We start from the raw sequence: 71190 nt of genomic DNA on the forward strand, positions 1-71190 counted from the left end.
AAACTTCCCATCCGGTTGAGACTCCTACGAACAAAAAATAAATAAATTTAAAAAAATTATATAATAAAATTATCCAAAATATTTAATATCAAGTAATCAACATAAAAATATATGAATAAGCACTGTAATTAAATAATATATAGTTATGAAAACTATATGTAATAATTTAATATATTTTTTAAACTCTTCTATATCACCTTATTTTCTCTCCCTTTTTTTTTTTGTTACTGGGTTGGTTCTGATGATCGATACATGGGAAGCATCCCTCACCCTCGAGCATTGCCTCCTATCTCTAGTCCAATCGGCACTGCCGCCGATTTGGCTCCGACAATGGTAATCCATGCCCGTTCACTATATTCCACCTCACCTCATTTTTTTTTTTTGCTTTGCTACTGCATTGGATGCTCCACCATGGCAATCTCTTCTCTTTACCTCTCTCAGATGATGATGCATTGCTCCATCCATCGGCAGTAACACACCAATGCTCTGATGAGTCTTTGGCTACCTCCGATCCGGCTCTAGTAGTGGCAATGCCAGTTTTTTCTTTCTGCTGCTGGATTGGTGGCATTCCGACAGTACATGGGCTTGTCCTTCGGCTGCTTCCGGTCCGGCTCCACTAGTGCTGCCTCCCGTCCGTCTCCAGCAGTAACAACCCCTTAAACTCCCAATCGGGTGGGAGGTTTGGAGAGACCGAATAAAGAAGCTTAAACACCTAAGAAACCCCTCTCATCTGTCTCTTAAGTGCTCTCCTTTTCCACATATCTCTGAAAAAATAATGAAAAAAAAAGAAAAAGAAGTGAAAAGGAAAAAGAATGATCATCTATGTGAGGAAAGACCTTACCATTAATTTTTTTCCATCTCTCCTTCGTTTTCATTGATTTTTCCTATATTTTCTCTGATTTTCTTCTATTTTTCCATCATGGAGACTCAAGAGTTCCAATCGGGTTGGAGGCTTGAAGCAGCCATCAGGAAGCTTAAGACGATGGGTGGGGTTGTGTTGGGTGTTTCCCTTTTTATTTTATTTATTTATTTATTTATTTTTTATTTTGTATTCTCAGCGTCTCAATTGGGTGGGAGGCTTGGAGCAGACAAAAGGAAAGCTTAGGCGATGGTGTAACACCCGGCCCATTTTGAGCCCTGGACCAGGCCCAAAAGTCCAAAGCCCATAAAAAAAAAAAGAGGAAAGAAATAGAGGAGAAGACTCCCTTCGGGAGTCTTCTTCCTCCGTTCACCGGCTCCCAATCGGAGTCGGAAAAGAGCCCCCTCCAGCTCTATTTAAGGAGGAGATCCCTCCTCTCTCCCTTCCACCAAAGACCCGAGATCCAGTCGGTGGCAATCGCCGGAAAATCATCGTGGAGATCCGACCTGTGCCCGTCCAATTTCTCGCCGGAAAGCCTCACCAGCGTCGAAGGTGAGCCTCCTCCTCCTTCCTCTCTTCTCCCCTTTCCTTCCCGTGTCGGTGTGCACGCTCGCCGGTGACCGGAGTCGCCAGATTTTGTTGCGGAAGAAACCTCTATTTTGTCCGTTTTTCTTCGATTTTCCAACGCCGGTGGTCACCGCCGACCACCGGTTTGGTCCCTCCGAGCTGTGGGATCGTCGGCCCTTGTCGCCGGCCACGCCATGCCGGCTGCGGCCCTTGGTCGGCCGAGCAAAGGAGGAGATTTGAGATCCCCTGTTTCGGCCCAAGAGAGGGCCGTGGGAAGAAGAAGGAAAAGAAAAAAAGAAGAAGGAAAAAAAAGGAAAAGAAAAGAAAAGAAAAGGAAAAAGAAAAAGAGAAAGAGAAAAAAAAGAGAGAATTTTCTCTCTCTCCTCTCTCTCCTTTCTCTCTCTTTCCTCTCTCTACCTTCTCTCTATATTTTTTCTCTCTAGATTCTCTCTCTAGACTTTTTTCTCTCTCTTTATGGATTTTATCTCTCTAGTGTCTTTCTCTCTTTGATTTCATCACGGATCTTAGGATAAACTTGAGATGAAAATAAGATGATCTGAGATTGCTCCGAAATTCATGTAGTAGATTAGATCCCGATCCGATCTTTATTCGAAATTGATAACATCAATCATGGTTAATCCATATTGAGTCATCCTGATATGATCTTTGATGATCTCGATCATGATTGCCTCGTCTGAAGGATACAAAAATTTTTTCTCTCTATTTTCTCTCTCCACTTTCTCTCTCTACTTTCTCTCTCTAGAATTTTCTCACTCTTCATGAATTTTCTCTCTCTAGAAGTCTTATGGATCAGTGGAGGATCCAGATACTTAGATAAATCCTAATTTTGATTAATCCTAAGAGAGATCCTCAATTTGTGTTATTAGGATCGATTATCGGTAATTTTTCTATATGTGATTTTTATATTGATCAGGATCATGAAGAGATGATTGTCTGCATATGATATCGAGTGGAATATTTTGTTAAAGAAATTCATAAATCAAAGAAGAACATTGATTTCTGTGCTTGAATCAGTCACCGGTAAAGATAAGAATCCCTGTACATGATCACTATTATATATATGCTATTTTACTGTTGGTCTTGCATCATTGGTTTTGCATCGTCGGATTTGAGATCAATGAATTTATTATACCTGAGATACTGTTATTTGATTTTGAGCATGAGTATGTTATGTCAATATATATGTATCAGAGATTGATTGCATGATTATATGGATATGACATATCTGAATTGATCATAATGCAAGACAGAATTGATTTGATGAAATCAACACATAATGATTAAATGAAAAGAAAAAGATATATGGTATGGACTAGCCCTGTCATGTAGAACAACCGGTCAGGAGATTATGCCTGGGCAGCCCGCCAGGAGCTTATGCCTGGGACAGCCCCCACTGGCTTACAGGTGGATCAGCCAGCCAGAAGCTCATGCCTGGGACAGTCCGCCAGGAGCTTATGCCTGGGACAGCCTCTCACGGACTTTCGTACGTGGGACAGCCGGCCAGAAGCTCATCCTGAGACAGCCTTGAAAGGCTTTTTAAGTGGATTCGATCTGGATGATGACGAAGTATAGACTTGGATAGTCTAGAGCCGAAAGAAAAGGTTAAAAATCAGATGATTGTGAAAAGAGAAATGAAAGATAAGACATGAAATAATTGTTGAATAAAAGTGTTTCACCTGTTAACATATAATGATGCATCTATTTTAACAAGACAGAAAATTTATGGATATTTACATTATTTTGGACATTGAACATCGAATTTTATATTTTATTATTTATCTTTATTTTTAGATTATATTATTATATCAGTGTGATATAAAAATTCTTACTGGACTGTAAAGCTCACACCTCTTCATCTTTCTTTTTTTTCTCAGAGTTACAGGACGTTCATGATTAGCTATGGCTTAGATTTATGGGTGAGCAGATGGATGGATAGAGTGTCATAGTACCTGATCAGAGGATTGAAAAAATTTAATTTGTAATTATGCAAGATTTTATGAATTATTATTGAAATTAATTGTTATGGATGTTAAGATTGTAATGATTTATTTTGGCCTTGCATATTCTTTAGGGCTTACTCTAAGGAGTGTGCGGCCATCACGTATCCGACCCGGATGTTGGGTTCGAGATATGACAGAATGGTATCAGAGCTTAGGTTATGATCATTAGGGATTATGATATACGTGATAGGATATGACAGAATGGTATCAGAGCTTAGGTTATGATCATTGGGGATTATGATATACGTGATAGGATATGACAGAATGGTATCAGAGCTTAGGTTTAAGATCACCAAAGATTATGAAGAGATATTAAAAATTTTATGTAAGATCAATAGGATGTGATAAAGTAGTATCAGAGCTCAGGTTATGATCATTAAGGATTATAATATAAGTGATTTAAATATTACAGAGTAATAACAGAGTTTAGGTTATGATCATTGGGGATTATGATATAAGTGATTAGGATTTGATAAAATGATATTAGAGCTTAGGTTTAAGTCACTAGGGATTATGAAGTGATATCAAAACTTTATACATGATCAATAGGATGTGACAGAGTGATATCAAAGAATATGATAGAACAGTATTAGAGCTCAGGTTTAAGGTCACTAGGGATTGTCATATAAGTGATATCAAAACTTTGAGATTATAATCAATAGAGTATGATAGATAATATCAGAGTTTAAGGTTATAATCATTAAGGATGTAATAGAATGATATTATAGTTTAGGTTATAATCATTAGAGAATATGATTTAAGTGGTATTTGAGCTTAAGATTATAATTATTTGAAATTATGACTTTAGTGATATTTAAACTTAGGTTATGATCATAAGGAACATGATAGACATAAAATAAATGATTCAGTAATTAGATTTCGAATCAATAGATATTAAGATGAAATTTATGCATAAGTGGTATGTGATATCTATAATAAAATTGACGAGTTATTCTTAGATTTCAATTAGTAAGGTTGACCTAAGTATGAAAAGAGTTGACCTTGGAATGAAGTGGGAGGTATTGATAAGTTATGTTGAGTATACTAGATGATTTTGGAATGTAAAACTTATATGATTGAAGATCATGATATTTTTTTTTAATTTCGATGATAATTGTCTGAGCATTATGAATTTTGGACTTATCAAAGAAAGTTAATTAGGGTATGGTCTAAGAAGAAATTATATCATATGAGAGAGAAATATTTTTGAACACTGAATCTATAAGAGGTCATATATGAAACTCAATCTTAGATGAAAAATATACTTGAATTTTATTATGAAAATATGAGATACACATCTTGGTGAAATCTTTGATTACTCAAAATATCATATTCTGAATATAATTCCTTGATCTTTCAAGTTGCATTGAATTTCAAGTCAAAAGTTTATTTTTCTAAGTGGATCAAAAGTATTTTGATATTGTTGTTAAATTAAAGAAGAAAATTTATTTTATCAGTGTATGATATACAGGTTATGATGAAATCTTTAATAATTCGTATTACTATCTTTGGATTAGATTTTTTTAAAATTTTTTTCTTGTGATTGTTGAAGATGGTGAAGTATATTAATTATTCAAGTCAAAGTTTAGATTTTTTTTAAATTGAACTAAGACATCTTGTTAGTGTTAAATTTCTATGACTTATACAAGGGATAAGATTTTTGTATGGATTTATTGATTAATATTAAGGGTTGTGATGAAGGGAGCTCTATAAGAAATAATCAAATTGATTCTACTTAAGGATGTTGGCTTGAGTTCTTCTAGTTTGTCAAGTTAGAATTAATTCTTTTAAAAAGAAAGATTGATTTAGAAATCATCTAAATGATTGTAAGGTAAATCTAAGGTTAACTCCAATTAATTCTAGACATGTTGGATTCTTGAAGAGTGATGAAACTTATGCAATGATTTCAAATATAGGAAGTGGATCAAGATTTAATTTTTATATGCTATACCCAAAGGTAGTAAAGATAAAGAAACTTAAAATTTTGCCATAAGTCTTATATGAAATTTGAAGGTTGGATCTATCCTGGATTGATCTAACATATAAGGATATTTTTTTATCTTTGATAGACTTATATAATTTGATAAATTAAGATCAGAGTGCGCAGCAAAAGCGTGGTGGATTAAATTGATTAAAAATTTAATCTTTTAAATTAAAAGATATTATGATGGAATACATTAGTTGCAAATAAGGAAGGATTTTATTGATAATGAAAGGATGCTATAAATTTTGATCTAATCTGATCATAGCCGGATAAATTTTGTCAGTAGGTTGCTTCATTGTAGATAATGCCAAGAAATTCTAGATATCTTAAGTTTATTAACAGCTTGATAGTTCTGATATTAGTTCAAACTTAAAATGTCCTGACATAGATCTCATATTTTTTTAAAATTTAATATTGTTACTTGAACTGATATAGAAGATTGAGGTTTTCTTAAGATGAGAATCTACATATAAAATTTGTTGGAAGGTCAAGAGAAGAAAAAAATCGATGATTGTGAAGAGTGCTCGATGTTTGACCTTTATTTATTTTTCTATCATAGGCAGTCTGAGATAATTATGAATTTCGAATGGAATATATTTGATAAATAATAGTGGTATATTAATACAAGTCCAAAATGTTACAGTTCTTCAAAAAGTTGAGAAATCAATAAGAAGGGGTGAGTTTGAGATTTCAAATAATTTTTGTTATAACAAGATCATGAGAAATAAAAGATATGATGCATGTATATATATATTTTTAGAATATATCTCGAACGACATAACTTAATTTCGAAGATGAAATTATTTGAAGGGGAGGAGAATGTAACACCCGACCCATTTTGAGCCCTGGACCAGGCCCAAAAGCCCAAAGCCCATAAAAAAAAAAAGAGGAAAGAAACAGAGGAGAAGACTCCCGGAGGGAGTCTTCTTCCTCCGTTCACCGGCTCCCAATCAGAGTCGGAAAAGAGCCCCCTCCAGCTCTATTTAAGGAGGAGATCCCTCCTCTCTCCCTTCTACCAAAGATCCGAGATCCAGTCGGTGGCAATCGTCAGAAAACCACCGTGGAGACCCGACCTGTGCCCGTCCAATTTCTCGCCGGAAAGCCTCACCGATGTCGAAGGTGAGCCTCCTCCTCCTTCCTCTCTTCTCCCCTTTCCTTTCCGTGCCGGTGTGCACGCTCGTCGATGACAGGAGTCGCCAGATTTTGTTGCGGAAGAAACCTCTATTTTGCCCATTTTTCTTCGATTTTTCGACGCCGGTGGTCACCACCGACTATCGGTTTGGTCCCTCCGAGCTGTGGGATCGTCGGCCCTTGTCGCCGGCCACCGCCATGCCGGCTGCGGCCCTTGGTCGGCCGAGCAAAGGAGGAGATTTGAGATCCCCTGTTTCGACCCAAGAGAGGGCCGTGGGAAGAAGAAGGAAAAGAAAAAAAAGAAAAAGAAGGAAAAAAAATGAAAAGAAAAGAAAAAAAAAAAGAAAAAGAAAAAGAGAAAGAGAAAAAGAAAAAAAAAGAAAGAGAGAATTTTCTCTCTCTCCTTTCTCTCTCTTTCCTCTCTCCTCTCTCTACCTTCTCTCTATATTTTTTCTCTCTAGATTCTCTCTCTAGACCTTTTTCTCTCTCTTTATGGATTTTATCTCTCTAGTGTCTTTCTCTCTTTGATTTCATCACGGATCTTAGGATAAACTTGAGATGAAAATAAGATGATCTGAGATTGCTTTGAAATTCATGCAGTAAATTAGATCCCGATCCGATCTTTATTCAAAATTGATAACATCAATCATGGTTAATCCATATCGAGTCGTCCTGATATGATCTTTGATGATCTCGATCATGATTGCCTCGTCTCAAGGATGCAAAAATTTTCTCTCTCTATTTTTTCTCTCTACTTTCTCTCTCTAGAATTTTCTCTCTCTTTATGGATTTTCTCTCTCTAGAAGTCTTATGAATCAGTGGAGGATCCAGATACTTAGATAAATCCTAATTTTGATTAATCCTAAGAGAGGTCCTCGATTTGTGTTATTAGGATCGATTATCGATAATTTCTCTATATGTGATTTTTATATTAATCAGGATCATGAAGAGATGATTGTCTGCATATGATATCGAGTAAAATATTTTGTTAAAAAAATTCATAAATCAAAGAAGAATATTGATTTCTGTGCTTGGATCAGTCACCGGTAAAGATAAGAATCACTGTACATGATCACTATTATATATATGCTATTTTACTGTTGGTCTTGCATCATTGATTTTGCATCGTCGAATTTGAGATCGATAAATTTATTATATCTGAGATACTGTTATTTGATTTTGAGCATGAGTATGTTATGTCAATATATATGTATCAGATATTGATGACATGATTATATGAATATGACATATCTGAATTGATCATAATGCAAGACAGAATTGATTTGATGAAATCAATACATAATGATTAAATGAAAAAAAAAAGATATATGGTATGGACTAGCCCTGTCATGTGGAACAGTCGGTCAGGAGCTTAAGCCTGGGACAGCCCGTTAGGAGCTTATGCCTGGGACAGCCCGCTAGGAGCTTATGCCTGGGACAGCCTCCACTGGTTTACAGGTGGATCAGCCGGCCAGAAGCTCATGTCTGGGACAGCCCACCAAGAGCTTATGCCTGGGACAGCCTCTCACGGGCTTTCGTACGTGAGACAGCCGACCAGGAGCTCATCCTGGGACAGTCTTGAAAGGCTTTTTAAGTGGATTCGATCTGGATGATGACTGAGGTATAGACTTGGATAGTCCAGAGCCAGAAAGAAAAGGTTAAAAATCATATGATTGTGAAAAGAGAAATGAAAGATAAGACATGAAATAATTGTTGAATAAAAGTGTTTCACCTGTTAACATATGATGATGCATCTATTTTAACAAGACAGAAAATTTATGGATATTTGCATTATTCTGGACATTGAACATCGGATTTTATATTTTATTGTTTATCTTTATTTTTAGATTATATTATTATATCAGTGTGATATGGGAATTCTTACTAGGCTGTAAAGCTCACACCTCTTCATCTTTCTTTTTCTTCTCAGAGTTACAGGACGTTCATGATTGGCTATGGCTTAGATTTATGGATGAGCAGATGGGTGGATAGAGTGTCATAGTACCTGATCAGAGGATTGAAGAAATTTAATTTGTAATTATGCAAGATTTTACGAATTTTTGTTGAAATTAATTGTTATGGATGTTAAGATTGTAATGATTTATTTTGATCTTGCATATTCTTTAGGACTTGCTCTAAGAAGTGTGCGGCCATTACGTATCCGACCTGGATGTTGGATTCGGGACGTGACAGATGGTGGGATTTTGTGTTGGATATATTTTTTTTTTTTTTTTTGTTCTCAGAGTTTCAATCTAGTGGGAGGATCCTTATTTTCATAGCGATTCTATGTTGATTGCTATGATCATATTTGCTGCTAGTTTCACTCTCTCCGTAAGATATATAGCTAATAATCATTCAATCTGTGGTACAGCAGTTCTATCAAAAGAATATGCTTTCAAGGTGTTCCTAGTCTCAAGTGCCCTCACATTCTCCTCCATCTTAACCACATTCTGGTTACGTTCATGGATGCAGGGCAACCGCATACCACCAGAGGAACAAAAAAAAAAAACCCTCCCTCCCCTGTTTGATGGATCAGAAATCTCTTCCCGCTCTCTCTCTCTGTCTGCCCTGCTCTATCCTCTTCCTCTCTGTCTCCCTCTCACACGCGCACCCTTCTCCCTCCCCCATTTTTGTTGGAACCGAACCCCTCTTTTGCGCTCACACTCTCTCTTCCTTTGTCTTCTTCTCCGCGTTCCCTCTCTACTGTGCTCCCTTCCCCGCCCTCTCTCTCTCTCTCTCTTCTATGTGTGTTGTGTGTTAGATTGGTGGAAAAATAGAAAAGAAAATGAAAGGAAAAAAAAAAGATTTGGTGGTCAAAAAAGTTCGGTGGGGGGGGGGCGGTGGGGGAGGGGAGAAAGTCTAGTGGGCTCCATATGGTGCACAGAAAAACCATCAGAGTTGCGCTTTAATGTATAGGATAGATGTGTAGGTGCATGCAAACCGAGCCCAAAGGCTCTGCTCTGCTGGGCCGAACACTTTAACGCACCCCTCGGCAACTCGGCTCTTTCGTGTAGCCCGGCCAGCAAAATGTGGCCCTAAGCAGCGCTTGTTAACTTGTCTTCGTGTAGGCCGGCCAGCAAAAATGTGGCCCTAAGCAGCGCTTGTTAACTTGTCTTGCACTGCGGACAGACCGCAAGACTGACTAGTTCTGACGTGCGTCTGCTAACGCATGCCCAGTTGCCAACCTAGCATCCATGATTGGTGTGGCCCACGGACCGTCGGCTGGTGTATCTGAGGAGCAGTTCCTGGTTACCGGTTCGGCGACTTCGTGGTGGTCGCGGCACGCCGACATTATTCCCTGTCCCACTTCCAAATGCACCGAGATTTGGCGGCACCCACTCTTCCACCCTGATGCCGAGACGCGTGAACTCCCCCAAGTCCGATTGTTGCTTTATGTTCTGCTGGAGTCTGGAGGACTGCTGGTCGTTATCTAACTCTCGCCGCTCCTGGGCCTGGCACGCTGGAAGCTAACAATTTTCCGCAAGGAAATTTCCACGGCTTCTTCAGGAGTTTTGGTCTCCAAGCACCTGTGGCCATGAGCCAAGAAAAGCCCCCGGAATATAGCGTCTGTGGGGAGGTAACCGGTGCTCTGTTCTTAATTTGGATAGTCTCCCAGACAATTGAAATCCCTCCATGGCCGCAGAGGTTAGTAGTTTTTAGTTTAGTATGGTCTTTTTGTTTCCTTCTCTTTTGTTTATATGGACCACCGTAATTGCCCAGATATTCTCTAGTAATCGCTAAAGCTTGCAGTGGGACCTTTTTTTTTCCCCTCCAAATTAAAAGGTTTGGATGCAACATTTTCCCTTGTTTTCACTTTTGAAGGAAATACTCTCGCAATTTGAGCATGAAAGACTGGTGGTTGCGCCCTTCACTTTCAATTTAATACGGCAGTTGAGTGTGTTAAAAGGGGATGATATCAAACTGGAGCTTTCGGTAGCTTTGTTGAAAAATGGTAGGAAGACTAACTGATGCACCGCTGTAATCCGTCATTGACACCCTTTACAACTAAAAGAGACTGAAATTTTACGTAAAAATCCACCATATTCGATCACTTTTGTATTCATGGGTGTCTCAAAAATGAAGCTTACCCTCTCATTTATTTGCCTTGCTCCGGACCATGCTTTGATGTGTATAGCTTTGGCTACCCTTTTTGTTCTCCAGATCGAAGGCACAATTCATTGGTTCAAGATGATAGATATCTCGGAAAGACTTTCAGACGCTTGACACCTGAATGCTAAAACTGCACTACTTATTGTTCTTCTCTCCTTTTATAGCTGCATCATGAACTGTGTGACTTCATATTTGAGCCCATACAATTAAATATTCAGGTCAATCATCTTTTTGTTAATGTTCTAAATTTGCATATCCACCAGGTTGTAGTGAGTGTATGTTGGTAACTCTTCTTACAATATGTTGGCTCATCACTCTATTGAACAGAATACCTTTTGCCCTATTGTAGTGTCAGTCATTTTGCGTGTGTGTGTGTATGTTGATGTTCTGAGATTCTGAGACGTGAGATTAGACTTCAATTATATAGTGTCAAGTTGGAATGAAAAATAATATGCTTCTGAAACCATTGGATCTACCAACAATTCAAACAAAATTGTATGAAAACTAGTATTTGCTCACTCAAATCGAATATCTGATGACTACTGGTTTCTCATATATGCTCTAGCAAAACAATAGACAGCCTCAATAGTGCATTATCCAGTCTCCTTTCTTCTAATACTCAATGACCCTTTTGAGCAGCTTGAGCTTGGCCATTCCTTAATCCCCTTCGTGCATTAATTTCTATCAACTCTCCAACCTGTACATTCCCACTCTGTAACATTTCTTTCTTCTTCATTCAATAAAATAGGGGGAAAGTGTCTCATTTCCTCCATTTTCCCTCAAAAAAAAAAAAAAAAAAAAAGCTATTTTTCACAAATTAAAAAAACACTGGATTCTAATCCACCTCTCTATTGGTGCCTCATATCTTCCTCTATTCTTCTTCTATTCTTTGTGATTCATAGACTGATCCACATTATAATCTCCATGATTCATCGATCTCATATGTGCTTTACATATTCGTAACTAACTTGAATACATTGAAAGGGAATTTTAACATTTTGTGCTGCAAGTGATATCATTATAGTTTATTATCATAGTTGATTTGATTCTGTCAATGGTGGTTGAAGCTTCATGTGGTTAGCAGAAATAGCAGCATGCAGATTGCTCACTAATTAATGATCAAAATTTACTTTTGTAACCTACTCCCCTTCCACATAAAAGCAACTAATCAAATGGGCAAAATTGCATGATATATAAATGGCTCGGACAGAGAAATTGAATAGAGGATAAGGGGATGACAAAATTTATATGCAAGGAAAACAAATTTTATGTACTAGAAGTGTGCCAGACAGTAGTTTTTGATACTAAAGGTATACGAAGACTTGGACAGGACTTGTGGGACACTTAAGCTATGACTGATTGCTACAGAAATCTGGGGAAGGAAATGAAAATGAAGGTCAATGTATCAATCTAAGACAAGTGTACTTCCATTTTTCTCCCTTATATCATTTTTCCCCTTCATTTTCCACTGGGTGATGAGAACCTTACAGTCCAAAGAAGAAAGAGGTTGCATTTACATAAATTTGGAGAGGACAATAGTAGGTTCTGATATGTTGATTCTGCTGAACACCATATACAAAAACTTTATTCTTAGCTGTCTCTAGTTACCCTACTCTCAACAGGGATTTTGCATCAAAGTATCAAGCCATTCAACATTCACATAAAGAGCTACCTGCTCCAAGATCTGTCATTATGGCATCTATACATCCTACCCCCACATCTGTTCCTATCTGCATTCTTCTTAGATAAAAAGATCTCCTTTCTTCATTTCAAACAAACATACAAACCTGAATATGGGTCTGTTCATATATGTTTTGACTGCATACCACTAAGGTTTGCCATTCTATATCGAACTAGACAGTTCGGGCATATCGTACTATACTGGTGTACCAACGCTCGGTGTACCAAACCGGCCCCATCCCAAAATAGTAATAAGTTGGTACCAGTATAGGACCGGGTATTGAGATGGCGAACCTTGCAAATCACAAATGCTCCTAATCATCATTTCTTGCTTCGTAAGGAGAGTTTTGTTGCTTCAAGGGATAGTGTTTCTTTAACTCTTGAATCAGGAGAGGTGCTTACTGTCTTACTAACATTATAGGCACATCAAATGCTCTCAATCACAAAATACCATGGTATTTTTCAAAAAAGATGAATACCTTAATACATGATTTACCATAAAATCCCTCATCCGCATTTCCAAAATGTCACCCTTATAGCCACACGGGAACACCAATTGAACTTCATGCTCAGAACAAGGATCTTGCGATCCACCTTTTCAGAAATAAAGATGCTTCCTTTGTGCTTCTTGTGGAGATGGTCATTCATCACAAGTAGTTGGAACATAATTTGGAAACCTATAATGGCACATGTCCATATTAGACGTTTAGGACAAGTTTTCATGAGGAATTTCATGTGTTTTGAAAGGCAGTTATTTTCAATCCTGTTGAATTGTTAGATATTGTTGATTGACTTTCTAGGTTTCCTTTTCCAATACCAAATTGACTTCAATTATTAAAAAAAGGAAATACGAATATGGCTTCCAGCAAGATTTAGCTTATGAAACTTCTGTTCTGGATTCCTTAGTGAAACTTATAAAGACTCAGTTGTTCATATTAACTTAAAATTTTCTGCGTCAGTTTGATATGTTTATCTGGATGGTGACACACTTAAGGAATGCAATGACAAAATTTGATTGCTGAAAGCAATATAGTAGTCTAGCAATGGTGGTGGAGTTTATAAATTTATGTCATACTTGCACGTGAATAAGTGCAACGATTTGTTTCTGATGAACAAATAAAAGTGTATAATAATAAGATAGAGAATATACAGCAAATGCTCGGTACACTTCTAATACAAAAAAAGAAAAAAAGATTGCAGGTTTGCATTAGACTTCCATGTCGTTTTCAAGATGATATAGAATAGAAAATTATTTGCATAGCATCCTATGTTTGACAGCATAAGTGCATAATCTTTAGGTGTGATACTTGGTGATAATGTATTTATAATAAGATTTTGCTTGATAGTTATCAGTATTCTTTTTTGGGTGGTCATGGCTTTTGGTTTTGATTTGGTGATCCTTCATGTTATAACTGTGTAAAGGTAGCATAAAATATAGCTTGCGCTACATCATTTTGCTTCATGTCATCCTTGAGCGTCAATTTGTCATCGAGAAAATAATGCATAGAGCAGCTCAGTGGTTGGATGAGTAAGCTATCCAAATTGTCATGCAGAAGTTATTTAGTCAGTCACAATTAACAAAATCACCAATTATGCTTTCACCGGTAGTACACATCTAAAAGAAATGAGTACTTCTTCACTAAGGGCATAACTGGCACTTTTTCCCAAGGTTGCATTACAATATGGTACCATGCTTACCATGAAGGGACAAGAAATCTTGTAATTCCATTTTTCTGTTATCAAGAAGACATATCAGACTTATATGAAATTCTTCAGAAAAACGACTTTTTAAATTTAGGTCTAAGAACTATGTCATATGCTATCAAATCAATACAGGTGGATTACTTCACAGCATACAATAGCTTCATGTAGTTTAGATGGCAAATCTGGGTCGCATACTATTTTCTCGAAGTTGCAACTTACCAACATTTACTAAGCAATGGATCTTGAACCCTTACTAGATACCTTGTAAGCATTAATTTTGGAGGTATTCACATTCACTGCAGTTCAGTAAATTCTACATTTGCTCTCATTCTGCAGAAGTATGGGTCATTCCTGGACTATAGATCTACCATCATCTATATATGAAATTACTACATATTATTAGTGCAAATTGCCATGTCATCTTCAAGTATGCACAGATCACTATAACCTAATACTCAATAAAATGCCTGCTCTATAAAAGTTGCAGGCTTATACTGATCCCCTTCTCAAATTCAGATGTTTATAGCACGCACACAACAGAAGTTGTCAATAGCTAAAATTTAGTGTTTTCAGGTGAATAATACACCAGGTGGTTGGCCACTGGGACTGGAGAGGTTGACCATAAGACTCAGGGCCATGGAGACCTCCTCACAAGCTGTTGTCACAACACCAGACTCACTTCACATGCGATCAGAGAGCTTTTCCTCGTACTTATCCTCTGAACTTGACACTGAGGTGAGTCATTCTGGCAGCTATATTTTTTATTGTAAAAAATGGCATTATGGAATAAATGTATTTGCATGGTTTCTGGAGATGGCAGTCCACGATATCTTTCTTTCAAGACCGTAGCATTACTTTGGGCAGTTTAATTGGGATAAGGCCTGGAGATGGAAATCTTCGCTTTGCCAGATCAATTCTTCCTGAAGAGATGGGGAGTGATCCAACTAGAGATTTGACACCAGATTCCATGGAGCAGCATGAAACAATGATTTCATGTTGTGTTTGTGTTCCATTAGTCTCAACTATTCTTATAGGGAGGACCACTTCAAGATGCTAAAGTTAAGTGGAAGTAAGGTATACAAATTCTACCAAAGAGACCCATTCTGTTCCTTAGTTTGTAAAGAGAGTATATTTGGATATCCAATATATGCTACTTCCTGGCAGTGGGTCAAAGGAACTTGCAGTTATAAGATTTGATTGTACCTTGCAATTATTGTATGTGTATGTAAGATGCTCAAAAAATATCATGAAATAAAAATTAAATTTATATTCAACGTAGTATGTTCTATAGATTCATTTGGTGTTTACAAGATACTTTTCTAACAGTGAATTCAACAGCAATTTTTCATAAATTTCTATTTTTCACTCAACGATGAAACTTCGCTTACAATGCATAATTATATTTTTCTCAACAATGAATTTATAAATCATTATAAAGATTTTTTTTTTTATTTTTTAGTCATAAAGATCCAAGCCTGTTGCACCTCATAGTCCTCACAGTGCAAGCACAGGATGACCATAATGAACCCACGCTCTACTTGTAAACATTTCTATAAAATAAACTATCAATCAACAATCAAAATTGGTGGCTGGTCACTCTATCTATCTTCCATGAGGGGAACGAAACTCCAGGGCCTTTGACTCAAAGTAGCTAAGGGAACGAAGGGACTGGGGAGGTGAGGCTATCAATCACAGTCCAAAGTTTTGTGATATGAGAATGACCTTTTCAATTGGTTATGGTTAGGAGTGACAAATGATCTGAATAATTTGAGATCAACTCACAAAAAGCTTAGATAAGGCTCAATTTGAAGCTAAATGAACTGTAAGCTGGAACCAGCAATTTAAGCTCGAAATTAATTTCAAGCCAAGCCAAAAATAGACCCAGCTCGATCAATCTTAGCTCTATTAGGGTCAAAAACATATGTTTATATGCACATGCATATGTACATGTTTAAATATTGTCTATTGGATTACAGATCCAATGATGTATAGCATTATTGTTATTTTAAGCTAGAATTGATGCTTGTGTTGGGCTTGGTTTGAAATTAAGCTCAAATCAAGATTGAAATAGTGATTTAAAAAAAAAAAAAAAAACAAACAAACTTGTTCTCAACTTTCAAGCTCCAAACTAAATTCAAACTAAGCTTGGTCAGATGCAGGTTTGATCAAGGTCAGTTTGATTGCACCACCAGTTACAATACTCCGTACATGAATTGGGCTTAGAGGCTAGATGACAAAATGATCACCACTGAAATATCATTTAGATTTTCAAGTGCATTCCCCTTCCACATGAAGGAGATTCCACCAATATTGTACAAAGCATACTAAGTACCTTGGTCGCTGAAATCTAGAGCTATTGCAAGCAAATCTAGAGCCACTGCAAGCTTGACAATTGGATTCACATGTCTGGGAAGAGAATCCATGAAAGTTCTGAATACGAACATGGTGTGCTTGCATGCAAACAATTTAACAAAAAAAAGTACTAAACTTAGATGTGCTCTGGCTAGTGATTAATGCGCATGTTATCAGTGGCATCCATAAAAATTTAATTTCACCAATCTTGCTACAAAAGAAAAAATGGTAGGAAAATTTGAATTAGAGAAGATGATATAAAACATTCAGTACAACTAAGAGGATGATTCAGTGATTAAGTTCTCAGATGGCCTTGCTTTCAAAATTCATAATTACAGTTCAGTTAGGAATAGGAATGCAATTAGTATCTCAAAATTTGATGATATACAATTTGCAATTTATACAGTAAACAGACAGACATCCAATCTCATAGAATAAGAAGAAATGGGGCAGAAAAGTGCAAAAGCTCGGGATATCATCGTTTAACACGTGGTCAATGGTTTTTTCGACCTAACTGCCATGCAAATTGATCAGTAGCGACCATTGCTCGAGATGCTGAACCAATTGAACCTTCATACCTATCAATTGGATCACCAAAGAAAGGAAGAAATCATTGCTTAAAGTCAGAGGATTAATTTTTCAAATTAGATATACTTATTTGTAGCAAACTGTTTGATTCTCTATCAAATAGTGTCAGAGATATAAAATATATTCTTACTTATTTCTCATCCTTACATTGCAACCAACAGAAAAGCTCCGATCTGCATAACTATAACACCTTCACCACCAGGTATTGAAGCATTCACACTCCGAGCACAGAACCAGTGCTCATGAATCGATGTAACTAAATCTGGAGACAAACAAATTAATATTAAATTACATAATGGATCAAACAATAATATATCTGTAAATCAGCAAGCTATAGTTGACCTCATGATGTTGTTCTCTAATTATTAATTCTTTTATCAATTCACAAATCCAGGTCCAGCAATCTCTAATTTGTTCTTATATTTACCTTTATACTAATTAAGATCCTGAAATTAAGCAGTGATACTACTTAAACATGAGAATCCAGATATACAAGACTCACACTGGCTTGATCCAATAAAGAAGAACTCCTTCTGGAGATTGTTCCGCTTCACAAAGTCGAGGAATGGGTGCAAATCAATGGCCTTCAGGTTGGTCCCCTCTTGTTCTGCTCTGTGAACACCAACAACTAATTGTAAGCAATTTCATAATTCAAAGTGGAGCTCACATTTCATTGGCTAACTACCAGCTATATTCAATCAGACAGTTAAATTGGTGAATTCATAAGTTGATAGGCAAATGATCAAAGAGATAATAATCCATCACTGTAGTTTAAGAGAAGTAAACATGCTAAAAAAGAAAGAGATGAAGAAGAATTTTCTTCAAATATGCATTGACGAATCAAACAGTCACCAGTCTCCCCACCTTTCTCTCTCTGAGTTTTAAATGAATACTGATTTAATACGATTGAGCCCAAATTCTTTTGTAAGCATATGAATCTGAAAATCTAGAAAACCTAAATCTTTTGCATGGGTTCATTATTCGCATAGTCCAAGGTTTCTACATGCCATCATGTATTGAAGTATTTATTTAAGGAACAATAAATACTGGTTTTGCAGAGAATCAGCAGGTGATATAATGCACTTAGACTTCCTTTCCAAGTCTCTTCCACATCCACAAGGTGTTCAAATATCTAACCAAGAGACAAAAAGTTATTATCTTAACAACAAAAAAAGCAAACTATAATGTTGTGGATGAATGAGGGACTATTGGCTGCTGAGTTGCCCTGCTCTAGTGTAGAGTTTAGTCCTTTATTGTTCAGGAAGTCTGGTGGCATGTCCAGCATAAATAGTCATGAGAATAACATTAAACTACAGGTTGCTAAGTTGAATGGAAGACATTTTTGTGGAGTTGGCTTAATTGACCATGATGTCCAAGCATGATATGTTAATGACAAGATTATGAAACTTGAGTTCAGGATGGAGCTGTAAAATTCCTAGGTTCTACAGCCTCTTGTACTTGTTAGTTGTGGTTTTACCTTCATTACGTTAATGAAATGTGTCCCCTCCCTTCTCCTCAAAAAAGGGGATAGCATAGTTACACCATCTAAGAAATCTCAAATTATTCTCAGTTATTCTGTCTTGATCCATTTCACCTCTCTCAGAATAAAACCCAATTGTATATTATCTAAGGAAAGATAGCTTCCATTAGCTGTTTGTTAGAATAAAATAGTATGGAGTGATCGTCAAGATTAAATCTGCAATTTGAGTTAACCTAGAAGTGGGTGCTAATTCATGCCATAACCATGCTTGCTCACAATTAAGGAGAGGGAAATCCATCACAGAATCATCTCAGTTAACTAAGAAATCAGTTCTTTAATCTCCTTTATCTACTAAAAATTCTTCAAGCTGACCTTTAACAACTGGACTTCAAATACCTTCTTATTTAACAAAATAATCAAATCAAGAAACAATCAAGTTGGTTGTCTCTTCTTCAAGTCCGAGATAGTTATTTCCACGTTTTTGTGAATATTGTTGCGTCTATTTTCCCTACACAAAGTTTGTAAACGGGAAAAGATTTGAAGATCAATCTTCCAAGCATCCAAAAAGCAAACTTTTCTTACTCCGCATTGAATTAAAAAAAAAAAAAAGGATGGAAGTTTATAATTTGTCTTACATGACAGACAAGAGGCGTGACGGACCGTTGGGATCGTAGTTGAGCAGCAGGGCCGCCTTTAGGGGTTCACCTGCACACAAGAAGAAGAAGAAAGGAGGAGGAGGAGGAGGAGGAGGGAAAGCGTTACCCACTACTTAATATACATAGACAATCCAAGAAGAAGAGGAAATGGCGAGTGTAGTTTCATCTGATCTCTTTCTGACTCACCAGAAGAGCCGATGTTGTTGGAGGCCCACTTCTCCCACAATCTATGCGTCGACGCCCAATCCGCCATCCTCTTCCTGCTCTTTCTTCCCAGGAGAAGAGAGAAGTAAGCCTCTCTTCAGGAACGCGACGGCTTCCGGGTTCCCGCCGGTGGCCGAGAGAAGACGGAAGGGTTCGAGGGGGCAGAGGTCCGGGACGGAGAATGACGTTTTTTAATCTTTTCTTTTGTTTTTTTTTTAATTTAATTTATTTTGTGCTGAAACCCGCATCCAATCGCGCACACGATCTCAATTACCAAAATGCCCAAGGCGTCGTTAAAAACTCTGCGAGGCTGGCACGTCCGATGCACGTGCAAGGATGTCTCTCATATTTTCTTTTGGTTTTTTTTTTTTTTTAACAAACTGCTTCGCCGGCGTCTGCGAACGCAGAGAAGGTAAAAGACACACTCGGAGGGATCGGGGCTGTCGTGTCGGATTCCTTCCCTTCTCTCTCTCTTCCCCGCTTCAAACCTCTAAATCCCTAACACTAGTAAACCTCTCCCCTCTCGAGTCGCTGCTCCCAAAAGCCCTAAACCATTTGCTTGCATAGATTAATGCTTCCGGAGCCCTAAAGAAAAGAAGGGCGAAAAAATGGCTTCTTTATTCAAGGTGAGTCTTTGATTTCTTCTCATCTTTCTTGGATCAAAATGTTGTTTCTTTTCTTACAACTCTTTAATTTGAAGGTGATATATTACCCTAAATCCTTTCCATTTTTGTAATTATTTTCCCCACTTCACATAGGATCCAGGCAAGCTATCGGTGTACCGGGACCGGAGGTTTCTGGGTACCCAGGAGGAGTACGTGCACGCGCTGCAGACGTCGACGACCGTGTATGTGGGCAACCTGTCGTTCTACACGACGGAGGAGCAGGTTTACGAGCTTTTCTCCCGGGCAGGAGAGATCAAGAAGATCATAATGGGCTTGGATAAGAACACCAAGACTCCGTGCGGCTTCTGCTTCGTCTTGTAAGGGTTCTTTATTGTTGGTGTTGGAATTCATATCGTAGTTGCTGCTTGTTGTCTTCGAAAATATCCATCTTTTTTGTGTTCCTGATGAGTTTTCACTTCTTAGACTGAACAAAAAAAAAAAAAAAATTTTTGGTTGGTATTTGAAAATGTTGGGCTATGGTCAGCATCAATGTTTTCTGAGATTAGGGTTTTAACTATGCTATCTGTTTCTGTTGATTGAGGAGTTACTTAAGTACTTGCAAGTATTCAGTTGTGATGTTCAAGCCTTTTTTTTAAAAAAAAAAAAAAAAAATAGCTGTCTAACTTTGACGAGCCAAGCTGAAACTGAATTTTAGATGTGGCTATAAGCTTGTTTGACTGAATGGTCCTTTTACTCGAACTGTGTTATTAATGTTAACTTGTATATATATGCATAATCAAAATTTGAGAAGAAGAACCTGGCAGTCTTTTTAGTATAGCGGACCAGCAGAAGCCATTTGTTTCCAGCCCTTTGAAGGGAATTCTTAGCTGGAGATTGGTCCTGCTGAAATGAACAAGCATGGAGAAATTGCATTCAGTTGGGCAGACTCTTTCTAGGCTGGGTTTTCTCATATTTATACTTGCAATGCATTTGTCGTTTTTCCTTGAATTGCATGCATGTACAAAATCTTTATGAGATGGTAAGCATAGGGTAGGCTTAGTAATTTACTTTGTACTATATAGACCTTTGTATGATTTTGTGTTAGTTTTGTTGTAAATTACATGTTCCGGTGCTTGCAGATTTATATTGACTGCAAATCATTTGATAAACTAGGTGTGCTTTGGGTGAATATCTTTATAAATGCAAATTATTAAAATATTAAACCAAATCCTAGATGTTCCCTGTTGACATGTGAGGTGCTTTGATAAGTTATCTTGTTGCCTGGAGAATAGCTGGAAAATTTATGTCATATCAGATGTAGAAGCATTCTTTATTAGAAGTGTGTGGCATAAAGAGAAAACCAGGTGTACAGTTAAGTAGCTGCATAAGGAAAGAAAAATATTCAACTTTGAAAAATAAAAAAGAAAATACAATTGCCATATAATAAAGTATAAGAGAGAATGGTGGAACAAATACATGTTCAAGTAATAAGTGCTTCAAAGAGTTAGTTGGCCTTCATTCTGTCAGTGTCAGCCCTCAATATTATTGTCTGATCTTGGAAATTGGTGAGAAGGGTCGATAGTATCTAACCCATGATGTTGTTTGCAATGGAAGAATAATATGAATTGGTACCATTCAGAGCTAGACATGGATGATGAGGAGGAAAGTCATATAATTTGTATGAGAGTAGCATCTACGACTCAACAATTGCAATTTTGAGAGGTACTCATATAAAATCAGGAAGTTTAAATGGCAATTGACTAACACTTTGGTATTGACATCCTGCAAATAAAAAAGATTCATTGATATTTATTGAAATGGTCATATTTTTAATCTCTTCACCTTCTTGATAATGGAATAGATTTGACCTCTTTGCAGTTCTTATTTTATTAATGTACAATTGTTTCTTAAAGAAACAAGGTTTATGTTAAATGTCTATAAGTTGTAAAGTCGTGATTGTGATCTTGTTTTTCAGCAATATGATAAGATTATTATTTCACGCTGTAGTGAAGATTTATTTGTTTATTTGGATTTTTTGAGCTACTAATGGATGGTAACACTATCTTTTTTGTGTTGGTGGTACCTGTGGTCAGGATTTAAGAGCATTGTATTTCAGACTGGAACTGATTGGACAGGTTTTTTGTCCCTTAAGATGTGGAATAATTCCTTTCAGTTTTGTTTGATAGGATCCCTAATGATGCATCCCTTCATATCTTTTACAAAAGAGGAAAACTTCGAAGGTAAATTAATTGTTGATGTTTGAGAGGTCGGTTAACATATTATAATTAAGTGTTGGTGAATGTCAAGTTACAAAGACTAGTTGGATCAAAACGCATGGAATTTTTAAGTAAAACCTTTGATGGGTTCGAGGATGTTGATTGAATAAGGACAGGTGATTCCATAAATATATCATGTTAAATATAAAGGAGAGAGAGGTTTTTGCTCTTAGAGAGGAATTGTGCAGAGGATGTCTAAGCTAATGATGTCTTCATTGGAAAGTCCACTTACCATGTCTAATACATTACTGTTGAATGCGATTGAAAATAAAGAGTCTATTTTTCCTAGAATGTTATCAGATGACATCTTTTGAATTGTAAGTTTACACAATGAAGAGTGCTGTTGGTGTGATAAGATGAATATAACAAGAACAAGGATATTGGCATGTGACTTTGTGGTCAGACTGGGAAAGATAGATTCAGATATGCATATGGTAGAGGAAGCATAGGTGTAATCACATTCAGAGTTTAAGTGGAGGAGGACCATTTGATAGACTCAGTGCAGTTTTATCAAACCTAGGCTGAATGGTTAAAAAAAAGGGGATGAATGGAGTGAAGGGCATAGTGGAAGGAATGACTAAATCTTACTAGAAACCAGAGTTGGTTCAGGAATGAGGAAACTGAGCTTTAAATAATTAAAAAACAAAAAAAAAAAGGTGTCTAAGAAGCATCTCTTAGATTTTTTTGATTATTATGATACAGTAATAGCTTACTTTGTTTGTTATTGCAGTTTGGGCAATTGCATGATAGAATTATTAAGAAAATGATAAGACAACGCATGACGCATTTGTTGTTAATCAATGATCTGTTTTCAAAAGACAAAGGTTGTTTGAAGATGATATGAAAAATGTGGGTGCCAAGTTGTACTGTCACACCATTTACATTTTTCAACATGCATATTTGCATTTTATGTGGCAGGGTAACCAAAGTAAATAACAACATAATGCTTTGCTATCAGGTACTATTCTAGGGAGGATGCTGAGGATGCAGTGAAATATATCAGTGGGACAATTCTCGATGATCGCCCAATTCGTGTAGATTTTGATTGGGGATTTGAAGAAGGCAGACAATGGGGTCGTGGCCGAAGTGGCGGACAAGTTATTCCGTGTTTCTTTGCCACCATGCTCTTTAAAAATCATCTATATTTATCTAAGGAAATTTTGCATGCTCTGATATAATTTTTGGTTTCTTGCAACAGGTGAGAGATGAGTATCGCACAGATTATGATCCTGATATCCTTTGAGATGACTTAGATTTTTGCAAGAGGAGAATACATTTTTGTGATGCTTTTTTTTCCTCTCTGTTAATACATTTTAGGACTGGGAGAGAAGCCCATAGTTCTAAACAGCAGGTAGCAATATGCAGTCGAGGCCCAGGATTCTGTAGCATAGAAGTTATTGGGGCACTAGTTATCTTTCAGTTCCTATTGAACCCTCTCATGCTATATAATACAGAGAATTGATTATAGACATCAGATAGCTATGAAGTGAAGAGAAGGGTGATATATTTAGTAAAAGATTTTTTTTTCCCCAATAGGATTATTTTTCAAGCAATACACTAAATGAATCTCCAGGAAATCATTTTTAGGAAGCTTTGAAGGTTAAAGATTCTTGTTTATTCATTTCATACATGTATTTTCTCTCAAAACTTTACCTCATTCAGAGCCATTTTGCTGCTGTTAGGTTTACAGTATTCATGTTCATTTAGGGCAATATGATGCTGATGTGCACTAATCAATAAAGGAGATAATATTGAAGATGATATTGATAAATGAAGTATAGAAATTGTAATAAAAAGAAATCAGTAAGCAGCCTTGCACATGCATCTGCAGACTTGTGAGCCTGTTAATTATATAAAGGTACAGATTGCTGACAGAAAACACTGCTCCTAACAAATCCAAATTGCATAGAAATGCCACTTCTGGCTAGGTCACTTGCGAAGGCTTTATTAGGTGCTTTGCATGTTTTTAGTTAATCTCCAAATTGTACATGCTACCAAAACTTTTTCAATATAATGCTTTTTGATTTAGTGTACAAGGGCATCCTAGTGCATGATGCTCTTGCTATTGTCGGACTTGGGAAGGGTTAGATGTATGCAGCCTTACCCTTCATGTGTAAAGGCTGTTCTGTGTTTCGAACCTATGATACCTAGGTCGCAATGGAGCAACCATACTGTTGTGCCAAGGCCCACCCTCTTCTTGATTCATTGCAGATTACCAAAATTATCCATCACTTCTTACTCCATTCTGGTCATTTGCATACCTTGAGCACTATGAGCGCTGGGAGTAATGCCCTGATTCCAGCCTTTTCTCTACTCCTGCATTCTAGTGATTTCAAAGATTACCTTACCATATTTTTGTGACAGTAATTTGCCTGTTCCATCACAAGACAAACTCATAAATAATTTCACATTTCTTTTAAGGTCCTTTAAAAGCATACCATATAAGGCAAAACTTAGCTAACACTTTGTAGAAAACTGCCAAGCTTGAAGCCCTCTTATTCTGAGAAGTTCACTTGTTTCTTTCTTTACAAACTGTTCAAAATAGAACAGGAATAGTAAGAAGCCAAAGAGGAAATCCTTGACAGGAAGTTAAGGACATGGTACAATGAAGTATTTTCTAGTTGCTGAAGTCTCAGGTCAAGAAACCAAAGTTGTTTTCATAGTTAAGGAGGTTATTGATGGGTGCATTCCTAAATATAGCATTTTCGAAATATTGAGCAGTCTAAAAGAGCTTGCCAACAATTTTAAAGACAAGGGGCAATGGGTGAGGACTAGTATATGGTCTTGATGAACTTGTAAGATAAAAATATGATATTACAAACAGTTAAATAGAATGCATTTTGAGATCTTAGCTAACAAGAACCCAGAACTTCATACTGACCTCAACAACATCCAAACCTTGTGTGTGAACCTTAATCATGAACCACCAGCTTAACTTGTATATGCAGTTTTCATCTGTTTGAAACGTCCAAGATAAGTTGGATATTGTTTAGTATATAATTTTGAGTCGGTTTTGCATCTACATTATCTATAAGATGCTAATATTGGGTTTTAAGTATATCACTTTTCTTTTCTTGGTCAAACTTTATTTTTAGGAGTTAAATGGAATTATAGGACTGTTTGTTATTGGATGCTTTTAAAGTTGCTGATAGCTTTCTATTGTTTAGTTCATATGCATCATACCTTTTCAATTTGAAATATCTTTTGAGAACTAAGTGAACTCAATTATGTCAAGGTAGCAAAGGGATTGCTGTTGTTTGTACATTGCTGCCTAATCTATCACTTTGATTTCCTTAACAAATGATACGTCGTGGTGGATATGGAAAGATGGTCCAGAGAGAGCTGGAAGCACAGAGACAGTTAGTAGATTATGGTGCAGGGTCTCTGGGTGCTTTCCAACCACATATATCATCACACTGTAAGTTTTAATAGCACTGGTAACTTTTCCTGCATTGGTATATTTAGATACTTTAATATGCTTCAGGTTATCATAAGAACAGTCATTTATTTTGGATTTCCATCGTCATTGTTGTTCATATCCTGTATGATGGTGCATTTAATAGAATGTCGCATTTTGTGATTGCTGGGTATCTTTTATGTTTCCAACTATATAGTTTCTGTAGGATTTGAAGAAAATTTATCTGGGTTTTCCATATTATTGCCAATAGTAGGGGGACAGTTTTATGTTTCCAACTATATAGTTGCTGTAGGATTTGAAGAAAATTTATCTGGGTTTTCCATATTATTGCCAATAGTAGGGGGACAGTTCATTAAGTTCATCATGTCAAAGCATACACAAGTAATTTACTTGAGTGTGGATTATTTAGCTATTATGAAAGATTTGCGAGCATGTAGTTTCCAGGAAAATTAAATTGTTGAGGATTAATTAAATAAACTTGCATTCTAAGATTTTTCAATAGAACAACATATTTTGATGATGTTGAAAAAATCTCTTTCCAAGAATGTTTGCGAGACATTCATACATCACATGGAATGAAGGACATCTAGTGCCACTTAAAATTTGACTGGAAAGAGTAATGATTGAACAGATACAATGAAAGGAACGATTAAATTTCCATGCCCGATATGCATAAGGAGATTATTGATAGTTAAATGCTTATATACATGGAAATGGAGTATTAGAAATAGAATATGTACAATGGTTCTTTATTATGTGCAACTGATGAAGGAACACCAGTGTACTGGTGGTAACCAAGCTAGAATCCGGGGAGGAGATACATAATGATGTTAGACTGGGAAGAAAATTAATGAGCCAATATTAGAAGATGGATGGTTTAATGCAAGGATTTCATAGTTTGGCAAAGATATTGGAGGATGCAATGGTTTAGATGGAAGGGGAGTTTTAGGTTTTTGACTAGGTGTATGATGAGAGGTGTAATAGTTAAGTTTCCAATGATTCCATATTCCAGCGTTAGTGCTGTAATAAATGATTAATTTAGGAGGGTGAGCACTGATTGACATTCAGTAGTAGTTCCATGTGTTACAGATATAATATCTTTCCTGGAAAAAGGAAGAAACAAATGCCTGCCCAGATTGTGAATCTTTAGTAAGTTTTGATGAGACTATATTACTTATTAGATATGGTTGTATATTAGAAAGAAATGAAAAAAAAGATGCTATACAACATTCAAAAGTAAGGTAATGGATTTTAAAAGGTGAGAATATAGCACCTTTATGAATTAAATAGTTGTAGAAGCCATATCTTGAAGACCTATTAAGTGATGTAAGTTCTGATCATCGTTGGTTTCATAGGAGTTCTTTGAGATGGCTTTGGAGGGTGTGCAGATAAGAGACATGCTTATAATAGAACATACGACTGAAAAATTGGTGACTAGGAAAAAAGTACAATGGCCAAGAATAAATGACATTGACAACTTGGAAAACAATAGAAATACAAAGGGGAACTAAAATTAGTTAAGCTAATTGTTGTTTCTAATAATCTATAAGGTTGGTTGGGCTAGACTTGAAAAATATTTAAGAAATCTAAAAATAGTTAAGATGACTGGGAAAAATATTGATAAAAAATAGTAATGTAAATAAAATCTTTTTTTCACTTCATTACTGCTAATATATAAGGCATGGTCCAACTAGACATCTGACAACGCATTCTCGCCCTGAACCTGTCTCAGATCTAGTTGGATCGGGTAAAAGAGAGGGTCCAGATTAGTCGGATTGGGTCGGGTATACCCGCTTCGGCAAAAATTCCCAAACCCACTGCCATTGGCTGAAACCTCTCCGATCTCCTAGGATTCTCTCCTTCCTCACAGATTGCTGAAAAAAAGAATGAAATGTAAAAGAAAAGTGAAAGAAAAAACTAAAAAATAAAACAATCTATGTGGGAAGAAGCCTTACCTACGGCCGAATAGGAAGGGTTTTGTCGCCTATTGGAGCCCTCTCCTCTGCCATTGCCTAGCTGTAGGAGTCGTGAAGGTCGCCGCTTCCATCTGCGTCCCACGCCCGCTGCCCGCCTCCGCTCCACCCGCGACTCTGCCATCGCCCGTCTCCATCTTTCCTCTATTTTTTCTATCCTCAAGAATCTTAACCAAGCGGAAGCTTTGGAGCGGCCAAATAGGGAAAGCTTAATTGGGTTGGAGGTCGGAGTGGCCGAATAGGGAAGCAGGAAGGGCTAGGGTTTTGGGTCTTAGTGGCTGAATAAAGAAGCTTACGAGTTACGATGGCTAGGGTTTTGGGTCAGTGGGTCTTAGCAGCCGAATAGGCAAAAAATACGATGAGTCAATGTGTCTTAGTGGCTGAATAGGGAAGAAATATGATGGCTAGGGTTTTGGGTCAGTGGGTCTTAGCGGCCGAATAGGGAAGAAGAAATACGATGGCTAGTATTTTGTGTTGGGCTTTATATATAACAGATGAACTAGGTCGGGTTCAGGGTGGGGCGTACTATTACCCGTACCCGATCCAAATCCATTTTAGATTTTTTTTTTTTGGCTGAAATCCATAGACCAACCCCCTCCCCCCCAGAATTTTAATCGGGTCGGGAAAAATTGCCACCCCTAGTGGACATTCAATTGTCTTCTACATTTCAAAGGCATTTCTGTGTATGCATATTTTCATTTAACTCACCTTGGCTTAGCTCTTTCTTGTCCCTCTTTGTCTAAGAGAGAAACAAGGATAGAAATAAGAATTGGGAGTGTGTATATCATCTAAGTTAAATAAATAAAAACCCTAATCTTGACATCACAACCATCAATCTTGCTCCTTACATATATCCAATGTGCTTACTGCTAATATATATTGTAAAATGAGGACATTATAGCAGGAATCTTTTTTGAGCAACTAAAATTCTGATATATGCACCTCACCATTCATTTTGGTAATTAATGCAGAAAAGGGACTTGAAGGTGTTCAATTTTCGGGGATGGATGGAAATATTAATAAAGTTGTGGGAAAATGGTGACAACTACTTATTTCTTTTGGATAAACAACTAATAGCATTATATACTCGAATAATTTATTTAGTATTGGATTGAATATATAAGTTTAGATGAAGCATTTGAGGAAAAGGGGCGTTAAAATTTAGTTGAGTGAAAGATCTTCCCAATGTCGTTGTAGAATCTCTGGAAATGCAAATTTCATAGATGCCACATAATATGGATAGCCAAGTGACGTCAAGAAATTCTTTTTTTTTCTGGGTCTCAAATGGAAAAGTAAGACTATTAAAGACATGAAAAGAATAATTTAACTGCATAATTGCTTGAAATACAAATTTAATTGATGTCCCAAAGATTGATTGTAAAGTTATACTCAGTTATTTTTTCCCTTTTAATTGAGTTTGACAAAGTGATATGCATTGAGAGCTTCATTTGGGCTTTTAGCTCAGAGGCACGATGGAGACATACATTGTAAGAAGGCTGCAGAGGTACTATTCTGCACTTGGATCTCCAAGATTTTCATGAGAAAAGGTGTTTTGTTGCAATTGGACAGGAACACCCACCACAATTGCAACAATGGCTATTTGTGGTTGTGTGTCATGCTCAAGTCTATTATCTCTATCTTTTGTCAACGATTCTCCAACCCTTTATCATTGGTATGGTCATAGTCAAGTTGTCATGACTGTCTAAACACTCAACAAAACTACAACAATGGCTATTTGTGGGAATGCATCATGCACTATTATCTCTATTGTTATCTATGACTCAGAGAACTTTATTGCAATACGTTCATAACAAGCGATGCCTGTCTTAACATCAAGTCATTCTTGATTACAGTATGATCTATCATTCTCCTGTCTGTCTTGCAAAACTGAACATACATCTAATTCTTGAAATTTGCTTGGATTCTCCACCAATTCCAAAATAAAGCATGATACTCCATATTTGAGGACATTCATCCATTTTCAGAATAAATCAGCAAATTTCTCATAGTGCTTGGGAATCTTTGTCTGCATAGCACCTTTTTCTGCTAAAATTGTTTTTTAACCATGAGCAGTTTAGTGATCTAGCTGATTCCAAAGAAAATGGAATGGCAACTTGTTAGCTCGTTTATGATAAATTGGCAACTAACTTTAGATCTTAGTAGTCTGAGGACGGTGGTTGCTGTGCTTGTTATGTTATCTATAGCTAGCACTGAGCTTGTAAGTCTATTAAATTGCAGATGGTAGGCATGGTGGAGACCGTGGACATGGAGGCTTGCACAGACATGGTAGAGGTTAGTGCTCACAGAATAATCCATTCAGGATGTTAATTTTCACTTCAGCGGACTAATCATAAATATGAGTGTTCAACTTTTGCCTTTGTCGATGCTTAATTGTGGATTGGGGTTGCCAGCTCTTTGAGCTGTTTTCTCCTGATATGTCTTTGAAGCAAAGAGCTTATTCTTTGTGCACATTCGGTAACTAACAGATTATCCTCGGAAGCGGTATCGGGATGATGATGAACGATCTGCACCTGAGATGTCAAGGAGAACATCTGATTATGAATCAAGGAGAACCTCAGATCATGATTCCAGACCGGTACATGCTGCCATCTGCCAAGCTCTGCTTTTTTCATCTTTTGTTTTTATGTCATTTAATGTAATCGCCTTCTCGCACCAGCGACATGCACAAAAAGAAATCTTATATTTTGTTCTCTGTAGGAGAAGAACCCCCGTTTCCGAGATAGTGGTGACTCAGATGATGATGAAGATGATGATAGGAAACGGCGTCGTTAATCTTTATAAACTTATCTCTTCCTTCATTTTTCATTTTTACGTATCTGTGATTTCATAAAGATACAATCACAACTGAAATTCTTGTTTTATTTTTATTAGAACCTTAAAATTTTGTAAATTTTTTTGGAGGTTAACCTGATGTGTACTCTGGCAGTTGCTACTATGCTAAGTTGAACTGATATGTACACTGGCAGTTACTTGTATATGCTAAGTTGCCCTCATAAATATGTTTAATCAAATAATTGGAACCTACCCTTGAGTAAAGGCAAATTATAGTTGAGATACAGATATGGTGGATTGAAAGGGGATATGTATATTGTGGTGAGGATGCTTCTGCAAGATAAAGAAATATGGCTATTTAAAGTATGCTTCAGCCTTCGTTTTACTCAAAATTCTGTAAGTTTGAGATGGCAAGACCACCAGTCCAGAATTAACAGCTTCAGTGAGATGGAAGTTCCAAACTTTCGCGTGAATGCTTAACCACCAGTGGTGGACATCTGCTCGACCTGTCTTAAACAATGTTGTTACTCAGACTGCACTTCTGAAATCAAATTTTTAATCTTAGGTGAGGAGTCCACCATGGCAGGTTTCCAACCACAAATTCCAAATATGCACCTTTTGTCCATAAATCGAGAGCGATAAACCTTACGCCAGCTGAATTTTAGTACGTCAAAATTGAACTGCTTCGTGCAAAGGTTAAGATGCTTATTTTTAACACATTCATCTATCAATCACAGCTAAGCATGCCAATCTTTTTCACTTCTCACATTCATGTTGGTAACAACATAAGTACAAATCAACGGATAACTGCCAGCGCTGCAGAAGCTACGCTCCACCTGTAAAATAATAATTCAGTGAAACTATCAGTTTCTCCTTGAAGTCAAAATATTATTTTTTTTTTATAAAGTGGAACATTAACTCTCATATGAATATATCCTAAAAGGTCAGAGAAAAAAAATACTTCGAAAGGAGTAAAACAGAAAAAAAATTTTAAAAATCTCCATCAGAGTAACAAAGCTCGCCATCCACATGAGAGGGTAAAAAAATCTCCATCAGAGTGACCAGTAACAAAGCTCGCCATCCACATGAGAGGGTAAAAAAAAATTAACTTCGTTAGTGATTCTTCTATACAGGCATTTGGTAACTAAGTTATTTTCAAGAAATTCATCTTTCATTTTATTGTGAAGCCTTATTTTAATTATCTTCATAGCCTTCAATATATTGTGCATCTAAATTAGGAATATCAATATCATATTTTTTAAAAAATAATATAATACTATCAAAAAAAATATTCTAACCATCTTCTCTAAGTTTTTGAATGAGGGCTTTTGTGTTTGAAACTAAATGCATAACATTCAAAATATCTTAAAATTTTTGTGGTAAAGCATGACAAAGAATATTAGTAATACCCATAATTTCTTTCTTCGTATGTAGAATAAAAATAAATTCAAAAGATGTAATCATTTTAAGAGCTGCATTAGTATCCCTCCGTTGGGCATAAATAGATCCATCTTGCTCTAAAATTTCAAGCTCAGAATAAGTTGCACCGAACATGTTTATAAGACTATAAATAGAATAAAAATGAGGTCCCCAACGAGTATCACAAGCTCATTTTACGTACTCAGGCCATTGGCACCATTTACTCTCAAATTCATTTGCTTGAATTTTACTCTTCTCATTGATTTTTCTATGCTTATTTTTAAATTTATATTTTCTTAGTGTTGTTTTCTCATATACAAGTCACATTATAAATGCTAGCTTGAAAAAGACAACCAATAGGGAAGCAAGAATGCAGCACGGTAATGAATAGGTAATTTTGTTTCCTGATCTGTTATGTTCTTGTTGTTTTTAAACCTTTAATCAACTCCTCTACAATTGTTGTGGAGGTTAGTCTTTCAGTCAACTCCAAATAGTTAACAATATTTAACTACATAATGGAAAAGACATATGTCCTCTGTAGTGCTAACTGCAAAATGCGGTTACTGAAGTCTGCCCTTTGTGGCATAACTGTATTAGCTTGTTTACCTTAAAAATTATCGGAATCGTCTGCCACATGGGCTGGTGCCTTTCATGTCTGTTGCTAACAATTCCTTTGCTCTTTATACTTGTTTGTTTAGAAGATGGTGTGCAATTTATTATGATATTACCTTATGCCACCACTGATGTTCTTGTTTCCTTCCCCCATTTTCCTGCTAAAATAAGCAATCCATAAAAATCAACTAAAAACCATTTAAAAATCATCATACATTATGTGAGAGTCTGATACAGTAAAAATATACATTGATGTCAAAAAAAAAATTATGACATGTTACAATATATATATATATATCCCATCTTGTACTTTTTGTTTATTGTGCAATACCTCAAGATAGAAACAAGGTCCATTGTATGATAATACAAATTCAAAAAATAACTGACCAAAATGCTACAAAGAAATATTTTTTTCCTTATAGTTCATGGAAACCAACACCTACATGTTTTAAAATTTGCATAGAGATAACAAATCCATACTTAATCTTCTGAATATGCTAACAGAAGGCTTGATTTGCATCCAAGAGCTAGCAATTTGAATATAATATGATACGATATGATATGAGTTGGACTATGCACTTTATATTTAAATCCTTGAAAAAGGAGTTGACGATTCAAAATCAATAATAAACTATCCAAATTCAAGATCCAAACTACTGAACTTGATCTACACTTCAAAAAAAAAAAAAAAAAAAAGCTTAGAAACCAACATTCTTTTATTTTGGTGGCAACTAATCTAATCATCAAGTGAGTACCTTGGGGACCAGCTCTATTATCCCTTATATAATTGATATGTACATCTCCAAATATAACCTTTAAACTCTATACTTATTGTTTGTCTTCACAGCAAAAGCATAACTCCTTTGCGAAGACAGAAACTTGACATTGCTGCATGTGCTTCAAAGAATTTCTTATCATGACCTAGAACTTGCATATATTCATGATCATCAGATGTAAAAAGAAAGCAGGCTGCTTCCTTTTCTATTAAGATTATAAACAATTTTGTCATATTCATTTTCTTTTATAATTTCAAAAATTTCTGCTTTTATACTTCCAGTTTCTATTGCTGTGTGCAGTACTATGTTTTAGAGATTACACTTGCATATTACGAAGGGTGATGAACACATATGACCATTGTTCAGTAAACAGTTGTTTCTTTAAAATTTTCTATAAAAGAAAAATTTAGATACGGTTAGTTGGTTCATAGACTTTCATAGATGATAGAGCATGCTATTTGGATTTCTATGAATTTTGTTCTTTCACCTTCATCTGTGCATTTGTGAAAAAAGGATTATGCTGATTCTTTTGCATTTAATCAGCTGGCAATGATGATGTGTAACAACATCTAGGTTGCATATAGCATAATCTGTATCTGATGTTCCAGGGGCACCAGCTCAGATTGCACAGTCATAGTTTGGTTGAGTGAGGTTTTTGTAGACATCGCAAATAACTATGTTCTGCTTATCACAGATCAATTGGAACCATTGTTTTAAATCCATTGTTGAGCAGAGAATCAAAATAATTTAGTTCAGATTGTTGTTGTTTCGGTCCGAAGACAGTTGTCTACTAGTAGTTCTGCTTAGAGTAAATCTTGTTTGATAGGAAACAGATGTTACAAACAATAATTTTACATTGTTTGTCTCAGTGCAACCAAAAGGTAAGTGAAATTGCAATTTGTAACTCTCTCTCTCTCTCTCTCTGTGCGTGTGTGTCTGTGTGTCGCATGCACTTCTCGCACATGTGTGCATGTGCGCAGCAGTATTTGCCTGTACTCAAGATGAACCTGCTAGCATATGAGCTTGAGTTTTGTGCTTGAGAACCTTGGATTGGACAGTAGTTCTGATCTGCATACCAGTTTTCTCAAAGGAGTTTCTGATCTCTTATAGCCGTTGTACAGAATAGGAGGGAATTTTCAACTTTGCAGTTGTGTGGAATCAGCTTTTTATTTTACATATATCATGGTTGAATTCTCCTCTCTTCTATCACAGTTTTATATGTGATGCATAAGACAAATCGAACAGCTTGACTTGCTGTCACCTCTGAGACTGATTATTCCATTGTTTGTGGAACTATTTCACATCGAAATGAAATTTGTAGCCAAACATCTTTCAGATCAACGGATCTTTTTTCCATGCGGCTGAGCAGCAACTTTTTATACTCTCCAGACAGTCAACTAATTCCTATTGTGCTAAAGATTCATTTAAATCAAACAGTAAGATATGTGTTTCATCACTTGACAGAGCATTGATACTTTGTGATATCCAAATTCAATATATTCAATATGAACATCACAATCATATACATTATCTGCAAAATTAGTGGTTTTTCTCCCATAGACTAAACTATCTTTATTTCTAGGTTCTGATGTGCCTTTAATGCTCGATTACTGGTTTGAATCACTATTTATTACATTTTGGTAGGTATATAGGCATACTGTACAGAGCCGCACAGTCTGCAGCATAGACCTGAATGGACAAAGTTATAATATGCTGACTGTTCTGTTTAAAAAGGATATACTGATTTTTTTAACATTTAAGCAGTTGGCAATGATGATGTATGATGAACATCCAGTGGGTTCAAGCGAAAATTTGTTTAACAAGTTCCTGCATTTTCAAGATGGTTAGAGGGCGGTGACAGAGAAAACTGACTAACCCAATGTTGGGCCATGTGAACTTCTTAGCTTGATGGGACAGTGATTATTCTATGACTTGAAAACTTGTGTTCCTTTTATCATTTGGACTTGTGATCTAGTGTAATAAGTGGTGATGGGGATATATTTCTTCCTTGAATCAATATGTGATGCTCTTGTAATTTTGTAAACCTTCCCCAATCACGACTTCCTCTATGATGATGAAATGCCTATGATGATTGTTTGCTAGGTTAATGTGAGTGGAATGGAAAGCATTGAAAAATGCCTTTCCTTTTTATATTATTAAATGAACCAGGACGTGGTCATAGAACAATAAGAACTAATTGTCAGATATTGCTAAATATTGGATGCTCAGTGAAGAGGCCGTCTCCTCTTTTCTTTTTTTTTCTTTTTTTCTTTTCTTTTTTTTTTTTTTGGTTGAGAAGAGGCTGTCTTTGATGCCTCTAAACCTGAGGAGTTCCATGAGACGTGTTACGAGGGAGGACTGGAGGTGGAAGTTGTGAACAATCCTACCTGCACCACCAGACTATCAGGGATCAATATGGTTCATGAGAAACAATACGATTAGCAATTTATGAAGGGACCTGTAATTGGAAACTTGGACTCTGTGGGTCCGTTGAGAATGTACCAAAATTAGATCGTCTAACAAGTGGCAAAAAGCTTCTCAAACCGATCATCACAAGCATTTTATTGCCAGAATTCGTGAGTGATTCAGACGATTTTGAAACCTAATACAAATTTCAAAAGAGGCTCCTAGTTACCGACTACTCAATTAACGTAGAACATGATTTCAGCACATAGCTTGCAAAAAATAACTCAGGTGTTCAAATAACATCACATCAATGCAAGCCGGGTACGCTTGTTTGTGGCTAGCCAAATACCTGGCATCATTTATACTCCCGGATGAAACATGCATTGGAAATTTGGAACACTCTGAATAAATTTCAACTTTCCAAACTTTAACAAACAAATTGATTCTAAGATTTTGGACGAGGATTACAGGACAGTCCAGCATGAAGCACAAAGCAAAATCCTTAATTCCGGTGATCCGGAAAATATCAATTCCCATGGACTAACAAATATTACCTCTTGCCAAAACAATTGTTACCAGGAAATAAACACGTCAGTATCTTCGAGTCAAGAGATACCCCCATGCAACAACCAATTGTGCCCAACAATGCATTCCTGTAGCTTCAAGCGAACAGAGATACCCTCTTCTACCAGTGTAGCGCGTTATCCGTAAATTACAACTTCATCCACTTTTATTCGATATGATCCATGGAAATTATAAAGCATTGGGGGGTTTTTCATAACAGGAGCATGTTTGATAAGTTGATAATTTGTACTGGATAACCTAAAACATACTCTGGCCGCAAACAATAGAACATCATTTACATGCAAAATTAACTTAAAAGCTTAAAGCAAGAGGGCATATTGTGCCATGATACCACACAAGCAGCAAACAGAAACAGACTATAGACAGAATTTCTGTTATATTTAGTCATGGAAAAATGTAAGGTGGCAGATTTAGAAAAACGTAAGGTGGCAGATTTTCTGTTAAAAAATAGGCGACCATCATGTTCTATAAGGACACTCTAATGTCACCCCAAATAAAAATTGGACAGAGCCCAAATGCTTATCAACTTCCAAGTGTCAATAAATACATCCAAACCACTTGAAGTACTTAGACCTCGCGCTAACAGCAGCGTAGACTAAATAAGACAGATTGACAGCGACACTGTTGAACCTCAATAACAGAAAAAATCTAAAGAATGAATGGGAGAAGAAACAAACAGGTGTTATTAATATCAGATTGTTTACTTCAAGTTCTGCAGATATCTATACGCATATAAAAAGACATAACATCCACTGTTCCATGTACAGCCCCATCCATAATCCATACCAAAACTACAACTGATGTTAAACAATGACATGTTAGCAAACGACAAAAGCATCACGAGCTCCAGTGAGATTTTGAGGGACTTAGACTGTTATTTTATTGAAACTTTATACCTTGATATCTATGGACCACGGAGACTGAATGAAACTAGCCAAAAAAGGCTTTGAAAGCTCAAAGCCTTCTTCTGCATTAGAAAGGTTATCTGCAAGAGGAACATCACTCTTCTACTACATTCACCAGCTCGTACTCCACTAGAGATAAATTATTGTCCTCCTTCACTGTAAAAGTTGCAGGTTCACCAACCTCCACACGACCCCACTTGTCAACTGCCAGCCTCATATGATTCTTGAACATATCAATCTTTGCATTCCGCAGGATCACGGTCATGCCAGCTTTCATCAAATCAACTGACAAATGATACAAAAAAAGATTACTTCAATGACACAAGAAGATTATATGCTTTCAAGAACTTTATCTTCAATAAATGCATGACTTGCTGCTGAATCTTAGATTCTTGTTCCATCATACTACTACAAGGCGGGCTAGCCCACATGTTCGAAGGCCTGCAATTAGACCACAGGCTGCAACTCAAGCTGCAAGGCCCTTGCAACTGAAGCCCAACCTGTGGTAGGTTGTCTTGCAACGAAATTGGCTGCTGGACGACTTATAGGGCAAGTGCTTCCATAACCTTGAGGTCATAGGTTCAATCCCATCTCCACAACACTTCTAATACTACTATGACACTGCCATAATAATACAATATAACAATAATCACATAATAATTATAATATGAATGTTATCATAATATAATATAATCATTATAGTCTGTCCATATTGATTACCAAATTTCTTTAACATAGATATACAATACATCATTATAGAAAATTCTAATAGTACATTAGAATATCATCAAGTTAAAAAAGCAGACATAAACCCAACCAATATATTTCATAGGAACCTGAATCCCATCAATGCAGTTAATAAATATATTTAAAGAAACAAAGAATATGAGTAGAGGCTGAGTCAATGTTGAGGAGGTGTTAGCTTTTGTGTGTTTGTGTGTGTGTGTGTGTGTGTGCGTGAGAGAGAGAGAGAGAGAGAGAGAGAGAGGGAGGGAGGAGGAGGGGGGGATAAGGGATCAAAACCTTGTTGCAAGAGAGAAGCATGGAGTGTGCCTCTCAGACTACCCCTCACACTTGAATTATATAATTTCTTCCCCCTCTAACCATAGTTCAGTTGGCAAAACCAACATGATAATGAAAAATCTTCATCTAGACCTAATTATTGAGGCTAGCTTGTGTGAGTTCTTAGGTTCAGTTTAAAAATTACCATTCCTAGAAACATGCATCATTGATAAAATGAAAAAGTACAGGTTTTAACAAAACTTTTTGAAAATCAAGTAGCTTCAAATTTCACCTGCTCAACCATTTTGTTTCACATAGGTGAATTGAAACTACCTGCATAAACTAGATTGAATATTTATTTGGAGACTTTAATTGAGAACACCAAATCAAAATTGTGTGGCCATGCACATCTCTCCTGTATGCATGCAAGTGTATCCATAATATTTGAATATTTAGGATAAAAAAAAATGTGCAGGTATAGTAATTTCTATAGCTAATTAATATTCATCAGCATTTCTTGGGAGTTTCTATGCAGAATAAAAAAGATTCACGGCTGACCTTAATGAACTATATTATACAAGTCAATACCTATAATGTATCCCTTGCCATTTAACTGCTGCATACAGTAGCTACTTAGACATTTCCATTATATGTAAAAAACTGATAATTTAGTGTAGGGCTGAAAGTTGTCAAATGCAAAATGTTCTTTACTTTTCAGCAGTCATGCAAGGAGCAATGAAATTGTTTGTACAGAAGTTACAAGAAGCATATCCCTCAAAAGCATATAAACAAAAGTAATCAGGAACCATGCACACCAAACAAGAGGAACAATTTGTATTAGGTTACTGAGGTTCACCAGAGCTGCAGTATAAACATACATGGCCTTTTTTGACAAGTTGTGTGTGTGCGCACGCATAGACATATCAAAGAAAACCAATTTATGGGCCATTAAGAAATTCATAGTGACAGATTATCAAGTTATGAATTATTCAATCAACCAGGAGCACATACTATAATGTTAAAAAAATCTCAAACCTAACAAACCAAAAATGTTAAGGAGCTATCTAACATCTTGAAGTCAGTTTGTTTAAATAAAAATTTTGATTTTTAGGCTAAACTAGATTGATTAGATCTATAAAAAAAATTAAAAAAAATAAAAAAGATTAGACAAATATTGTGTGTCATTGATTAGATTGGAGTTCATATATTTGTTATCAGAATCAGTTCCACGTGTTTACAACATTAGCCATTCAATGTAATTCTGATTGCAGCTCAACAAGGGTACACCAGCTCATGATATACTAAATAGTCAGACTTCACACAAACTTGTAGATAACTTTGATCAATTATTTTGTTTTTCTTATCTGATCGAATTTCCATGTTCCCAAAACTTAATCGTCCCTGGAACCCAAATTTAGACCTGCAAATAGGCAATAATGCATGTCTGCTCACCACGAAGTAACACCTCCAAGTTCTTTGATTTCTCTTTTCTCTTTTGGAAGATCAGAAATGGTAGATCATCTGTTGACAATAAAGGCATAGCATCCACATCCATACATTTTTCTTCTCACTATAAACTCTAAACAGAATTCCAGTAAACACAAAAGATTGCAGGCCTCCAACGTTCGCAACAATGACCAGGGTAAAAGAAGGATCTATTGATGAGGCAAGGTGACACGTTCGTGCCTGCCAAAGGCCATGCAGGTCCCACGTATCAAGACTAAGAATTCGATCAAAACTTTAAAAAAAAAAAAAAAAACGAAGGCTTTCGTCACTTCTCACAAAAAAGACAACAATCAAAGGAATCATATATAAACCCTTAAACACAAATCAATGAAGAGATCGAATGCAAACATAGCACGAGTTCTCCGATCACCTGATCAAGCGACCGCCTTTACGTCGCGTCATAGGTCTCCGCGGCAAGATCTAGGATTCTAACCTAGATATCTAAACTACAAAGTACAAGAAAAAGATTTCATTGCAAATAAGAGCTTCGGATAGGGAAAAGCAGTGAGGTGATATAGAATCGAACCCTGATCGTTACGGGCAGTGAAGACGATGGTGCCAGTCTCATCGCCAACGACACACTCGGCGATCCGGGTCTGGCGGAGGTAGGCGGAGGCGGCGCGGCCTTTCTGGAGGACCGTCTCGGAGCTCACGACCTTAACCGTGAGTGTATGGCCGCTCGTCCCCGGCTTCAGCTGGTCTACCTTCGTGAACACCGGCTTTCTCAACGCCGGCTTCGCCGCCCCTTCTCCCTGCTGCTGCTGCCCCACCGTCGCCATTGCTGCAACACCGGAACCCTAACCCTAGAAATTTTCCGAGAACGAAATAAAAACCCCAACCCTAACCCAGCGAGACGAGTCGACACTGACAGAATTAAAAAAGGAGTCTTTCTCTATTCTTTTTGGAAGTGGGTATTTCCAAAGAAGAAGCGACTGCCCTGATCAAGGACGGCGGATTATAATATCTCCCAGAACAGCTTTAGTTGAGTTGTGTCTTCAGCGATGGATGGTTAGAATCGGTTTCCCTTTCGTGATGGATTGGATTGAGAAAGGAAAAGATTCTATTTATCCTTGGTCGAGGTATAACTTAACCGGGCTCATGCATGAGAGGTTGACGGGTCGTATTCTTATTTTTACGCTCAAGCTTGCCAATTATCTCGTGCCACGTGGATAAACGTGGCACGAGACAATTGGTGATTTTTTCGGGGCCACTGAAATAACCATTCATCTCGTGCCACGTGGTTGTGGTGGGAATGCCCTTGTACCGAAGAAATTCGGATCCGGGAGGGGTTGGGTACTTGGTGGGGAACAGGAGATAAGGGTAAGATGGTAATTTTATTTTCATTGACCAGCCATTGACGAGTTTTGGTTGACCAGCCATTGACCAACCATTAACGCGTCAGGGTTAGTCGATCACATTCGCAGGATAATTTTTAAATTTTTTACTTACCGTTCGTCGAAATATGAATAGTTCTGGTTTTTCTTATAACAAGAACCGTAAAACAATTTATTAAATTTTTTGTGGCTTAACAACTGGGATCGTTCTTGTTTTGGTTTTTGCTGTAAATTCTTTACTCTGTATAGACTTTTTATCTTTAATAAATTTTGATGACTTCTGGACTTATGCTCGGCTGTCTCTTTTCTTAGTCAAAAAAATTTATTAATTTTATTTGGATGTATTTATTTCATTAAAAAAATTTATGGGAAATAATTTATCAAAAAATTGGAACTCGATCGATGGTCCGTGAGCTTGAAGGCGGTCTATGATTAGTCAACACAATTATGACTACAAATTTTTTATATACTTATATCGAAGATATGTATTTCTTTATCAAGAATGAGATTGATGGTCTATCAAGGTCTAAAATTAGCACTTATATAAGATTGAAAGTTTTTGTTGACCATTAAACATTTTAACCTTTGCAACTTACGATAAAGATAGTACGATGAAAACAGTGGTTAATTATTCGATATATTGCTACAAATCTGAATTGAAATTTTAATTTTTTTATGACATTTGAAAGACAAGGAAAAGTGGATAACAATGTTAGGAGAAAATTTTTCATTATTTATTATTTTCTGCTATAATATTTAATAATAATTGTTATGATAATTATTGTTTTGCTCCTTGTAAAATCATTCTAAATTAAATTGGGAAACCCTGGTGAAAACTAGAACCTATTATGTTCTTCCATCATTGTTGTTGACAGATGTTAACATTGCCCATAACGTCCTAAGATGGGGACTACATAATTTTTTTTTAAATACACAAGGTGGAAAATTTTAACTCATTTTTTTAGATGAATTGAGAAAGGGAGGCAGCTCGCTTGGATCACAATAATTGATACCTAAGTTTTGAGGAAAGGGCACTCCAAGAATCAAAGCGTGGAACCTCTAGTGACTAGGCAAATTTACAGCTAGTCTATTTACATCTTTCTCCTTGTATTTATCCTTGATTGTGATATTCTCTGCATTCTATGACATGTTTTTGTGAACGGTGCATTGCAATGCCACAAAATTCTAGAATCTCAATGCCGCTAGGAAAGTTTGTTAGTCTTTTTCTAGAAATGTCTCACTTACAAAACTATACCTCTCCTAATCTAGGGTGACCACTATCTCTGGTTGCTTTACATATCTATTTTATTGAAAATGACACATCATAAAACTTGAAAATAATTTTTTTTGAGAATTTGATCTTTTCTTGCTTTACATAGAATCATGTTTTATGAAAATCTATTCTAGCAAAATCTACAAGCAACCAAATAGTTAAAATGGTTGTTTACTGTCATTAAAAAAAATGATGGTTGCTAACTTTTCCTTCTAGTTACTATACAAGGAAGTAATAGACATCAATGGTTAAACATTAATTCTATTTCTCAATAATATTTTTTTTCTAATTTCTTAAAATATGGGATTAACAAAATACTCTATGAACCTTAAACTTGTTATTAAACACCAACAGATACATTGTATATCATTTTGAGACGGTCTCTTGATGTGATGCATATCTTATCTTGCAAATTTTAAAATAGATGTAAAAGAAATTAAAAATTATATAATAAACTATACAAAACTAAATAAAAAAAAAATAAGATGAACGATGCGCATGTATTATCACCACTCTCTCCTTCTCCATCATTGTTATCTTTACCTCTAATTTTTCTTCCTTTCCATATCCTATTGCTTAAATACTTATTCTGCTCTTGTAGCACCCCCATTGTGATCATTCTTTTCTAGATCTATGTAAAATCCAACACATTTTCTTTCTAACATACAAGCACTTTCCTTTAAAGCATGATCATCATAATTTTTTCTTTCCTCGAAAGGTTTGATCTGATCAAGTCTACCTCCAATCTCATCTATCAAAAGATACATAAAGGGATCTCTTTCTCTCCTTGGCATTGACATGTGGAATGTGGGATCGAAATGGCAGCTTGACAATTGAGCTCTATCAAGAGAAGATCTGATCCAATGCCAACCTAACCATTCCTTGATACATACCTGAGCTATATTGCTGATATATGATTCATTTTTTATTAAAATATATTTTGAGTTGAGATAAGCTATATTTTAAATCATTATTTCTCCAATATATAGTACATACGTAACTAATGTACATATAGAGCTTTCTCAGGATATGGATACTAATCCAATAGATCATAGCTACAAAGCTATTATTTTATTAATGTATACCTTACACTTTCTCGATACACACCTCACACTAAGATAATATGTAGTAAAAAAATATAATTATTATTAATACATAATATAAGTCAATGCTATACAAAATCGAGCCTCCTCGATGTTTCATCTATGCTAGCTTGATTTTGCGTACCTTCTCAAAATCTCCAACGGTAAACTAAGCTTGTTGTTTAGGTTAAGATGGCAATATTTGAGGTAGAAACCATCCTCAACGAGTCAAAGACTACATATTGATATCTTGAGATTTTATTAAAAATAAACAAGGGTGATAAAAAAGAGGGATGTATATGAAGAGTAATAATAGTTTATGACTAAAAAATTTTTTTGTACACCATAGGTGGTGTAGAAAATCTAACGTAGAGCACACCATTTTATCTCATTGGTCCATATAGCCATCATTTTTAATGTGCATTTAATGCCCACTGTTTTACTTTTTTGTTTGAAATTTTTAATAATGAAAATATTTTTATTTTTTAAAAAAAATTATGACATCTTATGTCTATATTATGACATCTTGTATACAGAAAGACATAATTTGATGCGAAAGATATCATAATTTGATGCAGGATGTCATAATATATCACATGATGTCATAATTTTTTTCAAAGAACAGGAGTATTTTTATCATTCAAAATTTTCAAATAAAAAAACAGAACTGCAGGTATTAAATACGCACTAAAAAGTGGTTGGACAAAACTACTCTCATTTTATGATATTTTGTGTGCAGAAAGTCATAATTTGATGCAGGATGATATAATATGCCAGGATGTTATAATTTTTTGAATCATTCTAGTCATAATATATCAGAATGTCATAATTTTCTATGACATTCTACATGCAGGAAGCCATAATTTGATACAAGATGTCATAATATACTATAAGATGCTATAATTTTTTTCAAAAACAAATATTTTTATTATTTAAAATTTTAAATAAAAAATAAAATTATAAAAATTAAATATATATTAAAAAATAATAATTTTATGTATCAACCAAATAAGATGATATATTTCATATTAAATTTCTGGTACACTAAGAATGGTGAAAATTAGAGAGGAGGGGGCTGAAGGACCCAACTCTGACATTTGTTTGTTTAGTAGGTTTTTGGAGGCCAGAGCATGCCAGGAGGCCGTCTCAAGGTGACACATTCGGGTGACCTAACCAGAGAATTTTTATCCGAACACGCACCCGCCTCTGGGCTCCACCCACCTGTGGACTCTGCGTCATCGTTATTCTGGTATCGCTTTCGGGTCCGACGGTGGGGTTGCCTTCCCTTTCCCGTTTCCACTGCATTGTTTTATAGAATAAAATGGGTCTTCTTTCTGCCATGGTGCCACGTCAGCACGCAGACACGGTCAGCGGAACCCAACGATAGCCTCATTTTATCGCCATCTGCTTCCCTCTCCCTTAAAATCTTCAAAGCTGGATCAAAATTTCCAAAGGAAAAAAATTCAGAAAATTGAAAAAATTACCGTAAAAAAAGAAAAACTTTGGAGGAAGAGGAGGAGGAGAGAGGGGGGAAGATCCTATATTTTGGTGGTGATTCGAGGGATCGAAATCTCTGCAGTCCGACTCCGATCCTTCTCCGCCTTTGTTTTTTGATATCCGGCCAATGGATTCCGATTGCTGGATGTCTCGCATCTTCACCGCCAGGAGGCACTACTCGCTGCAGCAGCACCAGAACTCCCAATTAGGTCTCCAAATCAGCTCCTTTTCCTTCCATTTTACGTTTTGGTTTGGGATTCTCGTAAAAATCCCTCCTTTGATCCGGTCTTTTTTTTTTTTTTCCTCCATGTTTCGGAGAAAACGAATCTCTTTTCATCGGTGTTTTTTTTCTTTTTCCGATGGTAGATCGATTCGGGCTCGATGATTTCGAGATGGAAGGGGAGGTCCGGCCGGACTTCTCATGCCCTTACTGCTACGAAGATCACGACATCACGTCTCTGTGTACCCATTTGGAAGACGAGCATCTCTTTGAATCTAAAGTCGCCGTGAGCACAATTCCTGATCCCATGTCATCAAAATTCCTTTTTCTCCCTTATTTACCCAAATTTGGATAGATTTGATATTTGGATCAAATGATTTGATGTTAAGTTTAAAGGTGCAATATGTGGTCAGTTTTAGCAGTTGATTTCCTCACGTTTAGAATGGAGGAAGCAATTCTTGCTATAAGAATATAACTCTTATAGTGGTCGAGCACAAAAATGGAATGATTCGGAAAGATTAAATAAGGTGACGAAAAGGTCTATTTATGATAAAATTATTAGCAACACAGAGCTCCGATGATGGTACTGAATGATGTGTATGTTACTTGTCTTCATGCCTTGATTTTCTCTTTGTTTTCACTTTATTTTCTGTGTGGCGGGGGAGGGTTGGGGGTTGTATAGTTTCCTTTCGTCGAAAAGGTTGCTGGTATTCTAGTTTGGCTTCTTGTTTGTTATTATTTTTCCAATCATCGCTTCCTATTTCCCTCATTCTACATATAAGTACTGGTGATTCAGGCAATGCTGCATGGATGCAGATACAAGACTTATAAAAATTTTATTAAAATAAACCCTAACTAGACTAGCCTTAACCAAGATTTCAATTGTGTTAAAAATTTTGTGGATAGGTTGGGTGATTTTGGAAAGAATGGTCTGATAGCTTTTTTTGTTGAATTTGCTACTGCTTGGCCTTCAACTAGACTCAACTTGCACAGTTGCCTCTACATGTTTCTTGTGAAGGTCATAGGAGTCATAGATGACCTTCTTCAGACATGCAAATCTATGTTCATTATTTTGAAAAAAAAAAAAGTAGAGAAAATTTATGTTTGAGCATCCCTTTTTTCTTAATTGTTCATGCTATACAATAATGGACAGGATGGTCTCACATGAGCAATGCATATGTCAAGTTAGGTGCCTGCATATAGATGATTCACATAGGTTTGGGAGAGGGTCAAGATATCCTTGTCTTTAATGAGCCTTGGCTTCTGATGGTTTTTGAAATTTCCAAATTATTAACAAAGTTTGTCATCAGGTTTACAGCATCATTGCACTCAACCGATCGGGCCTTCTTTAAGAAGTGAAAATCATTAATTAGTTCTTGAATGATATGCCACCATGTCTGGTTTTATTTATGATCCCTCTTTTGGTTAACATCCTGTTTTTCCAGTATTTATGCTTGATGCTCATTATATCTTGGTTGACCTGTGTGAATGGCTGCTATCTACGGTTTCACTAATTTACTTCTTCTTTGCTATTTTTCCTCTCTGCCAACTCCACTGAACTGGTTCTCTGCAAATGTTTGAGGGGCTTGAACATAATGTAGGATGTTGATCTAGGACCATGTCTGTATTTATCTGAGATCATGATGGGATTACTTGCTGAAGGAGTGTCTTGCATCTGAAAATATTTATTTGGCAGCCATAATAGGCACTTTGTTTGTTTGTATGCATCTCATTCACAAAGGATATAATTCAGAGAAAGAAATCAAAAGGAATTAAGATAGTATGCTATGATCTTATTCTATGTCGCAGTAAAATTATTTTAGTGGTAAAGTATACTAAGTACCAACAAAAGAGAAGTAAACTAGATGGACGGTCGAAATAGTACCATTTGCTTCTGTAGAAGTATTTATGAGCTGAATTTTTCACCAAATTCTGTCTGAAGTGCAGGCGATGCTAAATGTCTAGTGAGCACCACCAACACTCTGATTTGTGGCTGTATGAATTTGAAAACAGAATGATAGGACAGATAGAATGGTTTCTGAGTGTGCTATATATAGGCCAGTAAGTGTTTCACTTCAATGTGAAGCACAAACTAGAACTATGTTTCTTCTTAACATAAGCTTGTGTAACATCAAGAACTTTTAATGATCTCTTGGAGTTTGCCATGTTATCCTTGTACTTTTGTTTGTCAGGCTTTAAGTATTCCAGTCACTTTTATATATAAAGATCCTAGTAAAATGTTGTCAAAACTGTTAGGCAACCTGATAGAAGAACTTGCACACCATTTTTTTCTAGTTAATCTCTATATCTCTGCATATGTGATTGATGTGATTGATTGTTTAGTTATTCCAGTAATACCAAACAATTATACTAACCTTTTACTTTTTTCAGCCCTGCCCCATTTGCTCTGTTAAGGTTTCAAAGGACATGCTGAATCATATCACCCAGCAACATGGGCATCTGTTCAAGATATCCTTTTTTATTCATATATTTTCTTGTGCAGTTAGTATCAAATGTTATGCTCCTCCAATGGGCATATAGCGTTTTGTTAAAAACAAAGTCTTATACCCATTTTCTTTAACTAAGAATTACTTGCAGAGACGTCGAAGATTACGTAGAGTTGCTGTTCCTAATAGCCAGACACTTTCTCTGCTGGGGAGAGATCTACGAGAGGCTCATTTGCAGGTGCTTTTTGGAACCAGGGGCTACCAATCTGGCAGCACTAATGCATCAACTGCAGCGACTGATTCACTTCTGTCCTCACTTGTTTTGAACTTCCCTACAACTGAAGTAGAGGAAACTGCAAAATCTCCTGTTCCTACTGCGGAGGATACTTGTATTAAAAAAGTAACCCCTTCACAAACTTGGAAATCAAGGTAAATTTAGAATTTTCTTTTTTGCTTACAAATAGATGTGCTGCTCTCAAAACTTCCCGATATGTCCATTTTAAAGCTTTTAATAATCTGCAGCCTGATGTGATGCCTCCTTGTTAAGGATATGTGCTTTTGCGGGGTGTGTCTTTCATTGATCTATGCATGAAAGAAAAAAAGAAAATGTTCTGCTATCTTTTTTAAAGGAGGATTTGGTAGATAGAAAAATTAGTCTCACTTACCCTCCATGTTAATGCTATCAGCACTGTCAGAATGCATGCAAACTTGGAGATCACCCATGTTCCATCTTATAGTCATACAATATTAGCTGTTTAATGATATTGACATGAAACCTTTATATAAGTAGTTTTCCTGCATGCTCTCTTGGAATTTCTTACTTTCTGATGATCTACGAAATTTACTCTCACAACTACCCTTATTTTGAACAATGTGTTCTTATTTGGCTTTTTGGCATATATGTCCTTCTTACCTCTTTGCCTAACTAGATTCTTTCCAAGTTTAGAGGCACTCGAAGAGTTACTTCTCAGTTGAATGAGCTTAAACTGTGGGACCAGCAAGGAAGGTCTCCCTAGTGATCATTTTGGTTCCGTGGCAAGGTCCTCTCTTGCCAAAGTTGCTTTGACCCTGGAATTCTTATTACCAATTCATATAGGGTTAATGTCGGACTGAAAGCAGTATTAGCATGTTCTTAAACTTAAGTGGAGCATACCTTGATCCATGCAGCTAGCCTATATGGATGAGATAGGCCTTGTTGGCTAATGCTACAATTATTATGATGAATGCAAGTGAATCTTTCTGGTCGAAAAGGATATCTGTTCTGTTGGTTTTCCTAAGATCTGCCTACATGATTCGTATTGAATCACTCTTTTACATTGAAAATTTTGGATGTTGATATAAATTCACTAATCAGCATGTCTTTTGATGCGAACAATAAGAAACATCACTTGATATGTCCTTTAACCCTTTTTTTTTTTTTGAGTTATGCTGGTGACAAGTAAAACATGCACAGCAAAGTTGATGTTCTATTTCATGTGTAGATACCATCATTTTGGTATAGGCTTTTGAGCTTTAATTAAAGGTTTTATGACTAATGGTGAACTAAAATTGCTACTTGAAACAGAATTATCATAAAAATTAAAAGATGGGACCTATATGTTTGTCTTGTTCTCATGTCACAACATCAAAACTAAATTGATTTATCTTCTGAAATAAACCAGTTAACATATTAAAGGGCACAATCACTAACAGGAGTAAAGTTATTCTTTTATAAACTGTGTTATGTCATGATATACAATGTGATGCTGTTAAAGATTTAGCATATGAAGTGCTTGGGATCTAGAGAAATGAATAAATGATGCTTAGGACAACAGCTTTATTTTTCATTTTATACCATTTGCTTGCAAATGTATTCTGTACATGCCATACAAATGCCAATTGTGTTGACTTAACAAGCTTTCTGATGTTTACTTGATGTGGAAAACGAGAATACTTCTGGCAATAATTATCAAGTGTAGCTATAACCTGTTTTGCTTATCATTTTTTGCTGTGCATGAGACCGTCATAGGGCTTCAAGTTTCCAATGAAAAGCAATTCATTCGTCAATTCACTGGAGCATCAAAGCAAATCTTTCATTCATTCCCATGCATGCATTGAGCATGAAAATAAGTTTTTGTTTTTTGCACAAATACAATTAGATTGGACTATATCTGTGTCCTTTAAATTGTTTTATGCACAAATACACCGATTGGACTATGACTATGCCCTTTAAACCTTCTTTACAACACACAATTTTATCAGAATATTTAGTTTAGAACTCTGGTTATCTCATCTGCATTATTTCTTTTGGCAGTTTTGAATCTTCTCTGAGTTATGAGGAGAGGGAAAGAAGGCAGAAACAGGCAACTGCTAGGGCAACTTTTCTGCAGGAACTGCTGCTCTCAACTCTTTTTGGTGATTAATGGAAGCAGGGATGGATCGACTGTTGGCAAATGGGTCATCGAATCCACTTGCCTTCAAATGCATAAACTATGAATGAAGAGTTTTTGGTGAACCTGTTTATCAGAGGCTGTCCTGGGGTCCTAATGGCTTAGGTGCTCTATTGGTTTTTAAGAGACAACCCAGTTCGGCCTTTTCTAATGTTTATCATGAGGCTGTATTAGCAGAGTCTGCTATATGCTGCCTCTTAAGATGTATGAAAGTGGATGGTCGGTGAGTAATCTTACCATCATAGTATGTCTTCACTTACCTGCGACAGTTCAACATCCAAGCGGTGGTCAGTAACTTATATTGCTGTTTTTAATATGCATTTTATGCAAGTGCCTTGGAGTATGTAATGACAGATCCTAGCAATAGCTTGAGTACTGGCATGCCATGGAATATGGATCCCTAAACGCTAGGCATATTGGTACTAGGCTCTTCACAGCCTTTTCGCCTGTGTTCTTTTCCATTTCATATGGTTGTCCTTCTCCTAGCCTGACATTCATTCATCATCATAATACATCTTGCCCCCACTGCTGTCAGCTTGCAGAACAAGCCCTGTATGATTGTTCTTCAGCATCGCCTTGGGAACAAATTATATTCTCCAGATGCCTGAGGCCCTTGGCATGATCTTCTTAGTCTTTCAGCAAGCAGGACTTTGCTTCACTGTTTCGCATAAATCCTTGCTATCCCATTATTTTTGCAAAACCTAGCTCAATCCTCCAACATTTAATGATCTTCTATTAACAGTGCATACGGGCTGGAGGTTGAAATGATGGCAGTTTCCAATTTCCCTGTGCCATGTTCGTGGACCATGCTCATGGACCATGGCATTTGGATTCAAGATATTTTGCATCTTTTTTTCAAGAGATATGAAATAAGTTCTCTCTCTTCAAAACCTTGGCTTGCACTGCCTCGATTACTATGGTCAATTTTTACCGGTTCTAAAGAGATCTCACAGTTTCCTTCTCTTCAGATTCTTGGCTTGCACTGCCCTATCAAGTGCTATAATGTTGAACTATTAAAATGAAAGTGAATCATTTGTTCATAATTCAGACTTTGGAGCACAGGATGGTTATTTAGCTTCAAACTGCAGTGTGCTTTGGGAATGAGATACTATATGCAACAAACAACTCACTACAACCCTGTTAATTGTGTAGTCCATCTACCTCTGAATCTCAGCAATACATTATGGCAAGCATACAGACTAAAGGAAATATATGATACAGGCACACTTTAAGCTGCTATGTTCTTGGAGGTTGCCTACTCCAGTTGCATGAAATGACTTTTACTCTGCTAGAACTATTGCTTGCTGTTGGTCTGCTTCCCTGCTTTCCTTTTCACCATTCTCTTCTTCTCCCATTCGTTGTTGATGGTGATACCGGAGTATCACTACAGAGATGAATGCTGCAGAACGAGAATCAAAACAAGTGCTGGTATGAGGACACTGTCGTATCTCAAGCCAGTTGCAACTAGAAAGTAAACGTACCATATTAATCATCACAATTCTTAATGTCCTTTTTGGAATTATGAGATAATCATGATTGTTATTAAACTCGAAATTTTATGCAACTTAAAAACTCCAATAGCATAATAAGGGAGCCAGTTGGCGCCTTTTCTGATCATGCCCTTTGCCTCTCCTTATGTTAGTGAAAATTGACGCAAAACAATTTTCTTTGGAAAAAAAAAAAAAGAAAGAAAATTGATAGAACGCACTAAGTAAGATGCAGTTGTTTAGTTTCTCTGCCTTAAATGTTTTTTTTTTTTTTTTTTTGGAGAGAGAGAGATGCAATGGCCATGTATCTATTTTTGGAAAAAAAAAGTAGGGAATTTGCAAAGCATAAGAGAATTTTCACAATTTCCTGTATCTAATATTAATTACTAATGCATAAAAATAAAGGCATCGCATGCATTCACATGTGCCAAATGCTACAGTAAAAGATGAAAATAAGTAGTGCAACAACCAAGGGAAATCTCTTAATCATAGTCATCAAGATCAAGAGGCTTTGAAAATGTAACAGGTTTATAGAAGACGTTGTAATTCTCGTAATTAGTCAATGCAAAAAAAGGCCTTCTAGGCCCCCGTGTTTCACTCACTTGGACTAATTAACTTCCAAAAACTTTCATTGTTGATCCCTTCAACCACTTTACTCTCCCAACTTTTTATTGCATATCAACTCTAATACATGTTCTCTTAATCTACATCTTTATCTTTCTTCAGCTTAGTTATACAGAATCAGGCATGAACGCAAACAGTTCAGTTATCTTCATTCAGCTCTGAATTATTGGGCACCACAAAATTCCCATATGAGAAATTGAATGCTTTGATAGATATAACAAGAGACAGTACCAAATCTCTGTAGCAGGAGTAGTGAAGTTGTAACAGGTACAAGGACAAAAAAAATCACTCTAGTTACTTGTTGGTCAATCTATTATTTACTTTTAAACTTGCTCTAAAAAGAATGCAATAAAATAAAAACCTTTCAGTTTGAAAATAAGAACTTGCTTGCTTGAAAGTCAAGTCATGCCAGGCACCGCTCAGACACATTTCGATGCACAAACATGAAGGTTAGAATGATCCATACTGCACAACGAACTACATTCTGACATACGTATTTGGTCACATCCCCAATTCTCTGAATTCTAACAGGTGTCATTCCAAATTCTACAATGATGATGAAACCCAAGCATCTCATGTGTACATATATAGTTTAGCTACATCAAACATCACGACATGATGCAAAGTTGCAAACCCAACAAAGATTGACACTCTCAACCATCACATCATGTGCTACCGACATTAACATATATATGTATGTCATTTAACCAGCAATCCAGTTGTAACAAGGGCGAATAAGCAGCTGCATTAAGTGGAAAAAATTAATCTAGCTGGTGGGGATTTCTTTACAATACCTGCGAAGATGCGTGCCCTGACACTAAACAAATTCCAGAATACAGTGGCTGCTGATGCTGCTATAAATCTCTTGCGTGGGCAAGATTCCCATGCTTCCTGAATCCAATTTCTCGTGTTCTCAACTGACATATCATAAACAACTTCATATGTAAGAATTCCATCCATGAAATGATACAAGAGGCGTAAATCAGACCTCATATTTGGGACAAACGTCACTTAAAGTATGTAGTTGCATGGCTTGATATCAAATAATAAATACCTCTCCTATGTATTGGCTGTGAGTAGCAAGAGTACAGTTTTGGGGCGGTGAAACTCAAGAAAAAACCTGAACAATTTCGTAGAACTCAGTATGACATGTTCTGACCATGATCAACAATTAAGATTTGAGTACCATTTGCTATACCAGTTGCCAAAAGCCTCCACAGGGTTATCAAGTGGCCGTACTTGGCCCCAAATAGAAGAATAGGTGCCACCTGAGATTAGAAGTAAATGAACTTAGCAACCTAGGAAGTACTTTGACCCTCATAGTAAGATAGGAAAAAATGGAACCGAGACTGAAACTTGCCTTGAGAGTCATGGATGGCTCGCCAGAGAAAATCTCTTGGGTCTTTGCCAGAGCAGCATTGGCAATCGGCAACACTACTCGAGTGACACGAAGAATGTCCTCTTCCATCAACTGAAGGTTCCCTTTCCACTTCAGCTGCTGCCTGTAAAATTCCAAATTCAATTGTTCAATTCCTCAAAATAAAGATTAAAGAAAATGAATAGAGGGAAATAGGTACCTTTGTGGAATAGAATTTTTGAAGAAGTTGAAGCCCAAAATTAAGATACCCAAATGACAAAACACGGAGATGATACTGTAAAGAAACAAAAGGCGATCAGAGCTTATTGCCATTTCCCAATACCTTATAATATTCTGAACAAATTTCTGAAACATATCTTGCAAAGAAATGGTCATTGGACAAACCTGAAATTATAATCCCTCGAAAAACAAGAAGATAAGAAGAATATCGATCCGAATCCAAACCATAAGGTGGACTTTGCAACATTCTTCCACATTATCAGTTCCAAGATCCGCTCTCCGAGGCTGTCGAGCCTAGTCTGGCCATCAACATTCTCGAGTTCTGCTGCTTCTGCATCAACACATCCACATCTACGTACATTAACAGAATACAAAAATTCTGCCACTCAACCCATTAATCACTTGATCAGATTTCAAGAACAAGAAGGAAAAATTAAAGAATCAAATCATACTCGGCAATGGACCGGGAGAAGGGATGGAAACCACCAAACTCAGCCTCTCCTTCTGAGTAACCTTTGGCCGGCTCTGCCTCCGCTTTCTTGCCCTCCCGACATCATCTTCCGGAGGACCCAACTCCCTCTCCTCTCTAACGATCTCCTTCTCCAGCCGTCTCCGAGCCCTTCGAACGTTCCTCGGCGACGCAGCGGAAGCAGCAGCCCTGCTCTTTCCTTTCTTGCGATGGGCCACGGCCTGATCAAGTTTCTCTTCTGCCACGAGCCGCTGCCTGGGCCTCCGATGAGCAGAGGGGGAGAGAAGGAGGAGTTCTTGGAGGGAGATAGGGCTGCAAGGGTGGACGGAGAGGTGATGATGCAGCGACGCCGTGGGCTTCTTTCTCGATGGAGGGGTGGCGACGGGGCTGGCGTGGCTCTCGGTGTGGTCGTCTTCGAAGGAGACGGCGAGGCGGGAGGGGGTTCGGCTTCGGAGGCGGGGATCGGGGGAGCGGTGGTAGGGGGGAGTGGAGGGGGTGGGAGAATCCATGGAGGACGGAGGAGGAAGAGAGCTCATTGTGGACAAGAGGAGAAAACCCAGCGCAGAAGATTTAGGCCTTCGGGTCTCTGGTTGTGCTGTCTGGGCTTCACGGGGGCTTCGGAGTGGGGGTTTATTGAAGAATATAGCCGTTGAGGGCATAAAGTTTGAAAGATTTGAATCTGCGGAGGAGGGGCGGAGAGGGAGGGGATGGTGGGTCCACTGCGTTGAACGGTACAGCGTACCTGAAAGCGAACTTTATTAGTGGCTATATAATTAGACTTAGGACATTTCTTATATTGGAGAGGTCCACAAACCTTGATCGTACGTTAGGTGCGTCTCTTTTGTTGAACGGTTTCTGATGAACCCAGTACCAAATGTTGGTTTTGGTGGAGGCTATTTTGTTTGTCAATAAGAAATTCATGTGGAACGCCAAAAATATACAGAGAAAAGGAGATCATGTTGAACGGGTTCTCGGAGCCCTAGAAGCTTATGATGGCAACATAAACATGTCACGAGTCAGTTTCACGGAACTGACATCTGTACAACCCAGCTTGGGTTGACCCAAAGTGATTATTGATGAATTTGTAATGTGGATTGGATTGAGCTAACATGTATGCTTGGTTTCTATTGGGGCAAGAAATTGTCAGGTAAATTTTAATCTGGAGGAAACTGAAATAAATGCTCAAGCTAATTCATTAAATTTGAATTTTGGTTACAAGGCACCTAACCGGAAATAAGTCGGTAGGGTGGTCAATCTAATCCGACCCAAAGTATAGGGTGGACTTATCAATCAAAATTCTGTTGAAATAAAACTTGAGCTCCTTTAGCTTGAGAGTTGAAACAACCCAAATCTTGATTATGTTAAAAATTTCGTAAGTAGGCTAGCTTTTATTTCCCTCCAGGTTTGGGACGTGTCGGTTGTTCCAAGCTGTAGAGGAAATGATAGACTGTATTCTCTTAAACGGTCCATTCGTTGCACATATACGGAGGACGACGCGAACATCATCTCATATACAGACCTTCAATAGAAAGTTGCGGTTTATTCATTCTAAAGTCTAACTAAATTCAGATGTCTTATTTGTTGAAAGCGGTGCAACTTGGCCGTCCACCAGACAACTTGCACGGTAGCGCCTTTGCATTTCTTGAAAAAATTATAATAATTAGATAAGCCCGATTACAAGGACGCACATAAAACTTTGGCAAAGCTTCTCCCAATTTACTTAATATTAAAAAAAATATTTCTAAATATTTTAAAAATCAGAGAAAAATTAGAAAAAGAGAAACAGATAATGAGCTATTTGAGAACAATCTTTGACTAAGCAATCGTTGAGGAGATAGCTGTCAAGTAATGATGACAATAGTGCTGGTGTTGCTGCTCAAGGCAGTGGAGGAGATTGTGGTGATATGGTCATGGTGCCATGGTGGCAATAGCAGTGATGGTTGAGATAAAAAAGAGAGATTGTGATCAAGTGGTATGGTGGTGCTGGTGTTTGAGGTGGTGGAGACAATGGTTAGGTTTCGGGTATCAAATTTGGTAATGATGGAAGAATTGGCTAACAATGGTGTTGGTGGCCAAAGATGTGGAGTGGATGATCATGTACCATTTGCTAGAAGCCCAAAATGAGATAGAGAGAGAGTGGGGTAGCCAGAGAAGATGATGAGTTGTTGCTATCGTCGATGCCATTGCCGTTATCGCTCCTATCGTCATGTTCAATAGAGGCTATTGATACAAGTGGTGGGATCAGCATCGTCCATATGGGTTGGCTGCTCTAGTGGTGGGGATGATAAGTTGGGAAAGAACAAAAATAAAGACATGAGATAAGGGGGCAAGGCACAGTTCGAATTCTCTACAATACCCATTTTGCATTATAATGGATTGTATATATCTGGATAGCCACCATGTCGTTATTTTACAAGGCCGACAGCTATTGCTTATCTTAGTTGTGTTTGGCATCTCAATGCAAAGGCCTATATTCTTGAGATAAGCATAGCTATCTATTTCTTGAGATGAATGATGTGATGGCTATCTAGGTTTATGTAGCTCTTTACTGTCCAAAACTAGCACACAGAGGAATAGGACTCATGGAAAACAAGGATTCAAGCCCAAGAGATGCTAGAATCTCTAGATACTCCACTTCAAGTGGAGTATAAAAATACTTCGACAAAGGAGAATGCTTCTTATACTCCAAAAACCTCTATCAAAGCCCCATTAGAAAAAAAAAATCTCTATCAAAACACTTCTTCAATTTTTGAATAATAAAAATTCAAAATATCAAGAAATTATTTTGATCTTTTTGGATACTCAAATAGTCATATTTTATGTTTGGATGACAAGTAGTAGGATGATACAACCCAAGTTTAAGATTCTATCCAAATAAATACTGCAGCTACATTGTGCATCGAAGTAGAGCCCAAATTAGTAATCTCGATGGCAGCATTTGGTTGCCCAATTTCGGATGGAATAAGAGCTTATTCCGTCTTATTCCCTCAAACACCACAAAATCTGATGATGGGCCATCCTAGTTCACTAATTCCAATCAGTCATCCTTAACCCTCGAATACGGATTCCATGGTGGATGATGGAATTGGGTATTCTATGGTCTTTTATTTTCGGGGTAGCCATTTCATTTATGAAAAATAAAGAGGGGAAGGTGGAGAGAGGGAAGGGGTGAAATCCTATCTATCTGACTGTTTTTACTCCTTCATCTTCCTATCACGGCCACTGTTCGTGCTCTTTCGCCTTCTCAGTTGGTCGATCTCCATCTGCAGCCCTCCTCCCCTCCATCCCTTACTGCCTTTGTCCTTCTCTCGTTCTGCTCCACTCCGACGATCTTTCTATTCTGCTGCTACTACTTTCGATATAGCATTCATATTCTTCTTACTTGATTGTGCTATTTTGTTATGAGTAGATACTATATGTCTATTAATAAGATCTGTGAATATTGCCCTATGTTTTCCTTCTTGATTTTTTTGGAATATTGCTGTCGCATTTTTTTTTGTGCTATCCTCTTCTTGCATGGTATTTGTTCCTTCTTTAATATATTGTATACCAAGTTATGTTTTAGTTTTTCAAGCCATCTTTTCTCCTGTGAGGGCCAATATGATATTTTTTCGTGAGGGCTCCTGTGGTAGCATCATGTTCCCCCTTTGCTTTTAGTTTCTTTTTGACTTTGAACTTGTGTTATGTATCTATTTTTTCATCTATATTAACTTTTATACTATTTTATTTTTATTTTATTTTGGCAATGATGATAGGCTGCCTTAAGATTAAGCATGACTGGGAGACAAGGTTTAACTATATTATTAGTTTTTGTATCTTGTAGCCATGATGATCTAATGACATTAACTTTGCATGTCCTGAGTCACCTTCTAATATTTTTTTTATGCTTATAAATATTTATTATTTATCTTATACAATCAAATTGTAAGTGCTAAGTAGTGCAGCCCATTTTATACTAGCAATGGATTGTCTCATGTTTTTTTGGCATCTTTCTTTTATTCTATTTTGACAATGATGATAGGCTACCTTAAGATGGAGCATGGCTGGAAGACAAGATCCATCTATATCATGAGTTTTATATCTTATAGCCATGATGCTCCAATGACATTAACTTCATATGTCCCGAGCCACCTTCTAATATTTTTTTTATGCTTATAAATATTTATTACTTATATAATCAAATTGCAAATGCTAAGTAGTGCAGCCCATTTTATGCTAGTAATTGATTGTCTTATATTTTTTGGCATCTTTCTTTTATTTTTTTCAGCAATGAAGATGGGCTGCCTTAAGATTAAGCGCTGCTGGGAGACAAAGTCTATTTATGTCATTAGTTTTGGTAGCTTGTAGCCACGATGCTCCAACGACATTAACTTCGCATGTCCCGAGCCATCTTCTAATATTTTTTTTATGCTTATAAATATTTATTGTTTGTCTTATGCCATGAATTTATTGAGGCATGTTTTTTGGTATTTTTGTATTTGACATCTTATTTTTATATAACGAGTTATGTTTTATTGTTTTAATATCCTTTTATTCTTGCCATTAGACAGTCCTAAATTGTAATCAATTGTGCCTTAATGTTCCAAATTAGAAGTGGTTTAAGATTTTGAGAAGTTCCATCCCGTATCCCTTCAAGGTATAGAAGCATATTGTTATGGCTTGTTGCATCATTCACAATTTCATAAGATGCAACCAAGTGAATGACAAATATTTCAACATGTCATTGGAACCCTTACTTGTGGACCTAGAGAAGGACGATATCGATCCCTTTTTGATTGTAGGACATGATGAAATCCGTAGAGACGAAGAACTATGCGGTTCGATAACTAATAGGCTATGGGTTGCTCAAACCAGTGGAGCACATTTCCTAATTGGGACCATATAACGAAGTCCATGTATATACTAATTGTAGCATAGTTTATGTTATTATGTATAATTCTTTTGATACTTGATTGCACATAAATGCAGAAAATCAAGGAGGCATTCAGTGAGTTGTAGTGATGTACTTGAAAAGATTCTATATGGTTTTCGAAGGGTGTACACGAGAGATTTATGACTCCTAGACTGAGTGTCAATGGAAGGTCTCCGGGTATAAGCATGCCATATATAAGAAGTATCTAACTAAAGATGAGACCATTACTGCACTTAATAGCTATCTACGATCTTCCAATAATCTCTCTCGCGAACACATGCATGCCAATACATTTAAAGAGGATAAGAACCTTGTTGGCAGCCCCATGAATCTGTGTGCACGTGATGGTATTCTGCTTTTTGATTATAGTTGCCTTTATTGTAAGCTTTCTTCTTGGTCTTGTTGTTGGACATCTTTAACTTGTATTTTGTTGGACATCTTTAATGTTCGATGCCCTCTTTGCAGGCTTTTACTCAAAGTATTCTATACTTTTTTATGATATTTTTGGATTTTGATTTTTCTCAAAATTGATGATGTATTTACATTTTAACTTATTGGCAATGGGATGTAGTATTTTGATCTAGTATTATGGTATTGTGGTTTTTGGCAGCCCCTTATGTGCTTTATTTTTTGCTTCATACAAAAGATATATAGCTACTTACGTGGATGATAATGTATCTTTCTATCCCATATGATGTGCTTGTACAATTACACACTGATGGGAATGATCTCTGTAGAGGCTCAGATTAGTCATTCTGCTTATGTTAACTGACATATTTATATTTCAATTGATTTGAGGTTTAATAATCTGCTGTGCCTTCTTTTTCAGTTGACACATTTATACTTCAACTGGCACAAGCAACTTAGACTAGGTTGCTTATGCTTTCTGATTCTCAGATGAGATTTTAACTGATGGGTTATGCCGCTCTACTATTTTTTTTCATCTGTTATGGGCTGTTTTTTGGTAGTTTATTTTCTTTCCATATGATGTGAGCCCTCATGTGGTTGATACTAATGCGAGTTGGCCCTGGAAATCAAGGGTTTGCTTTTCCTCAATCGAATGATGGTTTAACTGATTGGTTATGTAGGTCTACTACTTCTAACCATCTATTGTGGGCTATTTCTTGGCATTTTATATTCCTTCTACATGATATTTTTGGATTACAGTTTTTGGCAAACTAATGATATATTTACACTTTACATTGTTGGCAGCCTGATGAAGTGTTGATTTTATATTGTGCAGGGATTGCTTTTATCCTTAATATGTTTAATGCTGCCTCATCCTTTCGCTGCTGTTGGGATTTAACTTGTTAGTAGCCCATATTTTGCTATATTTGTAGTGGTTGGCAGCCCCTTATCAATTTATTTGAGCAGCCTATGATGTTCTTACTAATAGGTGTGGTATAGGTAAGCAATTATTGTGCATGGGGTACAATATTTATCCTATTTCTTGTTTATGCAGATGCACCTACTATTCCTATTTTCTCCCAAATGATGTTTTATTGCAATTACAAGTAGCTGATAGGAAGGGTCCAATTTATGTTTTCTTTTGTGCCAGCCATCTTTTTTCTTATGCAGTATTATTTTTTGGTTATCTAGGAGTCCAACAAATTGGGCCTCACTGTATTGTTTTTACCTCATATGATGCTTGTACTAATGAGATTGACATTGATTGTCTTATGTTATGCAGATGAGGCACATATCTTGTAGTCCTAATTGTTCATACGGATCTACTTGCTGTTTTCTACTTATCCCAAATTGTTGTTTCAGATCAATTATTTATCACAGATGGGGTGGGTATTATTAGTTATTACTGTATTTATTTCAACCCAAATGATAGTTCATTGTATCATATGACATTTGATGGGAAGGTCCCTGTTATTGTTATTCTTTCATAGAGTCCTTATGATCGAATGTCAGTTGCATATGTTGGAGATGTATATCAAAATTTTGGAACCCTTGTGAACTTCTACATTTTTCAAATAATAAGAGAGAGAGAGAGAGAGTGCAGGCTTTTCAAATTTCTGGAACTCTTGCGAACTCTTCTGAACTTTTGTGAAGTTCTATGTGGTGTTTCACCTGGACTCAATTTTGCACTTGGTCACTCTTGATGCTTTTTGGTTTCTTAATGCCTGTCCAACTAATGTTCAGTCTTTTGGATGACTTTGAAAAATAAAGGATATTATCATTTACTAATCATTGCTGATGTTCACGTGGGTTCTTGCTATCAGCAGCATTGCTTTATTTCTGTTCATAGAATTATTTTGTTGGTGGCATGGCATGAGGGTTCTTGACACTATTATCTGTTACCACTTATTTATTACATCATTTATTGAATGGTTGGATGGGAAGTGTGTATTCTATCTTCTATCAGTGGCGGCGGTCATCCTATGGTACACCTGGGATGTTACTGGTAGTGCAATATGGAATTTGTTGTATATTTTACAGTTACAGTCAGAATGTTTTCAAAGTTTGGTGCTTTCATTTTTGCAGGGAATGAAATAAGTTCTAGGTAAGTGGGAGCAGTATTGCACTATTTGTACAGAGATATTTTGTCACGCTTCCGATCCAAAATTATGAATCGAGGATCATGGCAACCGCCGCATACTCGTAGAAAACTCTTCCCATAAGCATGCAAGGCATCTTATCATGCTATTGTAAAACAACAGCGAAATAATTAGATAATAATTTAAATTCAAAATATAATGATCTAAATTTTTTCTTTAATATCTCAATAAATTCAGCAATATTTCAAAGACTTTACATCAAATTCAATAAGACTTTCAACCTAAATTAAAAATATGGAGATTCTGCTTCTGATCACTCTTCCATTCATATCTTGTATCATTTTAATTCCTCAACATCTGTAAAAATAGTAAAATAGAAGGTAATGAGCTAGATAGTCCAGTAAACAATGATCACTTCTCAACAGATTTCATCAGGCATTTAAGTAAATAATCATTTATAGAAAATAAGTATATATAGTTCATTAATTCAAAATCAATTTCAATTATGCAACATTATTCATGCCAAATTCATTTCTTTTTCGAAAATTCAAGTTTCTTTCCAGATTTCAATTTCTTTCGTTCTTCAATTCTTTTCGTCAACCATGAGCTATGACCACATTTTTTCTGTGGCAGGGTCATAACACCGCGTATCTTCTTGCGGTGAGCTGCGAATCATCTGGCAGCATAGTCCTTCGGAACCGCTAGTCTCTCTGACGGTTTATCGCTGGTCTCTTTGGCGATATGAACCCTCAGGACAAATCAATTGCCAACGTATATGCCCCCATTGGCGGGGTCCTTTACATAGTCAGGTTGTCAATTCATAATGTTTCTTATATCAGAATTCTTCATAAATCATGTTTTATATTCTAATTTTGATAATAAAATATATAATCATGTAGTATCAAAATCAATCAATATAATGCATCATGAAATCAATATGTTCAATCATGCTTCATCATAATATTTCAAATAAGATATTTTCATAACAAAATACCATTCATCCAATTCATGCATCGTTTCACAAATCATGTCAGAAGAATACATTATAATTTATCGATAAATCTAGAAAAAGTGAAACATTACTTACCTCGAACGCATTCCAATAAATCCATATAATTCTATAAATTTTCTTCCAAAAATTCTGTTCATAGATCATATCGCGATATCCCATGATCAAACATCCACAATCCTATACAGAATCAATTTCAATAATTAAAAAAAATACGAATATCATATTTCAATGGTTTAGATTGGGTCCGATCATCTAATTTCATCTAATCAAAATCTAATTAGGACCTAAACGATCCAAAGTTTGACTATCAGATCAAATCGAATTCGAAGTGATAGGACCGAGGTTTCTTCATCGATTTCATAAAATCAAGTGGAGAGAGAAAATCAGATGAGAGAATTCATGAGGTACAATTCGAATTGATCAGGTGACACAATCCAACATTACAAATAGATCCAATATCTCGATTGGTGAAATCAACATGATCAAATCAAGTCATGGCTAGATCGAAATCATGGATAATCAAATGTAAAAATTTATGGTCTGATTAAGGTGGGTGCCAGTACGCTGTCTGACGATCATGGATCAGGATTCTTCATTAGAATCAGATCAGGACTATTAAAAAATTTTTTTTCATTCACTAATCTTTTTAGAGAGAGAATCAATCAAGAGAGAGAATATTTTAGAGAGAGAAAATTCTAGAGAGAGAAAACTCATCTTGAATTCTTCAAACAATATGATTCAACAAATCCTGATCGATCAGATCAAATCATGCTAAGATTATCATATGGATAATTTAATAAAATTATAAAAATTAAAATCTTAAAAATACCTGATCTGATCAAAGTGGATGTCGACGTACCGTTCGACGATCACAGATCAAAAATTCATCATTATGATCATTTAAATTCATCATCATTCTTCTCAAAATTCTAAAAATATTAGGAGAGAGAAATAATCTAGAGAGAGAATTTTAGAGAGAGAAAGTAAAGAGAGAAAGTCCAATTTTAGAGAGAGAAAATACTAGTTCAGGCTGAAGAAAGAGAGGGAAGAGAGAGAAACTCTCTTTCTCATATTTTATTATTTATATTATTATTTATTAATTAATTAATTTTATTTTTCTTTCTTCTTTTCTTTCTTTCTTTCTTTCTTCTTTTTTTTTTCTTTTTCTTCACAGAAGAGAGAGGAGAGAAAATCCTATTTATTATTATTATTTTATTATTTTATTTTTCTTCTTTTTTTCTCTTTTTTTTTTTCCTTTTCTTTTCTTTTTTTCTTTTTCTTTTCTTTTCCTTCTTTTTCTTTTCTTTTTCTTTTCTTTTCCTTCTTCTTCTTTTCTTTTTCTTTCTTTTCTTCTTCCCGTGGGTTCCTTTGAGCCAAAACAGGGGATCTCACAATCTCCTATTGGTTGGTCGATCGACGGTGCAACCGACGTGGGGCGGCCGTCGGCAGGAAGGGGGCGACTCAACAGCACTAGGAGGGCCAAACCGGTGGTCAGCGGCAACCACCGGCATCGGAAATCAAAGAAAAATGAGCAAAATATAGAGGTTTTTCCGCAACAAAATCCGACGACTTCGATCACCGGCGAGCGTGCACATCGACATGGGAAGGAAAGGGAACAAGATAGGAAGGGGAGGAGGCTTACCTCCGACGCCGGCAAGGCTTTTCCGGCGAGAAGTTGGACGGGCACAGGTCAGTCTTCCACGGTGGTTTTCTGGCGATTGCCGCCGACTGGGCTTAGGATCTTCGGTGGAAGGGAGAGAAGAGAGATCTCCTCCTTAAATAGGGTGAAGGGAGCTCATTTCCGACTCCGATTGGGAGCCGGCGAGAGGAGGAAGAAGACTCCCTTCGGGAGTTCTTCTCCTCCTCTATTTTTCTTTTTTTTTTTCGGGCTTTGGCTGATTCTGGGCTAGGATTCTTACTCGGGCCGGGCCGGGCTATCACATATTTACTATACTATCCAAGGGGTTATTTATTGAGCAGGTTATCTCTCAACTATTTCTTGGCCATTTGGGGACCTCAACAGAGCCTTGGTAGAAATCCTTTTCCATTGTCTTTCTATCAAAAATAACCAACTCTCTATTTTTATATACTAAACTTGATCAAGGGTATTTTTGAGTTTTTTGAAAAATTCATCCTTTATTCCTTATGAAAAAGATGCTTATTCTCATATTAACCTAACAGCAGTTAGAATAACACTACATTAATTGCACTGAAATACTAGATTTCCAATCAAATAGAAATCTAGAATAATGAGGGTGAATAATAATTCGCTAGGAATTCATATTCCTATTTCAGGAATAAAATTTGGGCATTCAAACGCTGTCGATAAGAATTGCTGTTCTATGCAGGGCATGGAGTGAGATCAAATGGACTCAATAAATCACAAAGTTCTCGTGCATTGCACATGCGACAGCAGCACAATTCATGGGCTTATTGGATTCAAAGCAATGGGCCAACCCTAAACTGTGCTCATCGACATCTTGAGGTGAATCGGACCAGCTTCTCTTTCCATAAAATTAAAAATATTTATTAGGTTTGGCGAGAAAGTCTGCTACCAATTAGCATGACATATGCTCGATGGGCAGGCCCTATAGGCCAGGTAATTAAAGCAAAAGAAACCCAGAACGAGGGTTTTTTTATTTTTTTCGGTAGTTAAAATGGGACATTCATTTAGGGTGCATTTGATTAGTCATTAAAAAAATATTTTTTTATTTTTAAATTTTTAAAAAATAAAAATTAAAAAATAATGTTTGATAACATGAAAAAAAAAAGTAAAAAATCAAAAAAAAAATCAAAATAATTACTTTATATGTAAAATAAAAATTTTTTATTTTTTAAAATTTATTTTTTTATTTTTTTGCTTCCTCACATCTAAAACGTCAAATCAATGAGTAAAGAACCTGAATTCTTCTCCCTCGCCAAGCTCTTCACCTCTCCACCTTTTTTTTCCTCTCTTTCCAAACCTTTCTCTCTCGTCGAGCTCTTCATCTGCCATCTCCAAACGTTGCCTTTTGCTTTATAATATTTTAATTACCAAACATATTTTTTATTTTTTTTATTTTTATTTAATAATAAAAATTAAAAAAAATAAAAAAATATTTTTTAAAAATTAAAAATTAAAAATAAAAAAATGTAACCAAATGCACCCTTAATTTTTACATGGGACCGGGCATAGACTCATATACGGCCTGGGCCTTGTCAAGGAAATTGTTGCATGATTGGCTGCTACAAGGAAAGGATTTCATATTGCAGGCATAATTGATTTGGTGCCCTACTGAAGTAATCGGATTTTCCGGCTTGGTAATCCAACCAAGCAACTGCAATTTCGGCTATGTATGGACATTGTGGTGAGAGAAACTTCTATCACTTGCCGATTTATTCACTACCGCACCGAATGATCTTATGTGGCAACTGGAGATTGATGCAGTACACATGGCACATGTGTTGGAGCAAAGAAAGGGAGGGCATGGCTCTAGAGTACGGATGCTCTCCATGTGGCATCATAATTAAATGTGTAGACGAACATATATAATGGTGGATTTCAATTGTTCAACCGGGTGATTTGAGGGGATGGAGTTTTTCGAATTTAACACTCAGCAAATTTGGTGCATAATGCAGCCTTAACTAATTTTTATACATATCAATAAAAAAATCATATTTTTATTTTTATTTTTATAGTATTTTATATTCAAAATTTTGAATTATTTAGATTTATTTATTACCTTTAATTTTATACTAAAGAAAAATATTTTAAAAAATATTTTTTTCTATTTCTCGTACGCATATGTGTTATTTCTTGCAATGTATGATATACATGTATCATATGATCGAAGGCCTCCCAAATAATTTATAACAACTTATATGGCTTGGTATATTATCATTTTGAACCTTGTCTCTATGCATTCAAATCGGTGAAATTTTTTGCTTGTTGATAAAATATAGGCAAACTTAAGAGAGGACTCCAATCATCTGATGGACATCATGGTCTCGGATGTGGAGCTCTGATCCGTCCAAACATATATCATGTACATGAAATTGATCATGAAACAGATTACATCATCGTTGAGAGGGATTTGGCCATATCATGGATTGAATGTAGTGACAACTAAAGAGTGACGAAGGAATGCTTCTTCTTAGACATCGAATATATTTATCAAGAGATTAATAGTATTGTTGATTGGAACGTCTCTTTTATTACAGGGCATTCGACAAAACATTCCTATATCTTTTCATGATATTTATTTTTTTAAATTATTTTTGTTATATTCATACTGGATTTATGCAATTGCTCCTCTATCACGGTGCGGAGGTGAGAACCCCACCACGGGGTTTGGGTTTGGACACAGCCTATTCGAAGGGACTATGGATATGGGGATTGGGCACAGCCCAAACCAACGAACTGCGGACATGCCGCACGCTAGTCAAGGGACGGTTGGCACGAGTTCATTTGGCAAGCGAAGGGAAACTGCTCTCTTGGGTGTATAAACCCCCCGCCATCTTGCATGGTTCTGCTCCTACGTCCTCTCCAACAAGACTACTCGAATTCCACAATCATTAAGCAGAACAAACCATAAGACGCGTCAAGTGACAACTTAATTCCCGATCGCAATAAAAATCAAAGCAGAAGAATAGACAAGAGAGAGGTAAGGTACGTAACAGATGGGATGTTGGCTGCGCGAGGGGAGGGACAAGACAAGACACTGTGGGTGGATCAAATCAGATCAGGAGACTTAAGAGGAACAGATACCAATCCAGAGCGGCGGAGTCGGCATCGTCACTTGCCATCCGCCGCTGCTGTCGTCAAAAATGATCTCATCGTCACAGCCAACCCCATCTCGAGCTTTTATGGCTCTTCCATTGTGTTGTTCTGTCTCTCCTATTAACTGCTGCTTGGTACTGGTGCTGAAACCATCCCCCAACCTCTCTCATATTGTAAAAAAAATGGAGGAAGAGAGGAAGAGAGGAAGAGGAAGGCACAGCGAGCTGATCTTCTTGATCGACTGGCTAATGGGAGGTCTTGATCAGTGACCAGATCCTCTGTAGGAACAGTACTTATTTGTTGTTGGGGCAGCAAAATCTACCTCCAAAATAATTTGCCCACAAAAGATTATATCCGTGATCAGTTTTGCAAGGAGGGATTTCCATGCAGGGCTTGCTTCTCATTTTTACGTAGAGCTCTTTCTAATTAATTTGCTAATCTTCTATCAAAAAAAATAATAATAATGATAATAATAATTTGGCAGTCCATCAGCTAGTTAGACACGACTTACCTTTCGTACACCAGTATAATATAAATTTTGTAGCATCAATCAATCAGCAAATCCTTTACGTACCAGATATTTGATGGGCTAAATTAAAACTTAATTGTAGATTATTTTCTGTTTTATTTTTTTTTGGGTACAATATGACCAACATCTTTGGTAATTAATTGAATTCTAGATTCATAATTGGATGGTCAACGAAGAAGTATCACAAACCTAGGATGTAAAAATCTAGTGGATTAAAACTTCCAAAATGCTCCAAGGTAGCTTTCTCTTCTATTATTGAAAGCAGGACAAATACGTCTATTCCCAGTTATTACATATATCAAGGTTTCCTCGCCATCTAAACATTCCCCATTATTTTAAGATATTCTGAGGTGGAACTTGGAAGTCTACTTTTCAAATTTTAAATTTTCACATATTTATCAGAAAAAATCAAGCAACTGGTTGAGCAGTGGCTAAAGCATTTGAATATGGCTATTTACTCTGGAAATGTGAGATGCTGCATCAAAATTTTGCTCGAATTTTGTCTGCTGGTACGGCTGCTGTATCCTTCATCGGTCCTGCTTAACAGGGTGATGTAATGGCTGAGATGCAACTAATATTGCGGCCTTTAATTTTTATCTTTTTGGATCCATTGTAGATGCTCTTTCGTCATCTTACTGACAATCAAAACAAGAAAGAAATGTAAATTAAGCAAAGCTATGGAAACCTACGCAGGTTTATTCACATATTTGTTTACATAAGCATCAAAATCAAACGATTAAAAGATATATTTAAACTTTGTTATTATCTTGATGTTAGAATTTATTATAAATCGCTCTGGTCGTATTAATAGCCGCTAGCGGCCGACGACGCGATAATGTCACAACTCTGAAGGCCCCGTCCTATTTCAAGCCTTTCGTGTTTTCGTGGGTATTGGGACCGCAAAAAGAGGAGCATCGTTAGCTACGCGAAGTCGGCGGATGACGTTCTCCCGTGATCATCCCCGGTCTCTGCTCTCGGGCACTTCGAAAGCAAGCTTTTATGGAGGAGCTCCGGTTCTCTATGCACCGTATGATACGGTAGTGGTGGACGATCGTATGTGTGGATACATATTTCATACGATCATATACGATCGTTCATCACACACGATGGATGAAATATGTTATGCACTGCACCGTATAGTATACAATAAAAAATTCATATAATTTATAATAATATTTTCGGACAAACCGGCTCGAACTGTAGTCTGTAGCTTTGGATCATCCGATTCAGATGATCTACTCGATGGATTTGATTCTCATTCGACTTAATGCGTGTTGCATTATTGAGGTGAACACTATGGCAACAATGTTGCCATGAGCAGTTCCCCAGCAACTCAAAGGTAGTCAAGATTTTTTGAAAACTAATGACATTTACAACAAACATTGGATCTTATTTTCCAATCTTGTTTTGCTCATCTACATTGTAAGGTTATTTTTTTTATAAAATTAGATATATTAAATCAATCTAATAAAAATACATCTATATGAATCAAAAAATAAAATATATAAAAATTTTAAAAAAAAATTCCAAAATAATAAGTTAAAAAGTTACTCTCACACCACATAAATCACTATTTAGTTAGCCACATTATTTGCCTCCTATATATAAATATAAGTTATCTTACAAATCAATGGAGAAGTAGCCATACTTCAATACTCATGTAGTATTAGATGGGAGTCCACAACCGAGGAGGGTAATGAAAGCAGTTCAATTATAGTTATAGAGTGGCCTTCAAGTATAATATGCATAGCATTCAAATGTCTCGCTGCAAACTTCAATCCTCTTCAAATAACAGGTAGCTCAACTATTGACACTATAGTCTCAAACAAAGAGGCATCCCCCATACGATCCATAGTTCCAACAACAACACTAACACCCCCAAACTCGTCTTTATTAAGAACATAAGATAATTGCCTTCGATATCAGTGAAATCTTGTTTTTTCTTAGTTAATCTGTAGAGCGTACCTCTTCTGCGTCAGAAATGTCCCTCATGGTTAGCCATCCGTACTTCATTTTGGGCCTGCTGAATGCTTGACCTATCCCTGATTACACATGTCAAACAATTGGTAAATCTTTGTTTCTGAGCTTACACACAAGCTAGCAAGTGGTTTGATTTTAAGCTAAACACCCGTTGCTTATGAATAACCGGCCTATTTAACATGCCCACATGAAACATGGATGCAATTACCTACATTTTAGGTGTAGTGGGTCTATTAATTCAGGTTGCGTTTTAATGGTATTGGTGAAAAACTTCTTGGAAGTGGTAATAAGCATATATTGTTCTTTTGTGTGCTTGGCTTTCCATCAGTCCAATTGATTCTATATGTGAGGCAGTACGAGTTGTTGGAAGTGGTCACGCCAGTGGTGTAGGAAAACAATTTGCTCCCCAAAGCAATGTCATTCACATTCTTTTGCCATCATTCATCAGAAAGAAAGGGGGCGCGAAGTTGAAATCGGAAGATAGAGACAAAAAATACATGCAGAGGAGTTGGGGAGGGAGCGGTGATTTGATGTTAAAGCTGGCCGATCTCCATCATCCATCTCAAAGTCCGAGCATGATATGTCAAGATCTCGTCACCATCAACGCCGTGATGGTGATGGATGGATGGATGGATGCATGCATGCATGCATTTGCAATGGAAACAAATCATATCGTGACATCTGTAGCAGAAGAAATCCTAACTAATTTTGATGGGAGCTTTCCTCTAATATCAGCTCAATCTCCAACCGATCTCTCTATCAGAGAAATGGACGAAAGTGGCCGGCTGCATGTTCATTTGCTTTATCTTTTGGCTTGGTTGCTTTTGAGATGCTTTTTTAGGTCTCTTATTTTGATATTGGGATGGTGCAGATGGGGACGAGAAGGACCGCAAGCAATGATTCTTCCTGTTTTGTTCCTAGATAAATGTAAAAGGCTAAAAAATCCACTCAACTTTGGTTGGTCATTTGCTCCTTTTCCTCTTTTTATATGCTTTATGGCAACATGTCTTTATTCTTCTCCTCTTGTGCTTATTACCTTGATTTCTGCTCCCCTTCCCATCTCCCCTTTCTTCCACTCTTTTCCCTCCCCGTCCCTCTCTAATCCTTTAATTTAGGCTCTCTGCCCTGCTGGATCCTCTTTTCATTTTTGGCAATAGAAAGTCTAATAGTTTTATCACAGTTGCTTTTTAAAAAAAAAGCCATTTGTATGATCCTTTATCGTACAATAAAAAAATATAAATTTGAATTATTTTATCTCAAGGCTTATTCTCGTTCCATGATGCAAACTACCTTAACGCTCTACTCCCGAGACCTGATCAACATCCACAATTTAATCATGAAGTAAATATTGAACAAAACAGAGTGCTTTTAGTGAACATCGGGTAAGAAAAAAATGAACTGATGATGCACCGCACGCAAC

At 36.6% G+C, this 71190-nt stretch overlaps 6 protein-coding genes across 11 annotated transcripts; 3 read left to right on the forward strand and 3 right to left on the reverse strand.

Annotated features, from left to right (window-relative positions):
* The first annotated feature begins 9946 nt into the window (after positions 1-9946).
* LOC105032223 (uncharacterized) lies at positions 9947-19216 on the forward strand. Of its 4 annotated transcripts, none has more exons than XM_073260264.1 (4): positions 9947-10207; positions 14630-14791; positions 14877-15130; positions 19119-19216. In XM_073260264.1, exons 1-3 carry the CDS (start codon positions 10196-10198, stop codon positions 15111-15113), a joined length of 411 nt encoding a protein of 136 aa, XP_073116365.1. In that variant the 5' UTR covers positions 9947-10195; the 3' UTR covers positions 15114-15130; positions 19119-19216. The 4 variants fall into 4 exon arrangements, with proteins under 4 accessions (XP_073116365.1, XP_073116366.1, XP_073116364.1 ...); XM_073260265.1 differs by lacking the exon at positions 19119-19216 and adding an exon at positions 17484-17587; XM_073260263.1 differs by lacking the exon at positions 19119-19216 and adding an exon at positions 17457-17586.
* Positions 16696-19525, reverse strand: LOC105032222 (uncharacterized). Of its 2 annotated transcripts, none has more exons than XM_010906605.4 (5): positions 19319-19525; positions 19112-19181; positions 17499-17608; positions 17144-17258; positions 16696-16986 (listed from the first exon to the last, which is right to left on the reverse strand). In XM_010906605.4, the coding sequence occupies exons 1-5, from the start codon at positions 19383-19385 to the stop codon at positions 16902-16904; spliced, it is 447 nt and encodes a 148-aa protein (XP_010904907.1). In that variant the 5' UTR covers positions 19386-19525; the 3' UTR covers positions 16696-16901. The 2 variants fall into 2 exon arrangements, with proteins under 2 accessions (XP_010904907.1, XP_010904909.1); XM_010906607.4 differs by having other exon boundaries at positions 17127-17258.
* A 210-nt stretch (positions 19526-19735) lies between these two features.
* Positions 19736-30604, forward strand: LOC105032224 (nuclear cap-binding protein subunit 2). Its single transcript, XM_010906609.4, has 8 exons — positions 19736-19962; positions 20095-20318; positions 23176-23314; positions 23416-23449; positions 25525-25635; positions 29847-29900; positions 30095-30204; positions 30327-30604. The coding sequence occupies exons 1-8, from the start codon at positions 19945-19947 to the stop codon at positions 30399-30401; spliced, it is 765 nt and encodes a 254-aa protein (XP_010904911.1). The 5' UTR covers positions 19736-19944; the 3' UTR covers positions 30402-30604.
* Positions 30605-36859: 6255 nt separating this feature from the next.
* Positions 36860-40514, reverse strand: LOC105032226 (uncharacterized protein At4g28440). Its single transcript, XM_073260266.1, has 2 exons — positions 40139-40514; positions 36860-37389 (listed from the first exon to the last, which is right to left on the reverse strand). The coding sequence occupies exons 1-2, from the start codon at positions 40389-40391 to the stop codon at positions 37199-37201; spliced, it is 444 nt and encodes a 147-aa protein (XP_073116367.1). The 5' UTR covers positions 40392-40514; the 3' UTR covers positions 36860-37198.
* Positions 40515-44722: 4208 nt separating this feature from the next.
* LOC105048371 (protein DEHYDRATION-INDUCED 19 homolog 4) lies at positions 44723-50242 on the forward strand. Its single transcript, XM_010927671.4, has 5 exons — positions 44723-45007; positions 45165-45304; positions 47410-47487; positions 47611-47894; positions 49759-50242. The coding sequence occupies exons 1-5, from the start codon at positions 44926-44928 to the stop codon at positions 49865-49867; spliced, it is 693 nt and encodes a 230-aa protein (XP_010925973.1). The 5' UTR covers positions 44723-44925; the 3' UTR covers positions 49868-50242.
* A 738-nt stretch (positions 50243-50980) lies between these two features.
* LOC105048372 (reticulon-like protein B17) lies at positions 50981-54668 on the reverse strand. 2 transcript variants are annotated; one of them, XM_029265541.2, is made up of 8 exons: positions 54055-54668; positions 53768-53933; positions 53583-53657; positions 53366-53507; positions 53192-53273; positions 53060-53125; positions 52800-52922; positions 50981-51293 (listed from the first exon to the last, which is right to left on the reverse strand). In XM_029265541.2, the coding sequence occupies exons 1-8, from the start codon at positions 54605-54607 to the stop codon at positions 51175-51177; spliced, it is 1326 nt and encodes a 441-aa protein (XP_029121374.1). In that variant the 5' UTR covers positions 54608-54668; the 3' UTR covers positions 50981-51174. The 2 variants fall into 2 exon arrangements, with proteins under 2 accessions (XP_029121374.1, XP_019707550.1); XM_019851991.3 differs by having other exon boundaries at positions 53204-53273; positions 54055-54666.
* Positions 54669-71190: the final 16522 nt, after the last annotated feature.

The sequence above is a fragment of the Elaeis guineensis genome, chromosome 7 (assembly GCF_000442705.2).
Source record: "Elaeis guineensis isolate ETL-2024a chromosome 7, EG11, whole genome shotgun sequence".
In the NCBI taxonomy this organism is placed as follows: Eukaryota; Viridiplantae; Streptophyta; class Magnoliopsida; order Arecales; family Arecaceae; genus Elaeis; species Elaeis guineensis.

Bases quoted from the DNA above. Each gene is read 5' to 3' on its own strand.
- LOC105032223 (XM_073260264.1), top strand. The intron at 14,792-14,876 runs GTGAGTCATTCT...TGGAGATGGCAG, and splicing joins CCTCTGAACTTGACACTGAG to TCCACGATATCTTTCTTTCA.
- LOC105032222 (XM_010906605.4), bottom strand. From the start codon at position 19,385: ATGGCGGATTGGGCGTCGACGCATAGATTGTGGGAGAAGTGGGCCTCC. The intron at 17,609-19,111 runs GTAAGACAAATT...TGGTGTTCACAG, and splicing joins TCACGCCTCTTGTCTGTCAT to AGCAGAACAAGAGGGGACCA. The intron at 17,259-17,498 runs GTGAGTCTTGTA...GTTTGTCTCCAG, and splicing joins CTTTATTGGATCAAGCCAGT to ATTTAGTTACATCGATTCAT.
- LOC105032224 (XM_010906609.4), top strand. The intron at 25,636-29,846 runs GTAAGTTTTAAT...ATTAAATTGCAG, and splicing joins ACCACATATATCATCACACT to ATGGTAGGCATGGTGGAGAC. The intron at 29,901-30,094 runs GTTAGTGCTCAC...GGTAACTAACAG, and splicing joins CTTGCACAGACATGGTAGAG to ATTATCCTCGGAAGCGGTAT.
- LOC105032226 (XM_073260266.1), bottom strand. From the start codon at position 40,391: ATGGCGACGGTGGGGCAGCAGCAGCAGGGAGAAGGGGCGGCGAAGCCG. The intron at 37,390-40,138 runs GTTCGATTCTAT...ATCATTTGTCAG, and splicing joins CACTGCCCGTAACGATCAGG to TTGATTTGATGAAAGCTGGC.
- LOC105048371 (XM_010927671.4), top strand. From the start codon at position 44,926: ATGGATTCCGATTGCTGGATGTCTCGCATCTTCACCGCCAGGAGGCAC. The intron at 45,305-47,409 runs GTGAGCACAATT...TACTTTTTTCAG, and splicing joins TCTTTGAATCTAAAGTCGCC to CCCTGCCCCATTTGCTCTGT. The intron at 47,895-49,758 runs GTAAATTTAGAA...TTCTTTTGGCAG, and splicing joins TCACAAACTTGGAAATCAAG to TTTTGAATCTTCTCTGAGTT.
- LOC105048372 (XM_029265541.2), bottom strand. From the start codon at position 54,607: ATGAGCTCTCTTCCTCCTCCGTCCTCCATGGATTCTCCCACCCCCTCC. The intron at 53,508-53,582 runs GTACCTATTTCC...GGAATTTTACAG, and splicing joins AAAAATTCTATTCCACAAAG to GCAGCAGCTGAAGTGGAAAG. The intron at 52,923-53,059 runs GTATTTATTATT...ATGATATGTCAG, and splicing joins ACAGCCAATACATAGGAGAG to TTGAGAACACGAGAAATTGG.